The sequence below is a fragment of the Stegodyphus dumicola genome, chromosome 9, assembly GCF_044657685.1.
Source record: "Stegodyphus dumicola isolate Sdum_Otavi_A_Nest chromosome 9, ASM4465768v1".
NCBI classification, from domain to species: domain Eukaryota; kingdom Metazoa; phylum Arthropoda; class Arachnida; order Araneae; family Eresidae; genus Stegodyphus; species Stegodyphus dumicola.
The window spans coordinates 44423287-44495375 of NC_140776.1; the positions used below are offsets into that span (position 1 = coordinate 44423287).

Here is a 72089-nt window from a genome sequence, read left to right on the forward strand (position 1 = left end):
GCTCAGGATCATGCACGCTGTGTATGATTCTGTAGGTGAATGATCCCATCCATTATTTTTCATTTTATTATGAAAATTCTTTAAAAAATGCATGCTTGCAAAATTTGTATCTTTCTGTGCAAATTATTATTTCTTTCTTTATGTTTAGTATTTTTGGTATAAATTATTACTATCATTTTCTTCCTATTTAATTATTTTTGTATTTAAGAATAAATTTATTGAAAAAGCAAATTGTATTGCTATTTGCTTCAAATCCTGATTTTCTTCTTACTTTCTTTACTTTTCAGATATTGGTCGTAAATAGAAATGACAACATATGTTGAAATTAAACTCTTTTTGGTGCTTTAATATACATGTCTGCCACTAAGTGAAGAATTGTCATAATCTGTCAGCAAATGAAAAATCATTAAAAGTAATTACTTCTGACAACAGACGTGGATGAAATTCACATCTATGACATCTCACAGCAGAGCAGAGTTTAATTTAAATTACTCATATGATGTAAACATACCAGTTTTTGAAAATTAAAAAAAAAAAAAAAAAAAAAAAAAAAAAATTAATGTATGGTAAGTACTGTTTTCTGCTTAACTGCTTTCACACCTGCAAAATGGAAAAATATTATATACAGGCTATCTGTCACCTTATCCTCAAGATTTTTTTTTAATTAGGTATATTTAGAATATCGTATTTCTCCTAAGAGAAATTACATATAAAAATTGAAGAAGGTTTTATATATATAAATATGCATGTGCATGTTTACAGAATAGAGAGTACTACAGTACAATGCAGAAATATTCTATATTGCTTTGCACAGAAATATGTAACAACCAAGTATTGGCCTTTCCAAAAAAATATCTCGACACTTTCGTTCTTTTTTTACCTTCTTCCATTGCCTCTTGGCTTTATAAGAAGGGCAGATAAAAGTGCATTCTGTTGAACCAGTAAAACTTTGTGGTGAGCTGAAAAAGCCACAACACAAAATAACAAAAACAAGCAGAGCGGGCACGGGAAATCAATGGAGCTAGAAAACAGCCTGCAATAGGTGTAGACACATCCACGCATGCGAAAGTTTAGCTTCTCTCATTGGCCACAGCTTAGACCCATCTTGCAGGTGTGAACGGAACTCCCGTATTTTATGCCCTTATGACTATGCCTCTATGCTCTTTATGTCGGCGTCTGAACCCAGCTTAATACTACAACAACTTATTAAAAATAGTACTTCAAATTAACTAAACAAATGGAAAGCAACAAACTCATAATTATGCTTATATACTTTTTCCTACAATTTCTTTATGACATTTTAAGCATATATACTAGATTTATACCTTGATTTGCGAATCATGTCTTAGAATTCTTACTTTGTGAAAATTATGAATAACTGTGAATGTCTGAAAGCATAAATGTTATAATACGCACAGAAATAGATACACATGTTTTAAGTATCCAGTATCATAAATTCTGTTTCTTAACTGATACTATTATTTAACATTTCGGTAATTCCTATTTCACATTAGCCTTATTCTAATATAAAATAATATGCTCTATTTGTTGTTGTTTGTAGCTTTATTCTTTCAAGCATATCTTAGTCAGTAATTAATTTCTAAAATCAGGACTGAAGACCTGTGGATGGCCATAAAATTTAAAAACCAAGAAAAGGATACAAACAGATTTAAAAATAAATAAAAATACACAAATAGATACTAAATCCTCAAATGGGGGGAAAAAACTAATAAATAAAATGACGATAATTAGTTAAATAATAAAATATTGCAGTTCATCTTATTTTAAGATTCCAGCCGAATTTCATACCCGATCCAAAATGTAGGGGATACTTGATGAATAGAAGCATTTTTATTTCCCTTTTCTTTGAATGTTGAAGAACGTCCAAACAAATTCAGTACTGATCTGATGAACAGTAAAAGATCTTTTGCCTAACATATTACAAGTATGACCGTTACATACATAAAAACATTATAGTTTTTCTTAATGCATATTTAAAAAACTTGACAACTTTTCTAATTATATTTACATTATATAAATTAACTAAAAATATCACTTTCTAAGTAAAGATTTAAGCCTCATAATAGATGCATATAAATTCTAAGAATATTCTACATACCTTCTCAGAAGTTTTAATGCATATAAAATTCGTCGGTACTATTCGGTTTCGAGGACCGTAAAAATATTTCAGCGAAAATGTATGCGCAAAAGCGCCAAATCTAGCAAGCGCTCCGATTTAACAGCGCACCAAATCTAGCAATCCTAGAATTGCACAAAAATGGCACTGCGAACACCCTTGACTTTATCTATGTACACATCGAGCTAATTTCACTTAAAAAGTAAAAGAAAATTAACAAAAATCCAATTGTTTTTACCCTTGTAAAAAGTGGCAAACAAATAAGTGAGTGAGCGATTCTGCACTTTACCGAGAATATTTTCAAAGAAAAGACATCATTCATTATAGAAAATTATGTTTGAACAACCAACGAGATAAAATTATGCTTTAGCGATAAGTCGGTAGCGAAATAGCGATGCAGGCGTCCATTCACTTAAGTTTAGCAATTTTTATATAATATGTTATATAAAAATTTTATAACTTAAGTTAATTTATAATGATCTGAAATAGTTATTTTCATGTTTAGCCTTTTTCATATAATAGCCATTCAGTCATGTTTAGCCTTTTTCATATAAATTATAATAATAAAAAAGTATTATATGAAATTAACCTTTCATCTAAATTAAAACATCAATCTTAGATAGTTATTTACTATTATACTTCCTTTCTTGCCACGATTATTAGGGTTGCCGCAATTATTTTTGGCAGCATTGGCATCAACAGTAGTTTAGCGATTTTTTACGGCCCTCGAAACCGAATAGTACCCATTCATCTAATGCCTTAACCAGTTGCATGTAATCAGTGGTTCGCAAACTTTTTTGCCCGCAAGAATTTCTTTCATCATTGCTAAATAATCATTCCCCCCCCCAACCTCCTTTCCGAAACTCAAAAAATATGTTTATTTAAATTAAGATTATTTTTAACGTGTTTTATAAATAAAATAAGAAAATGTGTAGAAAATATAGATAAGTACCAAAACGTGAATAAAATACCTTATAGGTACATAAAAGGCTGATTGTATTACCCCCCTCAAACTACGAAATTCTACGGCTGGTCCACATAGTTCCTTTAAGCATAACTCTTTTTTTTTTTCCTCTGCAAAGGGTAAATAAGCTATTTAAGAATAAATAATTACCTTATCATTTGATAAAAAATATTATACCTGAAAGAAAAATCGGTCAATATATTTTGTACATTACACTAACTCTCGGTTAATAACTTCATTCTTTAAGAAAAGATGAAATATTTTCTTTATATTATTTTTTTTTTCTGAACTCTCTACCAGGAAGGTAAAGGTACTTCCTGGCAGAGAAAATTAAATAGAGCAATCCTAAGAGGTCTGATAAATAATCTTTATTACACATAAGGAATTTCACTTTTAAGCTTTACATACACATCTGAAAAATATGACTTCTTATAAGGTTCTGCTTTATACTACATAAAAATTTGTCAGTATTAGATCTTATAATGGAAAGACTGCATTAGGTCTTCTGAATAAAGTTAATGACAAGCACAATTTGTTTACTGATTTATCTATTATGGAATTCTGATAATCAAATAAAATTTCATTTTATAAAAATATAACAATAATCAGAGATAGTACAGTAATGGAACAAAACAACTTTAAGTACCCCTAATTATAACCAACATAATATAACATTATCTGGAATAGAAATTGAAGTTTCTAATGAGTTCTTAATTGGTAATCTCCATTTTGTGTAATATATCTAACCCATGGAAGGGCTTGGTATCCACTTTTTTCAATGATTTTTAAATACCGTACTTGGATTCCAGATGTTGTGAAGTAAGGGATTTCAAATTTAACTTGAATTGGTGGCTTCCCTTCACTTTCTTCACTCTCCACACTAGGAAGGCCAAAATGAGCACGCATTAAGTACTCTTTACCACCAGGAAATGATTTAACACTCCAAATAATGGCACTTTGCTCTGGAGCATATTTAACATTTCCCACAGTTGTCTTGAATTTGGGTGAATCTGCATCAGTTGGTACAGGAATTATTATTTCTACATTATTTGCTGTGGAACGACGTTTGAACTGACTTTTAGCTTTAACCATGTATTCAACTCTGCTATGAGCATGTCGCTCAATGACAGACTCAATCCAGATCAAAGGCTTCACATGTGTATTTAAGCGATATGACATAAGTTCAAATTCTCCATCAGGAGGAATGAACGAAATGGTGCGGTCATTCTCAAACCTGGACAAACGAACACACTGGTGAAATTTCACATCCTCTAGCTCCACAGATTTGCTCTTTCCCCGGCCAGTACTTTCAAATAAAACTTTATCATTTAGTCCCAAACGTAACTCTGGCATTCCTGAGAGATAAACGCGCATCTTGATGCAACCAACAATTTCACTTCGCAAAACATTGCCATTTGCATTAGCTAAAAGGTTAACAGATTCTATAACATCAAGAAAAACTTCATTCTTTCGGTATTTGATGCCTTCAGACCTCCACGAAACAGCATTTGTTACTGCCATAGGAGGCCTTGGCTGAGCTTCCATTTTATGACTCTCCTGGGTGATAAATTCTTGCAAAATCTTGCTGTCAGTAGTTTGAGGATAACCAAAGTCCATCAGTTCATCAAGCAGCTCATAGATGATTACAAAATTATCCCTTATGCTCTCTTCCTCCAATTCCTTAAAATACTCAATAAAAACTTGAACTATTTTATGCAAGAAAACAAATACAAGTGCTACATTTGCATTTTTCTTTGTAGTAGCTACAAGATACAAATTATTGTATTTAATGTACATAAATGTTATACCATTATGAGATAAGATTGGGGTAACACAACCTTCTTCTTCCTTTTCCATTAATAAGGGCATAAATTTGTCAGCCGATGCCATGTCTATATCTCCACGGTAATTTCTGGAGATAAGGACCTTGCCCTTTAGATCAAGTAAATAAATGGCTGAGGCAGACATTCTGCAATCTGAAAGACCAAATTAATTTATTACTAAAATTTCATTATTTATATTAGCAATATTACAAATAAAGAAACAATATAAAAGTAAATTTTATCCTCTTTACATGTTACTTCCCCAAATTAAACAGAAAACTGGATATAAAATACATTCAATTAATGGTGATATCATCACTTAATAAGCTATTTTTCAAGCTGTGATTTTACAACAGAAAAATAAAAGGATGCCATGTGAGAAAAATTAACCAAACTATTTAAAACTGATTAAAAATATCTTTAAATAATAAATCATACAAAATATTAATAAGAACCATAAAATCTGCTTCGCTTTTTTAAGTATTTTTTATAACAAAACTTTGATCAATACGTAAATTTCTCCAATGATTCACATGATTAATATGGCAAAATACAAAAGGTCTATAATGTATTAGAAGAGGGATGTTTTTGTGAATGACTTCTTAAACGAAATTTTTTTCATATAATTATGCTACACATGAGGAAAACCAAACCATGCAGTCAATCCGTTTGCCTGGATTTGAACACAAATTGAACTTTTAGTATTCAGCAGCCATTTAAACTCAACCATCAGTGCGGCTGTCAAATGAAGTACAGTACAAAGTCTTTAATCTGGACTTCGGCGATTCCAGATAAGGCTTTTTTCTGGATTATAGATCATAAATTTAAATTTGGTAAGATGGCATGCAGAAATTATGCAATTAAAAATATGAAACTGTAATTTATGAAATAAAGAGCAATTATGAACTAAAGGGTATCAAAATTTACAAAAAAAAAAAAAAAAAAAAGCTTAATATTTATTTGTTAACTTTATTAAACATTTCTTTCAAAGCGTGCATGTATAAAGCATACACTACACATAGTTGAAATTAGAAAATTGCAACCAGAAAACTATTTGATGTGTATTCGTGATATTTATAATGACGAGGAATTTGATTTAAATCATATCAAAGACGGAGTACATTGAGATGAAATACTACATTTAGTAAGGAATTATAAGCCGAATAAAATAAAAACATCTGCCCTGAAGATAAGGACTGTGCTGACAGATCAACTTCCAGTTCATTGCGCACCGTGACGTCCCCCCCCCCCGCGCGCGCAGAGCAAATTTATAAACAGATTTCGGAACGGTTAGATAAACAAAGGATATGCCTTTATCTATTTTTTGTAGCAATTTGTTTTTTGTTTGATGGACATCGAAACATGCTTTCGCTTTGTAGATCCTTTGGTAGCTCCAGAATCGGAAATTCTTTTTGACATAATCGAAAGTTCAAGCTTACTTTTATAAACTGCTCTAACAGTCTTCAAAAAAAAAAAAAAAAAAAAAAGCCAGATCCAATTAGAAGATTAAGGAACAATGCAATGTGCAACATTAACTGAAAAAGATAATTAGATAATTTTAGCTTAGCTTATACTGTCCATTATACATTAAACGTGCATGCGTAAACATATTATGCACATGCGTAGACGCATGCGTAAAGGTATTATGTGCATGCATTGACACATGTGCAAAAAGTTTGTAGCTTTGAGGTCCAGATTTAGATCATTCCGAATTATGGACGTCCAGATTAAAGACTTTTGGGCTCTAGTGTAGAATTGGGTGCCCCTTCGATTAGCGACAATTTTTTATCTTTGACTTCTAACTTTGGTTTTGTGTAGCAGCCATCTTGAAATTGTCCCTTCTTGGCATCCTTCAAAAAAGAATCGCCAAAAAACAAGGAGCACTCAATTGTAAACTTTTACTGACTTTTGACTGTACTGATTATTCAATAGCTATGTTGACACAGAATTAATCAACCATTTTAAATCTCCGTGTTGATTTGTATTTATTTGGTTTATAACAAAATGCATTTACATTCTTAAAAATAATATATATTATAAAGTGATTAAGTAAACTGAGAAGTCTTATAGATAGCAATCTGCATTGAAACAGTATCTTAAAACACACTTCTGATGAAGAAAAGCCCCCATTAACCATGCTTAACAATTTCTCAAAATTACATGATTATATATTTGATTTTCACCTTACTTGTGAACAGCAGTTATGTATCCTTCAAGCACAACATGAAACGATTTGACTAAAGGGTAAACTATCATAATCAAATTAATACAAACTAACATAACGAAGTCTTCAAATTAAAATGTTGAAGAAATACAGAGGATACACACAAAGGAATCGTATATTAAGTATTTTTTCGTATTTTGCATAATATCTTGAAATTTAATGCAATAGTATATATAAAGGATGACGAAACTTTAAAAATTCCCCATAAAAATAAAGCACAGTTTAAACCCATCACCCCCGAAAAAAAAAAAACTTAAGTGTGCAAATTCTTTATATGAATACACATATATTTAAAATATTCTCAAGTAACATAAAGAACTAACGTCAAAAATTTTCTTCTCTGATTAAAAATTCTTTAGTTTGATGGCAAATATACTTCATAACGATTTATTTCTGACATATTTATTAAATTTGAGTGACATATTTTACCGAACACCAAAAGCTGATAATGAAAAATCACACCCTAAAATCATTATATTATTTGCATTTCAAAAATTCGCTAACGAATACTTTCTAACTGTACTTAGAAACTGCTAATACTGTCCTAAATATGCTTCAAAGGAAAAATTGTAAAACGTTTGTTTTTACCAAAAAAGTATTTTTACCGTAAAACGTCTGCCGCAGTCTTTCGCGTATTCACTTCTTTCCGTCTCCCGGTCAAAGTTTAGTAATACCTTGGCTGCAGCGCACAGTTTCAATAAATAAGCAGAAATAATGCAGTTTTAACACCGATTTTTTTTCTTCCAAAGGGGTTTAATTAGCATTAATTCACCGCGATTTTAACGGCGTATAATATAGCACTGCTAACATAAGATATAGCGAAAAAGGACTATATAACCTGCTATTAAATAATTTGTTTCATAATTTTGTAACCAAATTATGATAAATGTTCTCCTCTTTATCAACCACTAAGCAGATATTGAAATGCTTACATAGTGAAACCGTTGGCCTTGGTGAAACTGAATATGCTGAAATTATACATAAAAACAGTCTACAGGTTATGATATCGGTTGCACTTATCTCAAGATGATCTTTCGTGGGTAGGGGGACATGTAAATATCATTACATAAATATTATGCGTATCAGAAGCCTTGAAATATAATACAGTATTAATGGTTTAAAAAAGTGTTCGCTAACAGCAAAAGAGAAAATTTTCAAATAAAATAAAGAAAGTGTAATTGGAAAAGTACTGGTGGGCAATATTAAACCGGAAGTGCATAGTTCACGCAAAAGTCTCCTTTGTTAAGGCTCTTATAAAGTAGTGCCATATCCTATAAACATTTCTTTTAAAAGTCTACTATTGATAAACGTAAAAAAAATTAACTGATGATGCAGATTTTTCGAAATGTAGTATCGTTTTTTTCTGAACTACATATTTCCTGTGAGAATGTTTTTGTAACCGCGGTGGCAGGAAATTCGCCACTTCCTGTGAAGTAAATGATTTATTAAACTTCAAAGCGTAAGTAGATTATAAATATTATTTTTGGGGATCTAGTGTTAAAATTGTCCTCTAGATGAATGTGACCTTTCTTTGGGACATTTTCGTGAAGAAATTAGGGCCAAATTTTAGTAATTTATTGAAATGTATACCTGTATCGATAAGGAAATTGGAATCGGAAGTGAGTAATGGCTGGTAAATAAGTGTATGTTTTGCGGTGTATATATATGATGGCCTGAATAACATTTTAAATTGATAAACATGCCGTTGTAAATGATTAATTCGACATCTAAAATATCCTGAACTCATATTAATATCCTTCAATGAATTTTTAATTGTTTCTTTTTCTAGAATACCTTCATGTAGATTTAAATTGCATTAGATATGGATGCACAGAAAGTGTTGACATATCTTGACATGAGTCAGCCAAATAATATAAATCAGGTGAACAGTATTATACATCAGAACAATATCATGCAGCCAAATAACATTCAAACACATACTTCTACTGAACCTACCATTATTACTCTGTGTGTAAATAATCAGACTGCTTCAACTGATGAAAGTGAGTCTAAACAGCCAGCTAAAAAGGGTCGAAAAATTAAATCAAACAAAAGTCAATGGAGGAAAGAGAAAGGAAATAAATATTTGAATAAGCCATATAGAAATTACAAGGGAGTTGAAATTAAAAGCAAAGAATTTGTGGATTATGATTGTCAGTGTACCATGAAGTGTCGTGAAATATTATCTGCAAATGAAAGAGAGCAAGAATTCCAGAAATTTTGGGAACTAGGGTCATATGAAGCTCAGGCAATATTTTTAATTGCTAGGGTTGATGAACAAACAACTAAAAAGAGTGCTAAGAAAAAGAAGGAAAAAGAAAAAAATGATGGCAAAGAAGATGACAACAAAAATGTGGAAGGATCTGGTAGTGATAAAAAAAGTAAAAGACAGTTTTCAAGAACATATATTTTAAAATCTAAACAAGTTTGTCGAGATATGTTTGTTAAGACACTTGGAATTACTTCCAAACGTATAAATACAGCATTGGTGAAGATGCGTTCAAAAAGCCTCATAGATCATCGTGGACTTTCTCAGGGTGGAAAGAATAAAATTAGCGACAAAAGGTATGACGAAGTCGTCGAGCACATTAAAAAAATGCCACGTTACAAATGCAGCCATCTACAAGGAAAATTTGACTCTGAATTCTTACCACCTGAGTTAAGTTTATCCAAAATGTATGATCTCTATAGTAAAGAAGTTCAACAGCCTGTAAGCCTTTCAATGTACAAAAAAATATACTATGGAAAATTTAATTTCAAGACAAAAGGTGTGAAGAAAGATATATGTAACATTTGTAAAGGGGATAGAAAGGTAAAGAATGCAGAAATGAAAAAACAGCAGACAAGAGAAAAACTTGCTTTGCATTGTCCAAACAACCAAGTTATGTTGCAAGATCAGTATAGGCCTAATTTTATTGCACCAGCACCTATTAATTGCAATCAATCATGGTTACCTCCTCCAAATTTTCAAATGCCGCAGCACAATCCTGCACATTATTTTGATCAACCTATGGTGTATGAATAAGTTTTGTACAAAAATTGCTTTCACCAATTTTTTTTTTTTCTTTTTTAAATTTGTAACTGCAAAATTTAAACTGCCTATTATTACCTTGTATCAGGGTTGGTAGTTTTAAATGAAGCATTTAGTAGCAGTTTTGTATCCTTGTTATGTGGAAGTGTAATTGTATGTGTCCATATATCAAAAAAATTTAAACAAATATGTATTTTCATCATCAAATTCTCGCTTAATTTTTGAACATATGGGATAAAAGTAATTCATATTATTTCATTAGTATTGTAATGCTGTGACCTATTTTATATTCTCAATGTGTAGATTAATGAACTATAATATAAAAAAAAGTTCAGAATTTTTTTTAATTAAATAGTTTAAACATTTATGATATAATTTTGATGTTAAATAAAAAAAACTTGGGAAACTATTATATGCGCCCTCAGGTGGCCAAATGCGGTGACAAATTTCTTGCCAAACATTTTTAGCGAGAAACTCCACGCTGCCATATTACTATATAAATTTTTTGTCTACATTTCGAACTTTAAGCCTAAAATGTCTAAAAAAAGGGGGTTTTCACACATGCAAAAACCACGTTTTGAACACGCAATTTAAGCTAAAAATCCGAAACAAAAAATTTAGATAGCAAAAATGTAAAGTTTTTAACCAAAAATATTTGACAAGAATCCATGTACACAGCGATATGTTTTAACTTAAAACAAAATCTATGAATTGCACAATCTAGGCAGCAAAAGAATCTATGAACTACGCATACCTCACTTTAATAAATTAACATAACAATAATAAATTTCAAAGAATACCATGTACACAGCATCCTGCTTAAAAAAAATCTACAAATTGCACAATATATGCAACAACCGAATCTACGAACTACGCACACCTCGCTTTAATAAATGAACATAACAACAATAAATTTCAAAGAATACCATGTAGACAGCATTCTGTTTCAACTTTAAAAAACGTCTACGAATTGCACAATCTATGCACTAATCAACGAAATAAACTAAAATGAATTTCAAACAATTTAAAAAAAAACCATAACGACAGAAATTCATATTAAAAAACCAATGAACGTAACATTCTACAAAATAAGAACAAGAATAAAATGCACTTACCATGAATTAATGCTTTTTCGAACAGCAGAAATAACAATTTCATACCGCCTTTAACATGCCGCCACGTAATCACTATCCTATTTATATAACAGCCAGACACACTATCCAGAAAATTCATACTGTGGTTCACAAATAAATATTCAAAACCTTCTTTTCCTAAATTCTTGTAAGATTTCCAGCCATCTGAAAAAATAAATGTACAAGGCTCAACCCACTCTTTAATACACTGTATCAGCATTTCTTTACTTCTATCATGCACAGCCACTAAAAATAATCTTCGAGACCCTCTTGTAACCACGTCTCTCATTGCAACATAGGCCATTTCAAACATGCACGATACGAACCAACGAGCAATTAAACCACTTCCAGCAAAAGAGTTTTCAACGCCAAAAGGGTTGCCATACAACATGTAATCGCGCCTAGTGCAGAACACATATCACCACATTAGGTGATCTTAGGGTGCATATAAGAGTAGAGCCAAAATTGGGGATATCTATTAGAATAATGTGCCTAAAAAGGGAAAATTAGTACAACATCCAAGTTAAATAATAGACATCAGTGTTTATGTTACTACTTTCATCACAAGTAATGACAATTTTAAATAGTTACTGTTTTGTATGGAAAAAAAAGGACCAGTCATAAATAGAGCTTTGCCACTTAGAGGGGTTTCATGTATACTAAATTTATTTGCATATTCTTAACCCCATTCTTCTTCAGATTTTATTGCTTGAAAACTGTGAAGGGAAAAATATGCTTTATATGCTATTTCTGAAGAGATGGCATAGATGATAAACATAACGCATTAATATGCAGTCAAAAGCCATTAATTCGGACCTCAAAGCTAAAAACTTTCTGCGCATGCATTGACGCCTGCGCATAGGCGTTTACGCATGCACGTAAGACCTTTACGGCTTCGAATAAGCGTGTGCGCATGCACACAATATGTTTACGCATGCGCATTTAATGTATAACAGAAGGTATAAGCTCAGCTAAAATTTTCTAATTCAGTTAATGTTGCAAATTGCGTTGTTTCTTAATCTTTGAATTGGATCCGGCTTATTATTTTTTGCAGACTGTTAGAGCAATTTTATAAAAGTAAGCTTGAACTTTTGATTATGTCAAATAGAATTTCTGATATATATTTACTAATATGTGAAGGATCTACAAAATGAAAGTATGTTCTGAAGTCCATTAAACAAAAAGTGGAATTGCTGCAAAAAATGGATAAAGGCATATTCTTTGTTTATCTAAACTTTGTTTATCTTTACGGCACACAATGAATTGGAAGTTGATCTGTCAGCACTATCCTTATCTTCAGGGCAGATGTTTTTATTTTATTTGGCTTATAATTCCTTACTAAAAGTAGTATTTCATCTCGATGTACTCCGGCTTTGATATGATTTAAATCAAATTCCTCGTCATTATAATTCGCTTCCGATAGCGAAGGAAGTGAGGTTAATCTTTGGATTATGATAACTTGGCAATTTTTTGTTGAAAATTTGGCGACCAACCCTGCTACATTAACCTGCTAGTTTTTGTTTGGACGCCATTTTGTTTTCATGAAGTAAAGGCATGTTTTCTTTTCTTTTTTTATTCAACATTTTTTTCCAACAATCTGCTAGCTGAATTGCGCTTATGCTAGAACTTTTATGGAACAAAAGTGCTTAATCATGACGAAGATTAGGTGCAAAATTGGGAGAAAGTGGAGAATCACAAACTGCTTGTGCGTTTTTAAGAATTGCACATACACGGTATCCATGTACACGTCGACCTATTTTCATTTAAAAAAATCTCAGAATTGCACAAAAATGGCATTGCACACACTCTTGACTTTATCCATGTACACTGCTAAAGTCCTAGCTAGTAACCTTTATCGCCTTACCAAAATGTCGCCAAACTACCTGTTACCATATTCCAAAGATTAGCCGAAAGTGACAGAGGTTATTGAAAACGAAAAAATTTCGATTGACAAATTAGTCGGTATTCTCGACACAGCAATTATAGGACTTGAACAGCGAAACTTTGTAACTGAACAAGAAATTATGTCTGCTTATAGAATTAAAGAGAATGTATTATCACATAAAATCAAAGCAACTTAAACAACTTGCATTGAAAGAAATGTTTAATAAAGTAAACAAATAAATATTAAGCTTTTTTTTTTGTAAATTTTGATACCCTTTAGATCATAATTGTTCTTTATTTCATAAATTATGGTTTTATATTTTTAATTTTATAATTTCTGCATGCCATCTTACCAGATTTAAGCTGATGATCTATAATCCGGAATCACCAAAGTCCCGACGAGTCCGGATTAATGACTTTTGACTGTATTATGTATTTTGAAGGACTTACTAACATTAACATTTATTTTACTTAGACAAAATACCTTTCTATTTGTGCATGAACTTTGTTTATTATATATTGGATGATTCTAAATTACATATTGAAAAATTAGGGAAAGAAATATGCGAGTAAATAGGATATTTAATAAATTTTTTTATTAGCTGACATTGTTATTGCAGATCTACCTATAAGATTAATTTACTTATTATATTTACTTGCATGTTCTGACCTCCATCTTGTAGTACTTTCATATTGTGTTCTCCTTCTTGTCCAATTTCGCAAGATTCCTACTTGCCTGAATTGATAATTGTACAATTTTTTTTTCCCAATATCAGAGAAAATCTAGAACTTTTTCTGAGTCAGGGAAGTTAAAAAGGTCTATAGATTAGTCTTCTCAAATATTAAAAAGTTCAAGTTTTAAACTGTAATGTATAAACAAAAGTGGTCTTGACAAGAAAAATAAATAAATAAAGAGATATTATAATATTTGTTTGTCTTGTCCAAAATATTTTACTTGGCTCATATTCGAAACAATTTTATTAACTTGTAACTTTCCTCTCAACTTCAACTTTTTCTTACCTAATGAGTTGTTTGTTCTTCTTTCAAAATGTAAGTATTCTGTTGCTCCTCATCTTAGATGTGCAATTCAGAAACAAGTACTTCAATTTAGAAGTGTGTGGTTTACTTTATAGTAAATAACTGCGTAATTAAAACTTTTTCAATCCAGCATAATCACTAACATTTCATTTTAATTTTGAATCGCCATAGGAGTAATGTTTTCTATAAATGGTATTTCTTTTTAAAATCCTATATATATTTTTCTGTATGATAATAAGATAAATTAAAACTTTTATAACATTCGTATTGCATTTCGTAATAAATTCATAAAAATATTCAATTACTCTTACATCCTTTTTTAACTGGTTCATTATATTTAATCTGGAAATATGTTTTCTTTGATTATGGCAAATCAGAGGAATTAAAAGCTAGATTTCAGTGGGAAGACGGTCTAAGAATGGGAGGAGAAAATTGTATGGTATATTTCATTTCTGAAGGGAAGTATTAAAGGAAGGACTTAGCTGATTAAAAAGCTCAGTAAAAATATATTTTGGGGTGCCCCTTGGCAAAAATAAGCGATTGGCCAGAAAGGCACAAATTCAAGATGGCCGCTACAGAAAACCAAAAAAGTTAAAGAATTGCACAACTTGGTGTCCATGTACACATCGATCTATTTTCGCTCAAAAAAACATCAGAGAAGTGCACGAACTAGGCATTGTATGTTTCCTTGACGTTGTTCATGTACACATCAATCTATTTTCACTTTAAAAAAATCAGGAGAATGATGACATCATATAATGTTAAAATAAAGTTACTCATCATCAAAATTGAACAAACTATCGAATCTCAATAAACTGTGTTTTAAATCACAGAATGAAGTAACATAAAAAAGAAAATACATGTATAGCATATGCACACTATAAAAAGGAAATAATCGACTTACCATATTTAGAAATTTCTGTGTCTTCAGTCTGTGGCACACAAAATTCCTTAACAGGATCCAAAAGCTTTCAAAAATTATCTCAATTACAATATACATACTACAGTCAAAAGTCGTTAATTCGGACACCCATAATTCGGAATGATATATAATTCGGACCTCAAAACTAAAAATTTTCTGCGCATGCGCCGCGTTGACACATGCGCATAGGCGTTTACGCGTGCACGTAAGACCTTTTACCACTGCGCGTATGAGTGTGCGCAAGTGCAGAATATGTTTTTGCTTGCGCGTTTTATGTATAATGGACGTATAAGCTAAAATTATCTAATTATCTATTTCAGTTAATGTTGATGATTGCGTTGTTCCTTAATTTTCGAATTGGATCCGGCTTATTATTTTTTGCAGACTGTAAGAGCAATTTTATAAAAGTAAGCTTAAACTTTCGATTATATCAAATAGAATTTCCGATATGTATTTGTTAATATGTAAAGTATCTAAAGCGAAACTATGTTTTGAAATCCGAAATCTGTTTATCAATTTCACGCTGCTCGGCGGGGGGAACGCTACGGCGGGCGCGTAATGAATTGGAAATTGATCTGTCAGCACTATCCTTATCTTCAGCGCAGATGTTTTTATTTTATTTGGCTTATAATTCCTTACCAAATGTAGTATTTCATCTCAATATGCTCCGTCTTTGATATGATTTAAAACAAGTTCCTCGTCATTATAATTTGCTTCCGATAGCGAAGAAAGTGACAGAGGTTATTGAAAACAAAAAAATTTCGATTGACAAATTAGTCGGTGTTCTCGACACAGCAATTATCGGACTTGAACAGTGGAACTTTGCAACTGAACAAGAAATTATGTCTGTTTAATAGAACTAAAGAGAAAGTATTATCACATGAAACGAAGCAAAACTTAAACAACTTACATTGAAAGAAATGTTTAATAAAATAAACAAATCAATATTAAGCTTTTTCTTTTTGCAAATTTTGATACCCTTTAGATCATAATTGTTCTTTATTTCATAAATTACGGTTTCATATTTTTAATTTTAGAATTTCTGCATGCCATCTTACGAGATTTAAACTGATGATCTATAATCCGGAATCGCCGAAGTCCCGACGAGTCCGGATTAACGACTTTTGACTGTACCATCACTGCATAAATTCACAAAAATAAGAGTAAAAAATAACCACCATAATGTCGGAATGTTGATGGCACTTCTTGCATTATGTTTTTATTTTATTTGGCTTATAATTCCGTACCAAATGTAGTATTTCATCTACATTTGGTATCCATCTTTGATATGATTTAAAACAAGTTCCTCGTCATTATAATTCGCTTCCAATAGTGAAGAAAGTGACAGAGGTTATTGAAAACGAAAAAATTTCGATTGACAAATTAGTCGGTATTCTCGACACAGCAATTGTAGGACTTGAACAGCGGAACTTTGTAACTAAACAAGAAATTATGTCTGTTTAATAGAATTAAAGAGAAAGTATTATCACATGAAACGAAGCAACTTAAACAACTTACATTGAAAGAAATGTTTAATAAAGTAAACAAATAAATATTAAGCTTTTTCTTTTTGTAAATTTTGATACCCTTTAGATCATAATCTTTATTTCATAAATTACGGTTTCATATTTTTAATTTTGTAATTTCTGCATGCCATCTTACCAGATTTAAACTGATGATCTACAATCCGGAAAAATCGATAATCCGGAATCGCCGAAGTCCTGACGAGTCCGGATTAACGACTTTTGACTGTACATACCAATAGTAGGCTAGTTGTTTTTCAGTATAATCTCACTGAAATCAATGTTATCCATGCTAATTAATGCATGAATAACCAGCTAAGAAAAATAATCCAAAAATAGTTCAGTAAAATTTTAATCTATAATTATTGTAAAAAATTATGTCTAAAGAGATTTTAAATGAACTGTGTTCGGTGTAAGATAAATTTCAATCAATAACAAAATTTACAAATTTTCAGTGTTTCTTTTGGAAAAAGATTGCTGTACCCCCCCCCCAATCCTTTTTTGAGGAAAGGCACCCAGGTTGACTTTTTTTCAGAAAAACACTGCACAAAACTCTGGCATAAAATCATATAATTCAACAATGTACCAATACTTGATGATACCCTTTGTTATTTTGCCTTCATTTTTCTCTTTATTGAGTCATACATAAAAAAATGTCTTGATATGATAAAATTTGTGTTCATCTCTATTTTTATCCTCTTTTGTTTTCAGTTCTGTACTTTTTTCAATTATCTTTTAATATCCTTGAGATAATTTCAATCAGGTCTGTTGTAACTTCTTAGTCAGCAGAATCATCATAATTTATATTATCAGGATTGTTCCTCTCGAGCCATGAGGAAGCATATAGTTTCATATCCAACCCTAGAAATGAAATTCATTGCATGAAAAAGTCTGGAGATTTTTCATCTTTTGCAAGTGTAAATCTAAAGACTTTTTTTTTAATTAATCATAAATTATGTATAATCACATGAATCAAAATTTATTTTTGAGACTTTCACAAAAGAATATTTTTTAAATTGTCTTAATTACAATTTTCTTCTTAGTAATAATAATAAATAAGATATGTAAAATTAAAACTATCAGAGAAAGTATACATTGTTTCTTTTTAGTGTAATTTCAGTGTCAAAGTATGTAAGGACACTGTTTAATCATTGGAAATCCAAATGTTGTAAAAAATCATGTTGTCTGAACCACTGTAAAATTTACTATGCTGTATATTTATTCATATAAATTACATATTGAAAGTTTAATGTGTTAAACTAAATTAGTTACTGAAAGGCACTGTCATTATCATACAGTAATATTTGCTGTTAATAATGACATAAAAATAGTTTTTCTTCCCCCCCTCCCTCTTAATTACATTGTTTTAGGTGTTGGAAAGAAGAAACATTGCCTCCAAGTGGAGTTGTAAATTTTACAAAGTAAGATCGAAAAGGGATGCTTTTATGAAGAAATTTTAAAGCAAAATTATAAAATATAAATTATATAACAAGCTTATGGTGAGGAGAAATGGAACCTGTAAAAAAATCATCAATGCAAATCAGATTTATAACAAAACCATCAAAATGGATGAGGCTTTCTACTTAGCTACAAATGAACAGACATTTTGAAATGGTTGTTTTAATTTGCCTAAAATATATGTACAAGTTTTTAATATTTGTTATTTGCCTCTATTATTTATTGCTATCATAGTGCGAGAAACATACATACGTTTATGCAGATTCTTCATAATTTAATTTCTTTAAATATAATTCAGGGTTGTATTATTTGGTGGCAACAATTTAAAAAGTGATTCGCCGTTTATATTGAATAAACTCAAAATGCCAAAATGAAATTAATAGCCCTTCTGAGCTAAGAATATATACATATTTTTTACTTAATTCTTTATATATAAAATTATGGCTGATATATTATTCAATTAAAAAATCACTTTCTTATGCTTCATTGAATTTATTTTATTTATTCCAGTTTCTTGTAATCTAAATTTAATAATTTTTTATGACCTTAAATTCATACAGCCTCAGATTTTCCGTCTTTTAGTATGTAATTAAAACAAATGATCTCAGTATATTATATGCAAGAATATGTATTGTAAAATCTTTATCTAGGCAATGGCTTTCTTGTGTAATTTTCAACAAATCATGGCACAGTATAACTAGTTGTATTTTGAGAAATAAGAAAGTTTTTTTTTTTTTTTTTTTTTTTTTTTTTTTTTTTTTAAAGTTTATAGATATACATGTGTATTGTAACATGATTTGTAAAGGCTTAAAATTAAGGAATTTTAAAATTTATTTTAAATTATATTACAGTATTGATATATATTGAGATATAAATATGTATATGTAATAGATTCTTATACTTAGTAACTTTTTATGTAGTATTTATTTTATCCTTTAACTGCAAAATATAGTTCCTCTGATTTGAAATGACTTTGTCCTTTGTTGGAGGGAGATCTGCTATATTTGTACTGTATCTAATTTGTATCGAGTACCATAAGCACAGAATACTAGGTACCTACATATTTTCCTGTTGACCATTTTTGGCAAACAAAAACTGTCACCAGAGGGTGTAGTTTTGTGCAACATCAGGGTTTTATATGACTGCCAAATTAATTTTATCTTAGTAAGCCAATTTAGTTTTTTTCAGGATGGATAAGTTAACAGTTGTTTCTCTATTTTGCAGAGGAAAAATTTTGGACTGTTCTGTGCATAGCATGCTGTGGACTATTTACAAAATTGTGAGACATTAATAAACGTATTCACAACACTAAAAAATTCTGAAGTTGGAGAAAATGGCATCATAAAAACTGTGCAACTGAATGAGATCACTTAGATTCATATTTGAGAGAATTATCTTATGCTCAGCTCATAAATAGGATAACCATTTGTAGCTATTTTAAAAGCCATTTGGAAATTTCAGCTGCCAGATTGATTTGCTATATTTTAATGAATTTATTTTTCAGGTAATCTTAAAGCTTGAGCTCATATTTAATCAAGGTTTTTTATGCTGTATTTATAGCTTGTATTCAGAGCTGTATTAAAGCAAAATTAGCACATGCTTAGGGCATCAAGGAAAGGGGGCACTGCAAAAATTTCCCATTCTCGGTCTTACCGTGGAACGCATGGTGCAACTAAACCAAGACCGAGAGAGAAAAAATGGGGAAAAGACAGGTGCAAATATATGTAGGGGGCACTGTTTTAAGTGCTTAGGGCCTCTAAAGGTCTTATTCTGGTCTTGTTTGTATCTGTTAATTATATAGTTGATAAAGAGTGATATTTGATTTTCTAACTAAATAAAGAACAACCTGTGACTTCAAACTTCTGCTGGAATGAATGACAAAAGTTTGATGAGATCTCTGCCAACTTTCATGGTTCATAGAAAAATATGTAGATACTGAATATCGATATGATGAAGCTCTTAGTGAAAATGTTCTGCTGTAAAGATTTTTATTTCCTATTCCCTAAGGCCTTTTTGTGTGTGTGTTTTTTTTTAAGTAAACCTTAAAGTAATAAAAGGGGGTAGAATTTTCCCTTTCAAATTCATGATTGGGAAGAATTAATATTCAGTTTATTCTCCTGTAACAACTGTCAACAGAGGTATAGTTCAGTATAATTTGGTATAGAATAATATAAAAGATATATTCCATTGTCATATTTGTATAATTTTTAATATGCCTATAGAGAAGATTTTTGCTGTTCTTATAGGATAATAAAAGATATCCTGCAATGCAAATGCTGTAATATAGTCAATTTACATTAAAATTTCACAAAATTTATCAAGATTAAATTTTGAGTGTACCTATTGAGACATTAAATGTATTAATATAAGCTTACAGTTAATAATCATCTTTTATATGCTACAGAAAAAAAAGAATTTTTCCATATGTGGATGATCCAAAGTACATGAAACAATATGGATTATTTTTTCACTTTCATATATTTATTTTGCCGTTTCCATTTCAATGATCAAATGAGAAAAAATATATCACAGATAATTTAATCAGTTTAGAATTCCCTGTGAATTTTTTGCCTCATCTTTGATGTTTTGTGATGTGATTAAATAATTATTTTTTACAGATTAGGAAATTTAATGTGAGGCATTTTCAAAACATGGATTTCAGTTTTAATTTCTTGTTAATATTTTCTAGAAATGCATTTATTTTTTGTTTTGTTTTCAGTATTAATCCTCTTAGTGCACAGCAATTATGTTACATACATGACTAAAAAATCTTTGGCAGATTTAATTGCAAATCACATTTTGTGTATTCATAATTAGTTATACTATTGAGAAAAATAATAGTAATTTAAAACCCAAAAAATATTAGTCAAGTTTATATTAAATGTCAATAATAATTAATATTTTGTAATTTAGGGAACATGGTAAAATCTGAAAATTGTGAAAAATATAATATGAAAGAAATGGTAATTCTGAAGTATGATTAAATTTTATTCAATTTATTATTTTAAAATCCTAAATTCTGATTTGCAAATGGAAGTATGAATGAAATAAAAGTTATCTAAAATGAAAACTCAAAACTGATAGATTTGTCTGCCTCCAGAGTCTACATTGAATAGTGGAGGGCAACAATGCATGAGGCTATTCCTGCTTATGTGAGTGATGGAATCCTAATCCCCCCCAATCATACACACATTTACATTAGTCTCTTGCAGCATGTATACATCGTGGAAACTGGCAATAGGATAAATTAGTAACCTTTACAGATCTAGAACTATTATTTTTATGACTGGTAGCTCAGGCATTGGTAATGAAAAAAATCAGTTGCCTTTAATGGAGCTCAAACTGTAGTTTCTACAGTGGATGGCTCAGGTGGGGTATTGGTACTCTCAAGTCCAACGTGGGTTGTGTATATTGTTGCATATATTTTTAGATATTCAGGCATCTAAATTCTGTTAAGTATGACCTAGCCTGTCACTTGCAATCGGGCATCTCTCAGAATTATCTAACTTCCAAGTGACACTAAAAAGAAAGCTCTCAGGTTTTAACATGTAAACATTACATTTTTATATACATATCCTCTACTTTTACTTTATAGCTGCAAAATATATACTAATGTAAAATAGGTATAATTTGAAGTTATAATTCATTTTTAAATGTCTAGAAGTATTTTTTTTTTTTTTCATATCCATTTCATATCTATGTTAATGTAATTTTCATTTCATCCGGCACGTATGTGATTTTTGGCAAAAAGTTTGTTGACAAGTATAAGTTTTTCAATGTCAATATTTTTTCGAATTTTGTTCAATGAAAGTTTGTATTGAAATAATAAATTGAAAAATAAAGTTAATGTTGATGTAATATCTGAAAGGGAAGCATATTTGAAATATAAAACAAAACTCACTATATGTTGAGGAAAAAATTGAAGGTGTATTAGTGTACAGAGTAGTCTGAACAAAAGATTATTTTTAAATTATTTTAATTTTTCTTGAATTATATCTATTTAATTCTGAATTTTTCTTCCAGTTTATGCCATTTCATTGTTGCAATAGTTTCTACATGTAAGTATCTAATAGCCATATTTTGCTTGTGTCAACCACTTTTTGTTACTATTTCTGAATAAAATTTTTATCTTTTACTGATAGTTTGCTTCAGTTGTTCCAATGGATATTGCTCCAGAAGAGAAACATAAGTTTATTAGTTAAATCAGTGCACTCTTATGACTCAACATCAGTTAGGTATGTCGAATAAGTGTTGGAACTGTTAACAACATTCTTCCAAAATATGCAAATATTATGAACCCCCTCCTATGTCCTCCTGAGTAGAAAATGTACACCATATTTACTCGTGTATTTCTTCTCCTTTTCCAACTAATTTTACAACTTCGAAAGAGGGATCAAATATGCAGTGTATGCTATTTCTAAAGAAATGGCTCAAATAGTAAACTTAACAAATTAAAAAGTACACCTAAAGACATGCAAATGTTGTTATATTATGTATTTCAAAAGACTTATCAATTTCAATAATATTCTTGACAAAATAATTTCCTAATTATGTATCCATTTTACTTTATTACCATAAATCAGAAGTTTCTAAATTCTATGCTAAAAACTTGGCAAAGGGAGATATACGAGTAAATACAATATTGGTTTAGCCTCTTTATAATCAAGCGAAAGTAATTAAAGACTTGATGAGGTATTGACAAAGTAAGTTTTTCTCCATAATGTTTTAATTAATGATATCAAAATATTTTGATTAATAATATCAAAATGTTTTGAATAATATTCAAAAATTGTAATATTAGCTGTTGTGCACTAAAGGGGTTTAAACATTTTTTTTAAATTTTATTTATTGTTACATATTACAAAAGGGAATGAATTTCCAAAATATTTGCAATGTTTTCATTTTTGTTATTTGTCTGTATGTGAGCCATATATTTATAAATATAGTCCTGTATATTTATTTATGTTTAATATTATTATTTTTTAAAGATTTGTTTGTCTATATTTCCACAATATTGTGATACTATAATGCAGTTTAAACCAGGAATTGTTATGTCCTTCAACAATCACAATAAAACATTGATTTCATCAGTATTTTTGCATATTTCATTATTGAAGTTACACTGAATTAGCCACTGAAATTACATCTGCACTTTCTCTCATAATTAATTGCAATTTGCATAATTGAAAGAAAAGGCCTAAGCCAATAAAGCATTAGTCAAGCATATATTATATATATATATATATATATATATATATTAATTAGGTAGGTAGCAGAAATTTTCCGAGTAATTTTTGTTACATATGTTCGAAAGACAAATCCAGTAAAATCCATATAATGTTTAAGCTCAACATGACAGACATACTATTTTCAAAAATATATTTTAACTATTCAATTTATCATGCTAAGAATCCATAATCCATCAAAAGTAGACACTTTCATCTATCCCACGTTTTTTAAGCGACAATAATTTTTGTACGAAAGGTTTTATTACATTGTAAATTACCATTATGTAACTTTACTTCACAGATGTATATTTTTAGTGATTTAATTCCCATCGAATTCATTCATATTTTTAATAATTGTTTTTGGTTTAATTTTTTTAAACCCATATAGTGAGGCTTCGCTGTAGCATTTTCAGCATCCAAGGCAATTAGTACATTTGGTCCTCCATGTAAATTAAATATGTTAGTAATTCAAAGCAAAATCTACCTTTTTTTACCTAATTTAATTAATGCTTCTCACCTACCTAATTTAATTAATGCTTGTCAGAGAAATTTACCTCTCTCCTCTGAAAATTCACATCCTAGGCAGCTGCATATTTTACTTATGCTTGGAACCAGTACAATATATGATTAACTATAACCATCAATTTTATCTTTCTTTCTTGAAGTAATATTAACTTTAATTTGTCTCTTTTTCAGTAAAAGTTGAGCATTTTATCCAGTTCTGATGGAAAAATCAAAATAAAAATGAAGAACGTCTACAGTGCTATTTTTTCAATTCTTATATCCTATTGTAAAATTATTGTTTGAGTTCTTGTGTCAATATTTATGTGATTTCTTAAAAATTGTGTATATCATACAAAATCGTTTTTTGTTCTTTTAATGGAATGAGTGTAGAAACCTGTCTTGTGTTCTTGATATTTATTTTTAAAATACTATGAAATTAGATTTATTAAAAGTTACTGAAGATTTAAACTTTTTATTGTAAAGATATGTTAATATAATGATTTTATATATTCCTTTTTGTATCTGTAATTTTCAAGCTTGTAGTGGGAGAATGATTTTTTCTTCTTTTCCTTCCCATAAGCATGTTGTATTTCTCTAAGTATGCCATTATGACAACAAGCTTTTATGTTGTTGAACAGTATGAATTAACTTTGTCAAGACGATTCAAAGTGTTTATCTGACATAGTGTACTTAATTATCTTTAATTTCAGTAACAGTACTTCGGTTTTGCTTAAAACGATGTTAATATCATCTCATGTGTAATCATATGTGTAAATTTCTTTGTGAAGACGTAATTGCTAAATTGCAACAGTTGTTTATGAATATTTTTGTAATTTACTGTGATAAGCTATTTTTACTGTACCACGAACAATTTTAAATGTTTTCCTTGTGAATTAAATTCCCTCATAAGCGTCATTATTAATATCATATTGCTGAATTTTCAGTTGTGTATTTTGAATATAATTTATGTATTTTGCAGCTTGAAAGACAATTAAAATTCATAGGTACTTCAAATTTAAAAGGCCACTGGAGATACTTAGCTTAATTTATATTTCATTAGCAAACTGTAATATAATTTCTGAAATGAGTAAAAATAAAAAGATCTTACATCCATACAAGAGGAGTTGGAATGTGTTTTTAATAATATGTAGTGATAAGGATTCTCGGATAGTTTTCTCAATTCCTTCCCTTATATCACTAATCAAAATTTCTTATTTATCATTCTCTGAGGAAATTTTATTTGTCATATATCCATATATTCAAGGTTCATCCATTTCTTTTTAAAAAATACAACTCGTTAAAAATTCTTAATTTCTGCTAGAATTTAAATGATTCTTAATATTGCTTAAATGACATTTCTCTGTCTTTTTTATGACTGCTGTTCTGAGTGTAAATTAAAATTTTAAATAAACGTGGAATTCCAACTGCGTGGCTTAATGGAACCATTGCATATTGGTGTTGTAAACAATGAAAGCAATCAGGTATTTCAGAACAAAAGTTTTAGTTTGTTCACAACTTTTTAAAGCAAATGTTATCAACAAAAATACTGTCTGTCAACATTTAAAAAAAAATTCTTGGAGTTCAGTTTTGAGCTTTTGGCCATACTTCAACCTACAGTGATGAGAGTATGCTTTGTGAAATTCATGATTTAATGCAATGTAGTCACTGAATCCAGAAATTCTTTTAGGATACGGGTATAAGATGTAAATAGAGCACACATAAAAGAAGGAGAGGAGCTATTTTAAGAGCATATGCTGTAATTAGACAGTTTAAGCTTGGGAAGAAACATATTTGTGAAGAGAGTTCAACTGCTCGCAGCTCCAACGCCATTAGGAACAGTGGGTTCCCTCTAGAGCAGTGGTCTCAAATTGCATGCTTCATGGGCTAAATGCATGATCTGAAAGCAGCTGAAGGGCCAGAACATTTTTTAACAAAATGTAAAAACATTTTTAACAAATAAAAAAAAAAATTACATCATTTACTGAATATTTATCGGGACATGCATAAATAATAATAATACAAAGGAAAATTTTCAAATTTATGTTTTTTCAGTGTTGACTCTAAATATTGGTACCTTTAAAAAATTTCTATTGGTTATACTTCATAATTCAAGCATATTAACAGCTAATTATTAAATTTTAAACTGACATTTATTTCAAGTAATTCCAATATGATTAATGAACCACTAAATAACTTACTTTTTAACTTTAGCTGGAAATTTTGGAATAGTGAAGCATGACCAGCTGTTGGGCTGACAAAGTAAATTTTACTGACTATTCCAGCAGGGGAAGTTCTCCTACCTTACCCTAGTCTTATGGCCTGGTATTCAAGCATATTGCCACCCAGATAGGATAGTGGCTAATGATGCTGACTGTTGTACTGCATGTGTTGAATCCCAAAGGCATGGATGTTTGTAAGTGTATAGTATCTGTGTGGCAAGGGACACTCAAATTACATGCCTAGCCAAAATCCTCATAAGAGTTTGGTGGAAGGTATGGACCTCTAGGATATTCTCAGAATTCCAAATTGAAACATAAGCTTAACAGTTAGCTAGGTGCTATCTCAATCACCTATGGTACTACAGAGAGTCTGGTTTAGCTTTTACCTATACTAGCATTCAAGGTTACTATACTAAAAGATTAGCTGTTTTATGGTGTCACTAATCCCAAGTATGCTCTAAAGCAACTTCTTCCCTGCAGTCTTTGTGTTTTTGTTTCTGCCACCTTTGTGAATAAGTGGCTTCAACATTATGAAAAGCCTAACCTTACAGCCATACTGGGGTAAAGACAAGTCCCCAAAGTATTCATCTTTTTTCTTTCAGTAACAGTCATGTGCGTATAACTACAGTCCATATTTTTATGTTGCTAAAACTAGATTCACCATATCTGCAACAAATGCATAACTGAAATGTATTCATGGATCATGTTAAGTTGCATAGGTGCTGCATGTGCCCTGCAGAGCAACGAGACTACTGAGACCATTCCTTTGGAGAAGAAATGATCAATCAGGTTTTGAAAAAAAAAATTATCAGTGATGGTTGTCTGTTGAGGCAGTTTTTACTTGGACTGAATCCTTGTACCGTAGCAAGTTCTAATAACATTTTAGAGCCATGATTGCTGGTTAAAAGTCTAGAAAGAACCTGTGACAAACTGAAAAACATGTTAATGGTATTAGCACAGAATAAGCATGTTTTAAAGGATGAATGCTATGAATTATGTTAGTATTTGGAGAATTTTTGGAAAAAAGCAGAAAAATAAAATTATTTGAGTTTTGTCCTAGTAATTCCAAGAGGCTTTCTTTTGGTACATTTCTCTTTACATGTTTTTATGATTTTCAGTATTCAGAAGTATGGGAAATTGCAAAAATGATTCCATTCTTGTCACATGTGAAAAGAAGTTCCTTTGTTCAAAAAGAAATTTAAAATATTTTCTTTTATTTCTCAGTGCACTATAAACGATTTATAGCTTCTGGAGGTGATAGTATCAAAATTGTTAATAGAATGAGATTAACAGTTTTTCTTCTAACTTTTCTAAATATATGCAGTATTTAGTTAAAACAAAAATTCTGTAATTAAATCTGATCTAACACAACACTAATTTAAAAATACAGTGAGGTATTTATTAAAAAAAAAAGAAAAGGAGGTTACCTAAAATTTGGGGAAATTTAGGATCCATATTTTCTATGAAAAAGAATGCCAGTGGTCATAGAAAATGCTAAATAATTTCAATTATAAAAGAAAATCTGTATCTTCAATCAAAATTGTATAATTTGTTTTTGATTGAAATGTTTATTTTCATGTTATGCAATGTTTATTTTCGTATATTTAAGAAAACATTGCCATTAAGTTTGCCATGCTGAATTTTCTTCATTTACTCCAAAAATAAGAGCAAATTTTTTAACTTTGTTAACAAAAAAAGGCAAATACTTTTGCAAATGAAGCAAAGACTAGCAGAACATTGATTTCTTTAAGAAATGAATTTGGAAAAGTAGTTGAAAATTAAAAAGAAAAAAAAAGGGGGTATGTTTCGTAACTTTTAATGTATGATGTTTCTAATGTCTTTTTCAAACAAATATAATAAATTTTATGTGTATTAATATGATACTTTAAACTGCAAAATGAACTTAAATTGTGATTTTTATAGTGCTTTTTAAGTGAATAATTTTTTAAATAGTAGGCATGGAAATCTTTTAAATATGTGTGACTGTATAAAGCATAAATGTTTCTCTAAATTATATTAATAAGTTTAATGTTAACTACTCAAAAGAGTTGGTTTTATTCTGAAACTCATTTTGCATTTTTATATATGAAACTGTATTTAATAATAATAATGCACTTTACATATTTCTGCTTTATTATTAGACTGGTAATACAAGGGTGAAGTTGATTGCATAGATATTTTATTTGGTTTTTAAATTAAAGATTAAGTCTTAAAGATTAGTCGTTTGCTGATAGGTACTTATTTTTTCCCCCATCATATTCCTTTAAAGTTTGTAAAGCCTTAATTTATATTTAAAGGTATATGAAACCTGATTGCATTATCCCTTAATATTGTTGAACAGCACATGTTAAAGCAGCTAATTATATTCAATAAACTCTAAGCTTTTATAAATTTATATAATTCATTTCATTTAAATTTTTAAAAATATATAATTTTTTTTTATTTATTATAGTTTAACTAAATTATTAATTGATGAATAATTTATTCATTTAAGGAATGCATAAACTAATTTGAAAAGAATACTTGTATTACATTTACAAAGAGAATTTTGCAAATAATTTGCATTAGAAGGTAGACTAGTTCAAATTAGATAAATTTCAGGGTATATATTTTATATGAAATTGTTTTATTTCAATTCATTATAGCACTTTACTCCAGAATTTTGAGGGTGAAATTCCTTCATTTCATAAAGTTTCAACTAGCATGTTTTTGAATTAAATTATATTTTTTAATTGTAGACTATTTTCACTTAATATGAGCAGATTTCACTTAGCAAGATCCAGGCAGTATATTTATAGCCCCCCCCCCCCTCATCAAGTTGTGGGCCCTCAGCCGATTTCGGCTTGGCCATTACTAATTTTAAAAGTGGTCTTCGCTTTGTTATGTAGGTACCTAATAGGTGGGCCACCTTTGCCTCCTTGGAAGGGAGGGACAGTTACAGCCAGGCCTTCTCCGGAATTCGAACCCAAGCCCTTTAGTATCACAGTCGGCTCCTCTAACCACTATACCATGTGAACACCATAAATTTTACTAGTATTTGCATGCTAAATCTAAAAGATATCATGTTGTATATCTTTATCAAATAACTTTTTATAATTACATTAGGTTAAATAAATATAATATGTATAGCCAATAACTAGTCACAACTGTTAACGAAACTGCAGCTATTGAACATGAATTAGTTTTCAATAAAATAAACACTTGACTAATGTGGATGAATTATTGAATTAATATAGTAAAGAATTCACCAATAGCTCTCTTGTTGATCAACAGTGAACATATTAAATTGATAATAACAAATGTATTGGTAAAAGAAGCCCTTCCAGAACTGAAATAAACTCGGAGTAGTTGCATAAAATATTTCATACTGCTGAAGAGTTGAAAATGTAAATTATGGATCTGTATCCAAGCCTGGGGGAAAAATTTTTCAAATTTCCTATATGAACTTAAATCTGTGATTTGTTATGAGAAAAAATATTAAATATTTTTTTTAAAAAAAGGTTCAAATTAGTACTTTAAATAATATTTATCAAAAAATATTTAAATGTCACTTTAGAGGATTCATTGGGGATTCTTGTATTTTTATATATTATTTTTTTTATTTCTTTCATGTATTTATAAGCACATATATGTGAAATATTATTTGCAGTTTTCATATAAAATACTTTGAATAAAATGTCTAAATTTAAAAAAAAATTCCAACTATGAGATAAATTTTATATTTTCTCTTTCAGATTCAAAGCATATGAGGTATTGAATGGCACCAAATTGAAAATTTTAGAAAATAAGGAGACTGAAAAATTTTGAAATAAAATAATTTTTTGCCTGTTATGTCAAACCATTTTTGTGTGCTGTTTTTCATTAATTATGTGATTATATTTTTACTTGTTAAGTCTGTCTGGGTAATATGACTTTTATTAAACTTTGAAATGCCATTATTATTTACTCCATCTAATATACATATTTATACATTAATATATATAGTACTTAAGGTTATAAGCTAGAATACTAATTATTAGTGATAAGTTTGTGATCATAAGCATGGTAGATCTATAGCGAACATAGATTTAAGCTAATTCTGCTGAATGCCTTACACAGATTATTTTACTAATTCTCTTTAAAAAAAGTACTGATATTCATTAATATAATACTGTATGCTAATATAATTAATTGTCAGATAATGCTAACACTTTTTTATTACAGTCTGTTACTTTAAAATAGACACTTCAGTTGACCCTCCCTTTCTTTTGCATGTAATGCGTGTTGTCATCAACGCACAGAGCAAATTAGAGTATTTGGCTTTTTTTTAACATCATTATTGTCATGGTTTGAGGGAGGAAGAAATGGCCAGCACTATTAAAACAAGAAATAAAATATGAAGAATGTATGAAAACATATATAATAATGATTTTGCTGTTATTCTGAATTTTTACTGACCTACTAAATCTATAAAACCAAATTGTTTGGTTAGGTGGGTTGGGCTGTGCCCACTTCTGCTACCTTATATGCCATCTAATGACCTACTAAATCTGGAATTATAAAACACAGCAACTTGAACAAATTAAACTTTCAAGTGAAAAGAAATAGAGGTTAAGATGAGATAAAAATACATGACCTATTGGTGAAAAGAAAATAACAAGAAGTTAATGGAAACATAATATATATATATATATAAAGATATGTTATTATGTTTTAGTTTTCAAAAATACCTTCCTTTCTGTGACCACAAAACCTGTGAAAGTTTAATTTAAAAGAAAAAAAAAATGATAATATAGTTGATTTTCAAAAACATTTTGGCAAAGAAATGCAGTTATGGCTAGATGTTAGTTGTGTTTAATGATGTTTTTGTATGAATGTATTATAGGGAAATCAATGCATCATATATTCTTATGCTGCTAAAAATATGGATAAATGATAATAATAATAATTTATTTCTTCTATGAAATAGAAAGCTTTTAAAAGTTTTATGAATTTCATATAAAATATGCTGCTTACACATTTTATTTAAAATCCTTCCCCCTTTCGAAGTTAAGTCTCGTTCAAGAAGGAGTTTCTTAAAATATGATGGCATAAAATTATATCTCAGCATTTTTCACAATGCTGTAAATTTTTCAAAAGTAATTAATATTGGAAAAAGTATACATAAATTGTAAGGTTTTATATTTACTTGTTTTGTGTTTTCCTCTCTACGTTTTTTTAAATGAGTTTTAGCATGGAGTAGTTGACTAAAAATATCCTTTGTTATCCTGAGTAAGATGAAAAAATTAGATGTTTCAAAGCAGAAAGAGATGATTCTTGTATGTTAATGATCTGTAGTGAAAGCTCACAACCAAACAAAAGGGCCATTAATTTGTGTACTTAAAATGTGCATATTATCGTGCTGTTCTATGAATCTATAATTATCAGTTCCTCACACTTTATATTACAATATTTAACATTGATTAAGATTTGGGGAAAAAACAGGGTAATTTTATTTGTATTTATTGAAAGTATTCTACAACACAGAAAGAGCTTTCCTTTTTACACTTACAGCTTTATTAACGATCAATTTAGCAAATGAATTGTTTAGTGTTATCTGACAAAATATATTGGAACCTTATCTGTTATATATGTTAAAATTAGGTAATTATTTATAGCTAAACGAAAAAGAACACGTCAAAACATACTTGTATTATTTTTATTGTGTAAAAAACTGTTTATTTAAATAAAATTGGATTTTTCTAGGCAGAATAAATTAAATAATTACAACAGTAACATTGTTTCTTTTTTTTTTTTTTTTCTAAGGCTTACTAAAGAAAGGATTTTTAAAGAAACTGTTAAAAGATATAGCTGTTCTTCGTGCTACTCAAAAAAATCATGCAGATATTTTGGATTCTCTCCTGGAAAGAAATAATAAAAGCAGCAGTAAGTTTCTAACTTCTGTCATTGTTATAAGCTTTTATTTAGCTCTCTTGTGGTATTTGTCGCTATGGTCAAAAAGTTTTGTATAGCTCAAATTTTACGCTACTTATGGATAACAATTCAATGTGTTGAAGTGACTTTTTTCAAAATACAGTTTAAAAAATTTAAATCGAAATGACTTTTTCACACATTATCTTCATTTAACAAACAAATGGAAGATCTCAAAATTCTGCTTTTAAGCACCATTGGAAAAAAATCGAGACTTTAAGCACCATCAGAGTGGAAAAATCTTTTAAATCAAGTCTATGTGAAATTTTTTAAGTTTTCAAATTTTCACAGATTATAAACTAATCAACTGGGTATGAGCCTTAAATCTTGGATGAATATTTGATAATGTAGGACATAGAGTTTCTTCAATGTTTTATAGAACGGGCTGATTCCCCTCCTCTCATTTTATAAATGTTGACATTGAAACTGTTGTCTTGCATGAATGCATAGTACAAAAAATTAGAAGTATGTATAAGGGCATTTCAGAAAGTGTTGAAAAATACTGTCCTCATCTTGAGTCTGTGTTAATTTAATTTTTTTTTTTTTTTTTTTTTTTTTTTTTTTAATTTTGGCCATTTGATAATGCAGTAAACTCTTCTAGAGCATTTAATAGTAAGTAATTGGCATTAATCATTTCAATTGAGTATAATTTATGAACACAATATTCATTTTCAGCATTAAAATGGAAGGAAAGTATTTTAAAAATTTTTATATCTGCACATTTCAAATTACTATTATATCTTTAAGAGTTAAATCTTTAGAAAAGTTATTTTATAAAAGTATCTGTTGCTGTAAATATTTCTAAAGATCCATTTTGAACTCTATTTTTACATATCCTCACTTTATAAAAGAACTTTCAATTTTATATTTTAATACAGTCAAAAGTCGTTAATTCGGACACCCATAATCCGGAATGATCTATAATCCGGACCTCAAAGCTAAAAACTTTCTGCACATGCGCCGCGTTGACTCATGCGCATAGGCGTTTACGTGTGCGCATAAGACCTTTACGACTGCGCATATGCGTGTGTGCAAGAGCAGAATATGTTTCCGCGTGCACGTTTTATGTATTATCAGAAGGTATAAGCTAATATTATCTAATTATCTACTTCAGTTAATGTTGATGATTGTGTTGTTCCTTAATTGGATCCAGCTTATTATTTTTTGCAGACTGTAAGAGCAATTTTATAAAAGTAAACTTTAACTTTCGATTATGTCAAATAGAATTTCCGATGCTAGAGCTCCCAAAGGATCTACAAAACGAAAGTATGTTTCGATGTCCATCAAACAAAAAGTGGAATTGCTGCAAAAAATGGATAAAAAGACATGAAGAAGGTGACAGAGAGGTTAGTGAAAACGAAAAAATTTCGATTGACAAGTTAGTCGGTATTCTCGGCACAGCAGTTCCGGGACTTGAACAGCGGAACTTTGTAACTGAACAAGAAATTATGTCTGTTTATAGAATTAAAGAGAAAGTATTATCACATAAAACGAAGCAACTTAAACAACTTACATTGAAAGAAATGTTTAATAAAGTAAACAAATAAATATTAAGCTTTTTTTTGTAAATTTTGATACCCTTTAGATCATAATTGTTCTTTATTTCATAAATTACGGTTTCATATTTTTAATTTTAGAATTTCTGCATGCAGTTGTTCTTTATTTCATAAATTATGGTTTCATATTTTCAATTTTATAATTTCTGCATGCCATCTTACCAGATTTAAACTGATGATCTATAATCCGGAAAAATTGATAATCTGGAATTGCCGAAGTCCCGACGAGTCCGGATTAACTACTTTTGACTGTATTATGTATTTTGAGGGACTTACTAACATTAATATTTATTTTACTTATTATTTACTTATTAGTATTATCACATAAAACGAAGCAACTTAAACAACTTACATTGAAAGAAATGTTTAATAAAGTAAACAAATAAATATTAAGCTTTTTTTTTGTAAATTTTGATACCCTTTAGATCATAATTGTTCTTTATTTCATAAATTACGGTTTCATATTTTTAATTTTAGAATTTCTGCATGCAATTGTTCTTTATTTCATAAATTATGGTTTCATATTTTCAATTTTATAATTTCTGCATGCCATCTTACCAGATTTAAACTGATGATCTATAATCCAGAAAAATCGATAATCCGGAATTGCTGAAGTCCCGACGAGTCCGGATTAACAACTTTTGACTGTATTATGTATTTTGAGGGACTTACTAACATTAATAATTTTACTTATTATTTACTTATTAGTATTATCACATAAAATGAAGCAACTTAAGCAACTTACATTGAAAGAAATGTTTAATAAAGTAAACAAATGAATATTAAGCTTTTTTTTTTTTTTTGTAAATTTTGATACCCTTTAGATCATAATTGTTTTTTATTTCATAAATTACAGTTTCATATTTTTAATTTTAGAATTTCTGCATGCCATCTTACGAGATTTAAACTGATGATCTATAATCCGGAAAAAGCGATAATCCGGAATCGCCGAAGTCCCGACTAGTCCGGATTAACGACTTTTGACTATATAAATGTTTCAATTGTTGTACAGTGCACCTTGACTTATGAACCGCTGAACAGGCAAACGTTTTTAGATTAAAAATTTTATGTCCTATGTTAACATTTAGATATGAATTTGATATTCTTGAGATATGAATTTTTTCATATCTCACTTCGACCTCTAGACTTGCTTGTAAAAAATGAATGATGTTTAAATCATTTATTTTTTTTAATATGTGACAAATATTACAGTTTTGAAAGCCATAATTCATTATGAAAAATCTATAAAATCAGATCTATAGTCAATAACTTGATTTTTCAGCTGTGATAGTCTGTAAATACTTCATCTTTTTTAGAGTCGCTAAACTTTTTCATGAAGCAATAAGGTTTGCTAATCAGAATTCATATTCTTGCAAAGTTTTGAAAATAATTGTTAAATACTTGACCTTTTATGAAATTCAAGATATTGTATAGTGTAAAAACAGCAAATCTTCTCCCCCCCCCTTTTTTTTGTCTATTAGTGCTTTCTGATATATCAAACAGTTAGTAAAAATGATATGTTAATTAATCATCAGCTTTAACTTATGATACAAATCCAGTATTCTTGTTTTACATTGCTGCAGCACTGTTTGTACAAACATTGATGGAACTAACTCCATAGTAAACCCTCATTTGTCATCAACATTAAGATACCTTTCTATCTTGTGTGTGCTCCCAAAGGATGACAAGAATTTTTCATGTGTACTTCATTCATACACATATCTTATATATACTCACTATTGTGCTGTAAGTTAAAAATTGTGTTGTTAAGTTAAAAAATGTTTAAGTTGTGCTATAAGTTAAAAATATTAGTTGTTGCATCCAACTATCTATTGCAAACTTTGGGTTGTTCTTAAAATCTAGGTTGCTGCAATGGTAACTAATCCCTCAAAATATTATTTTACTGTATTTGAGGATTTTAGAAGTCGTACTTTGTACAGTGGCACCTTGACTTATGAACCGCTGAACAGGCAAACGTTTTTAGATTAAAAATTTTATGTCCTATGTTAACATTTAAATATGAATTTGATATTCTTGAGATATGAATTTTTTCATATCTCACTTCGACCTCTAGACTTAAACAGTTAGAATATTACAAATCAGGACTGGGTTTCATCTCTGATTTGGTTTCTTCTGGGGGAAAAAAGTCTCAAAGAGTATTCATTACTAAGGAGGAAATGGCTTTATGTGGATACAAATCAATGGACAAAAAATTTACTTTACATTTTTGTGGTAATGCCAACTGTGCCTTGACACCTCTGTTCATTTATCACTGAAAACCCTCAGGCCTTTAAAAAATATAATTTTAATTGTCAAATATGTGTGTCATTTGGAGGGCTAATGTCTGAGCTTGGGTAACTAAAGAGAGTTCTCTGAATGGTTAGCAAATGTTTTTGCTGCCATTGTAAAAGAATATCTTCAAGAAAAGGGTTTACATGAGAAGGTTCTCCTTAAAATGGAAAATGCACCAGTGAATCTAGTACAGTCACCAAAATTCACCACCAGTTTACCATAACCTAAAACTGCATCAGTCTTAAGCCAGTGGCTCAAAATATTATTGCTAATATCAAAGCTATTTTCCAAAAATGTTTCAGAGTTACTGTTGATATAGAATTAACCATTAAGAAATTTGTTGAAGAGCCAATTTCTTAATTGTTTGCATCTTATTATCAGGCATCAAGACAATAAGGCTGAGGGTGCCATCTGTTGACAAAAATTGGAAACAACTATGAAATAAATTCCTTAGAAGCTGAAGGTAAAGAGGAATTAGACTTGGGATCATTAATTAGAACTGCAAGATTTTTATAAATGTGAAATACCAAAATCTAATACACCAATGGAAGATGTTTTCTCCATAACCGTGGCTGGAGGAAAATAGAAGATGTGATTGTTTGACCAGCAATTTTGGGTGGTAGATGATTTATGTATTTCTTTTTCTTAACATATGTCTCATACTCCTTAGTAAAAAAAAATTTCAGGCTCTTATTTTAACCAATATACAAATATATTAAATCAGTTGGCAAAGAATACTGTATATATCTCAGGAGTTGTCCAAAATGGCATCTGTAGATATGGAACTGCAAATATTTATATATCTCAGGAGTTGTCCAAAATGGCATCTGTAGATATGGAACTGCAAATATCTATTAAAAAGAGAAAAAATAACAAATCAACTTCTATAAAATATATGTAATTTTATAGCTAATCAAAGGAAAGAAAGGAATGACTACAGAATTTAGTATGTTTCTTGTTATTGGGACCAGACTCAGAAATGAATGTATATATGCATGTGGGTACACACACACATATACATACATGCATTTCTGAAGCCAGTCTCAATAATAGAAAAGTGCGTAGAATTCTTATGATCTATAAAAACGAGAGAATAAGTTTTATTATGTCGTGACGAAAATTTTTCAACTGCTTCATCAATAATACTAGGTGAAATGCCTCTTTCGTTTGCAGTTGCTCTTAAATAGTTGAGTTCTTGGATCATGAGCCAACTAAAATAGCATAGAAAATAAAGGATTGAAAGAGAAACATTTAAAGCATGGAATTTCCTTAATAATATGAAATAAAATTAAAACTGTTTATTTAAGGAAATCCTTTAACCTTCCCTAGATAGGCAGAGAACTTCATTATGTTAACCCTCACATGATAGTATAACCATTGCTCATATTTTTTTTCATAATTTTGAAATGTGCCCAATAATTTCTTAACGTCCTATACATATGTATTGTAAACAAGTGCACTATTTATATAAGATGATTGCCCAATGCCTAGTATGTTCATGAACTTGAACATTTTCTTATATAACTATGGGACCTACTTGTGCCTAACTGAATAAGCAGCTGAATGCTGATAGTTTATCTGTTGCTGTGTCAGGCATTCATGCTTTCCTCTTATTTAATATGAATATGAGCTAATTTATCTGAAAAAATCCTCTATAAAAGTATCTCTCCTAAAGTAAGTAATTGTTAGATAACAAATCTAATCACATAGCGTGGCTGCCAACTCTTCTGGTTTTACCAAACTTCCAGTTTTTCATAACATCTCCTGGTCTTCCAGTTTTAATTTTGGTATTATTCTATTATTATTATTCTATTGTCGGGATGCTAAAAGCTGATGAAACATAGAAATAATCACCAAAATATTTACGGTTAGTTGAAGAAAATTCCATTTGAAAAAAATAACCTAACAGATATTCATAAAATTAGAAAATTTTATTGTAAATTAAATAATTTCCCAAAGAAATCAGGCAAAAAAATTCTTTAACTAATTAACACAGAGTCATGAAACTGTGAATATCATTTAAAATGTCTGAAAATATTTGCATTTTAAGATGCTTATGTTCCTCATAAACTCAATTAAATAAGAATCTAATTGGTTATGTTGAGTGCCACATTGTTGTTTATTTCGTACTGCACTGTAACCTTTCAATAATTTGCATATGGCATCCATTATCGATATCAATAATATGATATTTATGGTAAACACAGGAATGTTCAAATCCGGCCTCTGTTAATTCTTCACTTTATACCTTTTCCAGCAGTCCCAATATATTATAATGCCATCAATAATATTTTTTCCAATAACTTTAAGCAAAGTTTTGGCAAAGCAGTTTGGCACGGACCTAAAAAAACATTCTTTTGTTTCTTGGGAAATCCTGCTGTACACCCACTGAGGCAGAAGGATACAACCAACATCATTTTTTCTGACATGAAAACAGACTTTTGTCAACTTCGACAATATTAGCAGTGCCGCATATTTTAACTGACGGTCTAGACATTAATGCATGGCACCGAATTCCCTTATGTAACTGTTCTAGTTAACCTCTCAAAGCCGGCTGGTACAGCAGTTGTGCCAGGAGAATGACTTTCTCAGACGCCGGCATTGGTACAACTGTCGTACCATCTATGCCCTCCCCATTTTAGAGAATCGCCTATCTGTAGATCTTTGGGTGGTCCATTGTCGCTGCTCAGAGTAGCCGCTGGCTACGCATTATTTCCCTCTTCTTATCAGTTTGGCTACATTTTGGCAAAAACCGCAGGTTTCGTCTCGTGCCAATATACTTGAAAATTAAATAGAGACCATCTCTTTCTCAATCTGTCTCATAATTTTAATGCTAATTTTTTTTAGTACTGACTTTTGCTATGATTAAAACGTCAGCGATTTTGCACGCTCTTTAAGCTTACCATATTTAATGTTTTTTAATCATAACAAATAAGAATAGATTAATATTTTAGATTTAATGCCCTTCTAGAAAATAGGTAAAACCGCTTTTATCGTTTACTTCCTTTTCATACTTATGAATAATAAGATTTTATTTTGACATTTTTTTGTGGAGTGCATAAAACCCTTAAGAACTGTTAACTCTTTCAAAGTGCTTCTATTATGCAGGCAATTTTGTCTGATTTATCAGGAGATAAATAAGAGACAATTGTATGCATAATAGTTTTTGTGATTTTCATTCATTCAGTGATTGCTTTCAATGATTTTCATTGATTGTAAATTAAATAAAATCAATTTATCTTTAGACCCTCTTCTAGGATGAGCTCTGCCAAAAAGTATTTAAATATCAGTAAAGCTCATGTTACTTCTAAATTGAATCAAAACATCAGTTACATTTTATAAAATTTCGGCCAGTTTTATTTGCTGAAATTCTTATACTCCTCAAGAGATAAAGGGAATTCAGACAAGTTGATAAAAAAATCTTTAAAAAAGGTTCATATGAACCAGTCTCTTGGTGAGTTTAGCAAAACATATCGCAATGACTTCTGTCCCAGTAACAGAACAGTACCTTAATTTTTAGCCTTTACGAAGGAAAATGTTTCTCAGCAATAAATGAAATTGATTGAATTATTTAGATTAGGCAAATTCCATTTCTCACCTCTGTGGATTTTCAGAATAATTTTTCTTAGTAAATTTTATTTCATCTGAACTCTATTTTTTCTTATTACATTTTTATTGATCTTACTAAATTTTTCTTTTTAAATTTCATTTGATCTGAATTCTCCCAATCCATCGTAGACTTTTATATGAAAATTCAATTAATATGTAATCAATTAATATTTGTATCTATATTTGTTTACTTCAGTAAAGTTTCAGTATATGGTACATTTATAAGTTTAACTACTAAATACTATGCACATTAATTTAATTTTGTTTTTATCATGTTTGAAAGTGCTTTGATAAATGAAAGCTTTCCTTCACTACGTGACATTTTTCTCCAGTGGCGTAGCTAGGATTCCAGTGCCTAGGGACAACTGAAGAATTTGCGCCCCTTTCTATGTGCCAAGAATGCAAAACATTCATTAAAAAATTTCGTAGCATTAATTTGGCGCCCTCTGGATGCTGCGCCCGGGTACAGATGTCCCCTCTTGCCCCACCCTAGCTACGCCACTGTTTTTCTCAGTATAAAAGTGTAAGAAAATTACAAAATGAAATTAACCAAAGAACATCAAATTCAGAATATCTAATGAAATGCTAATGCATTTTTGCATCAGAATTGAATTACAAATAGTTCAGTAACCTGAAGCATGTATTATAAAATGAATTATTAAAGTCAGTTTGGAGTACCTTTGTTATGATGTTGCAGCACAGCGTGAAAGCGTTGTGGTTCTTGAGATTTTCAATGTCGGAAGTTATGACGTGGCCAAAGGAAATTAGGTTTATTTCAGAATTGTTGCGGTTTTTAATAATTGTTAATAACTTTTTGTTAATTCAACAAAATGAATTTCTCACCCATGTTAACTCGGGCAAATCAGGAAAGGGTTAAAAAAGAGTGAAGTTTAAAAAGTATTTTATTGTAGACTGCCCTTCTGTATTTCATTGTTAATATAAATAATAAAATTTTGTCAGTGATCATTACAAATTTGTTATTCAGAAATTATTTTCATATTTTATAATTTTTCCAGATCATTAAACTATTGGTCGTTAAAATGGAGAATGTAGTCCTCTTTCAGAAAGTTTTCATTCTTTGTTATGTGTCTGATAGGTATTACTAACTTATTAAGAAAGCCATGTTTCTGACTCATATTTGCCATTTGAATTCTGAGGAATTATAATAATTTCAGACATGCATGTTCAGTTCAGGCCTAATTGTCTTTATTTTGTAATTTGAGCATGATAATGTAATTTTTTTATCATTCTTTATTTTGTTTATATAACATACAACAAAACTTTTGATTTCCCAAATTTTTGATAATCCAAACTTTCATACCAGTGAAGTTAATTAAAATTAATGTTAACTTTTCTCTTTAACTGAAGTAAATTTGTGTATAATTAAAATCATTCGCGATTCCTCATTTTATTTAAGGAATTTCAAATGTTTATTTCTTCATTTCTGCAGAGCATATTATTAACATTTTTTATAAAAGCTGTTGTTATGTATTAAATTCTGCTCATTTGAGGAGGAAAACTCAAGAGATTTTCTGTTAATAGTTAGATTTACAAATCAGCAAAATTAAAATTAAAGTTGTTGTAACAGTATGCTGAAAAAAATTTGTTGTTAAAAATTAACAACTCGGAAACAAATTTTTCATTGTAGATACTAATTAAGTAATTTGAAAAGCAATAAAATGAATATAAAATTTGACGATTTGTTACTGCATGAATTTTCTTATGAGTTTTCTCATTTCTGAGAGTAGAACATCCATGTTGCAATTTGTAAAATAGTAAAGTTATTTGAATTCTTAAAAATTTTTAACAGATTATTTTATAAAAAGTTTTAAGCCTTAAAAATTATTAAAAATCATGCATATTCTTTATAGCTGCTGCTGAGGAACAGCAGGAAGAAATAAAATTTGACATAATCTTGCCACTATTGAATGAAAATGATCTATTTCGTTTGGAAAAGGCTCTGCTTGATCCAGAATGTAGAAATTGCTTGGTATGTTGTAATTTTTAATTAAGCTATAAGAAAATGAATTAGCATTTATGGATTAAATGTTTTAAAGTACTTACTTTTACTTTTCCTTCGGTTATGAAAGTTGATGGAGATCCCATCAAACTAACACCAATCATTTCAGTGTAAGTTTTTATTATTCTTTATTGATTAGATAATCAGTTGTTACAGGTTATGGATGTAGAGTTGGCCCCTGCTATAATGAATTTTAAGAGACAAAGTTTTATTCTGTATATGAAATCAGATTAAAAAAATTGATTATTCTATGAAAAAAAATTAATTTGGATGATGTCTTGATCTCCAGTATCACCTTGTGGCAGCCCCAAGTGTCTTATTGTTTGAGTATGCCATATAGCAAAATCTGTTGATAATTGGTACATTGCACTTTTTAAAAAATTCTGGAAATTAACCTCAATTTTCTCTGTAATTCTGGATGTAGATAACTGACTATTAATGCATCATGGATGGATTTAGCTAGCTATTCATGCCACACTATATAAATTGTGAATATGATATTTGTCTATCATTTGAACTAGTCAGAGTTAAAGCTGTTGAAGTCAAGTGAAATTCAAGCAGATATTCAACCTCCAAAAAAATGTGTTGAGAAAACAAATATCAAAATTCAAGCATTTTTAGTTATGTATTTCTTTAATTAAAAATCATTTGCATCTTGTTAATAAATATAGGTGTATTTTTTAAATCTACCTTCTTAAATTTGTTTTCATTAAATGTGAATTTCAAATTTGGTTTATTTAAAAGGTGTTAATATTAAATATATATTTTTCCTTCTTTCATCATTTTATTTTAATTTGGAAAATTAAAAAAAAAAAATTAAGTACCTTTTAAGAGTCAGATTCAAGAAAATTCTTTTAGGATTCATCCCAATCTAAATACACATTTTTGGAGGCAGGGGCACTAAATCACAAATTATTTAATTCCCTATAAAAGGTACAGTGAAAATTTGCTATTCTTTTATTGTACTAAACATTTTTACTTCATTCAATAAAACTTACCTTTTAAAAGTTTTGAGTTAAAATATTTAACAGTTTTTTCAGTTAGGATTTGTTGGCAATGTAGTTAAGCAGCTGCTTAGCTTCTCTGACACAATACTTGTCTGGATACAGTTCATTCCCAGCATATCTTCACCACTTGCAGCATAGTAACTCATATTTCTGTGTATGCAGTTAGGAAGGAATAGTGGACCGCTACATATTTGATTGCTCACAGAAATCAGGACACATTCTTAAAAAAATGCAGCTTCCACAAACTGGTCAGCATTGGCTTCTAACATTAGCAGTAACAGATCTGCACAAAATAAAATTGGTTCAATCTTTATTTATTGTACCACTGCCTACTCAGCCATATCAAGCCATATGCAGCCTGTTCCACACATATCCATAACATAAGTTTTCATCAGCGGTTGAGTGGTAAAGTAGCTGTACACTGGTAGTTCGGTCTGGGGTTTGAATGGTGTTTTCTTCATTTGTAATGTATAGACAAGCTAGTTCCTCTTAGAAAATTCTCCATGAAGGCATCCCTCCTGTTTGGCAGTTAGCTGTCTAGAGTTTTGCCATATTCAAATAAACCAAACTAACATACGTATCCAACAACAACCCCTCTATATTCATTGCTGTTACCAATATTCAACTTTGTACTTAGTTCTGTATTGATGTGTATATTTTCAGTTTGTTTATCACCTGCCCATATGTTTAGATGATATTCTTCCTATCTTAGCTTACACACCAGCTGCAATTTAACTCTTTTTCATACAATGCTGTTACAGTTTTGTCTTGCCTTGATTGCTCAAAGTTATGTGTATGCTTAGGTCTTCTGTTAATCAAAGTGTCCTGTCATCATTAAAGTGTCTTCGAGTTATATTCAGTCATCTTAACTCATCTCACTATCATAGCCCTGTATCTTCTGATGAGTTGGCATCCAAACTGTACGTGGTTGACATCCCATCAGAGATCATCTCGAGCCATGACCAGTTAGGATTTGTAAAACTTGAATGATAAAATAGTGCAAAGATTCAAGTTTTCAAAATTCCAAATGCCCTGTCTCTGTATTTATTATAAGTAACCTGAAATTTTGAACTTTGATTTCCGTCACCACCCAAGAACATGAGCGTTTTTTCTTTCTCTGACAATATGAGTATTTCTTTTTCCATAATAAAAAATACCTTTTTAAATTTTGCATTTTAATAACATCTAAAGACATTATCATTCTGGGATTTCTAGTTTCTGAATTTTCATTCAACATTTACATCTTTAGCCCCTACAGATATACATTTTAACAATACTTTTTAGAACCTTTGTGTTCTTGATATCAGCTTTTATTGTGGCAAAGTTGTGAAAAATATCAGTTACAATAACTATGAAATGTACTTTTAAATAGACGACAGTCCTGTATAAATGCAAAAATTTTTTACATTGAGCCATTTCGTAAAGTGATAAAATGATGGCCAGCATCATACTATACTAGTTTTTATGTGCCATTAATCTCAATACAGTTTATTTGCTTATTTAAATTATTTCCAAGCATATTTGAGTTTATTAAGTGGCTGAATTAAATAGATGGGGATTTGTGTATTGAAAACTCTGATGTCAGTTTTAAACTTGTATAATAAAATAATAATTAACAATTAATCCAATAAATAATCCTTAAAAAATAAGGAATTAATGCTAAAATTAAACTATTTATACATTTTTGAAATTTTTATAAAAATTTATACAACTATGTATTTAGCAGAATTTTAATTTTCACAAACAGTTGTTTTCTAGACAGAAGAGAAACATGCCAAAGTAATACAAAAAGGAGTTAAGCAACACTCTTGTGTTTGGTATAGATTTTAGTAAAGACTGTATCGATTTTGAGGGCAAACATTTATAGGTCCCTGTTTTAGAGAAGCATTGAGAAGGACTGGATTGGAATAAGAGTCACTTACAAGATAAATCTTTGTGAATGTGAAAAGCTTCAAGAAAATCCAATTCACCAATGGGAGAAGCTTTTTGAATAATTTTTTAAAACTCAAAGCCAAAATTATGACTAAATTTCTAACTATGATTGGGCATTGAAGACTTGTTAAGTTCAACCTTTTGGACATAAGATTCATGTTCCTTGATGAAAAACTTAGGAGTTCAAGGAAACGCTGTTTTAGTTCGACTGATACATCTCTAATCACACTGACAAGATAAGCTATAAAATCCTCCAAGAATTAAAGTCAGAAGTGGAATATAAAAATTGACTTGAACTATACATTTTATTGATAGATGAGAACCTGCATTTTGGCTTCACCAATCTCAAAATTATATATGGCTCTGAAAACCTTCCTCCTTAATTGCTTGCCAATAGTTTTACTGCACTGTGCCTTCTCTCTCCTCCAATAGCTATTATTTTTTTAAATATTCTCTATGACGATCAGTACACTTATGCATGTGTTTGAACCAATTTTCAAAGCACTTTCTCTGCTTTGATTGAGGTAACTCCAAAACATGCATTTCAAATGCATTAGCCACTTCGGGTGTTGCAATTCGCTAACCACATACATAATTTATGTTTGATTTGCAGAGCTAAAAAATGTCATTGGCTGCCAAATCTGGGCTGTACAGCAGATGACCCATCAATTCAATGTTTTGGCCTATCAAAATTTCCTTTGCTTGAGCTAATGTGCGAGAGCTCGCATTGTCATGATGAAGAAGTCTTCACCTCTTCCACTTTTTTCGTATTTCTCCGATGACTTCTGGCAAACAAATGGTTAAGTACCATTCGGAATTGACCGTCTTGCATTGCTCTAACACCACTGTTGCCATGTGATCAGTAATGCCAAAGAAACAGCCAACCATTTGCTTCAATGTGCTTCTTCTGTTAACAAGTCTTGTTGGATTAGGTGTGTCTTGAAAGACCCAAACAGATGACTGCTGTTTTATGTCGTGCTCATACACAGAGATCCATGATTCGTCACCTGTGTAGATGTTATACACAACCTTTCATGCAACTTGAACATATTTTTTCAGCATTTCCTTGCACCAATTGACACGAGCCTTCTTTTGAGCATTCGTCAGATTATGCAGGATCCAACACAAGCACATCATTTTATGGCCACATGTTCATGTAATATCTTATTGATGCTTATTGTATGCCTCAATCTCATGGTATGTCACATGATAATCTTGTGCTATCAGTTTACACAGCATCAAAACTTTCTGGCACAAGAACTGATTTTGGAACGAAATTCATCCTGGAGCGAACGTCGACCACGACTGAATTCATTATACTAGCTTTTTACGGTACTGTAAGATGTTGCTTTATCACTGTATGAAAAATTAAGTTAATCAAAGCATGCTTGTCTTGATAATCAATGTTGAAAGTTATGAAAAATAATTGCACGAAAATGTTCACGCGTCATTTTTTGCCCGAGGTGAATTTTTCTATTTACTGTAAACAAATCACGCTAAAATGGCAAAACATTCTGAAGAAGTTATGGTAAAAAAATATCAAACTTTCAATTTGAATTGTCTGCAGTCACCTAGCAACACTGTTGCCAAGGCCAACCTTCGTACGCATTACTCATGGGGAAAACCACGAAACTTCCCAATCAGCCAGCCTGTTTTTCTTGGAATTCAACTCAAATCAGAACTACCAGAGTTCAGCAATTTTACTCCTCGGCCGCTAGTGGGCTAGCATGGAAAAGCAAACAAACAGAAAAAGGTTTATGGTGAACAATAATGCCGAAGTCAGATACATTGTGCATCATAAGAATATCAAAGAAGAGTGTCAAATTCAATTTCAAAAGTAAACTGGATGGCTGGATCAATCAAATTCATAATAGATAAAATCAGAGATATACCTTCTTTATTACCATTGAAAAGCACAAAAGTGTCATCTATGGGGCAAATCCTGGGACGAAAAGATAATTTCCAAATAATATGACCTCAAAACAGGAACATTAGTAAATAGTGATTTAACATCCCCCCCCCAAAAAAAAAAAAACCGTAATGGAAACATAAGGAATGCTTCAAAAGAATTCTTTAGTGGTGTGAATAGTATGAGAAAGTAAAGGAGAAAATAGGGAAACTAAATATTTGGCTAAAGGATTAAGTTGGAAGGTAAATATTGAAAGGAATTCCAATTTTGTGGACTTTGGGCAGAGGGTAAAACCTAGCACAGTTAGCAATAGGTGAAATAAGTGTTTTTTTAAACTGAGCTGGGAGTATATAGAAGATTTAACAGCTGTTTTAACTTTCGTGAAGTCAGAAGTTGGAGGATATTTAGGAATTGAGCAGTGTCGCCTTTCATTTATTAGTTTCATGCCTCCATCAGTGTATGTGTGTTTGTCCATAACAACAATATGTCTGCCCTTATCACCTTTGGAATTATAATGTTAATATTAAAATGAATTTCATATAAGGCCACCCTTTCCTTTAAGATAAACAAACAATTTGTTGTTAATATTCACATAATAAGTAATTAAGAGGCAGATTGTGTCATTCTGTGTTTATGGAATTTTAGATAATTAGAAAAAGCTTTTTATTGGAACAATTTGACGATGATTTGAGGGACTGAAGGTCTAGAAGATTTGAAAAGCTGAAATTATATTTTAATACTTTCTTCTGATCCTTCAAAAGGATTATAGAGATAATAAAAGTGCGATTAGTATTTACAATTGGAAGATTAACAAGATGGGATGAGACTAGCTGATTGAAATGTGAGCTTTTGAAATTTAGAAACTAGGACTTTTTTATGGCATTGAGAAGCAGTATCGGTTCTAAACCAAGATTTTTATAATCAAATGAGGAAAAATTTAAAGTGGCAATTTTTAAATGGAGTTGTTTTCTATCTGTGTTTGTTTAATGTTGTTCATCAGCAATTGTATTCTCAATTTTGTAAATTTGGAGTGCTTTTTTAGCTTCGACTGAAGTTGGCATGTGATTACTTTCTTCTGTATGTTTTCCGGGCCAGTTTCTGCTGTTTTTTAACACATTTGTATAATATTGCTCATTTTGTCAAACGTTTTGTCTGAATATTGCCATTATTTGGCACATATTCTAAAAATGAATCTATATAATTTCCTTCAGTGATGTCTGGAACATTAGCTGTAGCTTGAAATTCCTCTGAGACTACTTCTATGTAAAAGCCACATTTTGTTTAAAACAGTTTTAGTTGTTTTATATGAGATTGACCTCCTGCATTGATTATAATGTACATGATTGATAACAGAGATATCAGCTTACTTATCTCCTTTAAAATGCTTGCATTTTCATAAGATTTAATGCTGTTTATAATTTTCTGAAAATCATTCCTGTAATGGTATTTGAATGTTTTTATAATACTCTGTTCTAAAGGCTGAATGTTAGAAGGTGTATTTTCAGGAAGAGAAATGTGTGTGCCATGCATTTATATGATTAGTAAAGCTATTTTTTCATTATTCGGCTCACTATCTCATTTTAAAATAAAATCAGTTAAGATATTACCTTATAATCCATGAGTTTTCATTGCTGTGGTACGTTGGAGGCAAATTCTCAACTCCTTTCAAACTGAGGTTTTCTACTTTGCCAGTAACCAGTGCTACCTTCTTAATTGTGTAGTATATATTGCACAATAGCTCATTGCTTCAGTTCCTTAAATCAGCTGCTGTTTCACCTTTAAATGTGTAATATGTGTTCTAATAATGTTCCATAACACAATCCAGTTTTGTCTGTATTATTAATTTCAAGTGCCTTGTATTCGTTTATCAATTACCTGATAAAATCTATTTTACCCAATTATTAGCTGTATGATGATCTGATTCTTTCTTCTCATCATGCAATTTCCAATTAATAATATTATATATCTCTTTCCAATTTGTGAGTCATCCGTCAGTTTATACAAAATTGTCTCCTAGCATTGCAGTGAATTCTACAGCTTTTATAATGAAAAAAAGCTCTAGAAATAGAGCCTGGTTGCACTTAACATGAACATCAAAAGTTTTTAACAATATTTAAAAGTTTTTTCAGACTTTAAGCTTTTCATTAATCACTTGAAAGTTTGCACTTTGTTAAGTCAATCTGCCATTTCATGAATTACAGGTATGTCCAATGTTTTCTTCACTTCTTTTTCAGCCTAAAGAGTTTTGTCCATTTTGAGCTCCTGTGCAGACAAAGAACTCTAAAAATCAGTATCTCATTGGTAAGGTGTGAGGGATGTCACTTATCTCCCCCTTTTGGGGAGGGCGAAGGAATGCTTGAATGATAAATAAGTTCAATGGGTAAACTATGAATAGCTTTGAGAAGCACAAGTAGGATATTCTGAGTTTTATAAGTGGCAGACACAATTTTAGTAAAGCACAGTTTTTCTATTGATTAGTATGTATCATGTTTTGGTTCCTTGAAATTTGAACAAAATAAGTGACTGATTTTATTAACCAGTGAGATTAATAAGTGATGGATACTGTATATAGAAAATGCCTAATTTAATTTTGTGACATTCCGCTTCCCTACTTAAAGAGGAAGAAAAAAAATCTGTTTAAGCATTCATTTAGAAGTTACAGCACAGTCATAAATTAGGGCAACATATAATGTATTAAAACATCAAATAATTATATTAATCCATAAAAAATTCATTATTAAAAACAGTTATTTATAATTTTAAAAAATTACACATTGTTTTGGTTGTTGAATGTAAAAAAGAGGGGGGACATAAGATTGCAGTACAAGAAGTAGTAATTACTTTACAATTTTTAATTCTGAAAATTACTATTACAGATCTAAAATTCCTGATTTATATCTAGTTTTTGAGGGTATACATGATAACAGAGATGGGGATTTAAAATTCTTAAAAATTTTTATTTTCACTTTATTTATAGAACTTTAATCTCTAAAATTTAACAAATAAGTACTTGAAAAGCAAACTACCAGAATGTCATCATGAAGTCTGGTAAATAAATGCAGCAATAAGAATACAGTGAAGTTTCAAATATTTGAGGTACACATTTGTCACTTTTCTTAATATGCCTAAATTTTTACCTGTAAATTTACATTTTTAAAAATTATGTGTTTATGTTAAATTTATTTGACTTAAAGTAAGAAATTTGCATGGCATCTACAATTCTAAAAGTGTTAATTTGCATCACAGATTTTCATAGTTGCATGGAACCCCAATATTTAAAATACAATAAAAATAGTATTATTTAGTTTTAAATCTTTTTTTTTTTTTTTTTTTTTTTTTTTTGTTCTCGTGTATAAGTGAAACATTATTGGGTTTCAAAAAATCAATTTCCGAAATAATCTTAGAGTTAAAATTAAGATAAATGAAAATAATAAAAAATAAACATCATGCCTCTAAATTTCATTGCATCTCTAATACACCATGCTTATTTTATTTCTTCACACTTTGAATGCAATACATTCATGTGTTCTTGGCACAGAATGTTTTCACATTTTAAACATTGCATTCACGTTCTTCTGTCCTTGGCGCGAGGGCAAAAAATTTATCATATCTTTCATACTTAGTTGTTTTGAATTTCACACATTCGTTTTACTTCTTCGTCGAAACTTCTGCTTTTGTTTTGCATGCAGTAACGTCAATTTCTTGGAAAAGTATTAAATCTCTGATCTTTGTTCAATACTTTTTTTCATTAATTGTAATGCGATGTATGTCCTTCAAAAACAGACTTCTGTTTCTGGTTGGTGGATTAGCAGTTGAATGTAATATAATTCAAGCATTTATTACAGCAACATTCAGTGCAGGAAATAAAATTACCATTGGCCACCTCCTTGTTATTCTGGCAATTGAATAATTGGCTGACATTTCATCCCCCATATCCACTGCTCCTTTAGTCATATTATTAAAGCATATAATTCCTGACGTTTTATTTTCTCCAATAGTATCATCTATAATATGATCATTATATAATGTTGAAAGCATAAGAACAGTTTTTCCTTTTTTAGAAACATCAGGAATTAATGTTTTTCGAAACCAAAACCATTGTAGAAAATATTCTTAGTTTCATCTTCAGTTTCCGAAATGCAATCTTCGTCGCTTTCAAATATTTCTAATAAATCTCACATGCATTGCATCTCCAGTTCATAGGGACTCATTCTTTTTACCATAATGCAGTTAGAAATTTTTAAGAATTTAATGTCACGTACTTTAAAATCACTTGCGAGTAGAAATATTTACTGTTACACTCTAGAAATAAATTTCTGAAACACTCTAGAAATAAATTTCTGAACTAAATATTCAGTCAGAAAAACACTTACATGGACAGGCGCGTGGGGTGTGTCATACACCAGTTCCAACAAAATACCGATAAATCTTTTTCTGAAACACACAGGCGAAGAAAAAGCGGTTCTGAAAGTCAACCTCAACTAGAAACTCAGCTACTGAAAGCAGCACAGAATTTCAGTTTCACAAGTTAGGAATATTCCACTTTTATGTAGGGTTGGGGTATGATACACCCCATGTGCTTTCCCACGGGTTAATTTCAGTTCAGTTTTTAAATTCTGGATATCACATTTAGTATTTTTCTAAAATTTATTTTTTAATCTAGTTTGCCAAGTTAAAAAGCTATGGAGGAAGTAGTTTTGCTGATCATGCACGAAGAATTTTGAGATATGTCTTCTCTGATGCCCTTGCAGAGCAATACAGCTGGCTTGGAAATAAAGATAAGAAGAAATTTTGTGATTTAAAAATTTCACAAATAATTGTTGGTGAGTTTTTATGGCAGCATTCTTGATTCTATTCATATATTTTAAGTTTTATTATATAAATCATGATACTATGAAAAAAGTAATTAAAATTTTATTTTTTATTTTATTTTATTTTAAAGAAGTAGAAATATAATTGCCTTAAGAAAATATTTTTTGACAACAATAGACTGTATATCAACAGTACTTAGTATGCTGTATACTGATAGTTACTCATTATATTTGTAAGATATTGCTGATAAATTTCAGTGACTGTGGAAGTCTTAGTGACAAGAATTCATGTAGTTTTATGATAAATGTAAAATGCTGAATATAATAATGTGAATGTCTATGTGTTGTATATGTTGAATGGAACTTTTGAAAGATTATAAGTAATTAAGAATGACATAAGAAAGTTGAGAAGTTCTGTAGCTTTTAGAATAACAAATACTAAGTCTTGCAGTTTTTGGAATACTCTTTTTACATGACAACATTCATTATTTTTATTCTGGAGTTGGAAGCTAAAATGTATAAGTTTCTGATACTGCATGACTATATTGTTTTGGAAATGATACCTTTTTTAATTTTTAGAGCCACGGTCCAATATTTAAAATAAAAAATTTTTGCAATCATATGTTAACAGTCAATGCAATATTCATTTATTATTAAAAATAACTGAATATGTTTTAATAATGGCTGGTTTATGTGATAAGTTATGTTTTTGTATGAATAATTTATATTATTCACTCTAGCTGGTTTATTTAGTTGTAAAAAATTTGTTACAATTAACACAAGTGTCATAATTTTCAATGCATTCAGATTGAGACTTGCATCTATTTTTCTCACATCAATGCCTCACTATTTTGCAAATGTATGATAGCTCTTACGAGTATGTGAATTTGTTTTTATGCATTGGCAGCAGCTATACGAAATCTTTGACTGTTTATTTTAGATGAAGGCAATTTTCAAGAGGTTCACATATACTTTTCATTCAACAGTTTCAATTGTTCTGCATGCTGCATAGTGGCAAGTTAATGTTACTTTTGCTGTCAGTTGCTGGTGTGCACATAATTGTTTCAAGGGTGTTCCCCCCCCCAAAATTTTACTACATATGTAAGCATAATGGCTGATGATTTAGAGCAGTGGTTCTCAACCTTTTAACTACCGCATACCATCTAAACAAAAACTGAAAAACATTAGTACCACCACTACATTTTACAGTGATTATTTTTCAATTTTTCAATAGAAATATTAAAATATGTATATATATTGCCATTTGCACAACCTATTGGGCTATTTGTATTAAATATGTACACATAAAAATTATTAGATTAAAAATTGATTACTGTTTTAATTATCAAAATTTCAGTTATAATACTTTAATTCTAAAATTTAGTGTGAAATTTGGGTCTGTTTAAGAGAGTTCAATTTCTTTATGTTTGCTCTTATTTCATTTAACTTTAACGATAAATTAGGATCAACTTTTAACTTTGATCTATATTTATATTTCAAATTTAACATGGAAAAATCATTGTTCACACAAACAGGTTTTACAAAAAGGCAATAAAAATTGGATAGCTTTATTTGAAATGCCTTTAAATTCTTTTTTTCGGTTCAGCCAAAAGTTAACAAGTGTGTCATTTTCGAAATCTTCAGTTAGAGTTTGATCACAGGAAATTTCATCAACTGTTCTTTTTCTTTATGAGATTTTTTAATTTAATGGTTAAAAATACTTTGTTTCTTTGCATAACACCAGTTGAGAACCGCTTAGAGAATGGCTGATGATTAGAGACATTTTATATATTTTACAGTTGTTTGCCCATTATATTAATGACCAAAAAAATGTGGTTCTTCCAATTAGATAACACATTTCTAAATGTCAGTAGTCCAGTATTTATGGTTCCAGGCCTTTCATAACTTAATTTTTAGAACTTTTTATGAAGATTCAACGAATGTTTAACCAGTTAATATTTGTACATAATTTTATTTTATATTAATATGTTTATCCATACCTTAGTACATACATTAATTTTATTTTTCTTGTATTTAAAAGTAGTTTTAGACACAAAAACTTCTTTCTAGGCAGAATTTTCTTAGTATACAAATTTAAAAAATACAAAATGAAATTAACCAAAGAACATAACATTTAAAATAACTAATTAAATAGTAATATATTTAAATCAGAATCATATTACAAATGATTCAGTAATCTAGTAAATCATTATAAAGTGAATTTAAGTCACTTTGGCGTTCTTTTAGATCAGCATTGTGATAAGAACGAAAACCTTACGGAAACTCCAGGTTTTTATGTGAAAAAAAGTCCCAGTTTTTCATATTTAAGGCTTGGCAGCTATGATAATGTGATAGTTTTTATCCATACTGTCTTAAGAATTATTCTATGGCCTGATGGACTTTTGTACAATGACTTTTGAGCATCTTATAAGGTCTTGTGGTCTGTATTCCTGTCAAATGCAATAACTCTGTTTTATGCCAATGTTCTGCATTACTCTACAGTCCTTGTAGCAATGTCTAGTGTTAGAGTGTGAAAAGTATAGCACCTCTTATAATAGAAAATAATAAATATTTTTATTAGTGAGCTTATCATGATTTTATTATTGTTCTGTGTTACAATTTGTTAAAATTTTAAAATCCAAATTTCTAAACTTTTCTTAATGCTTTAAAGGGATATTTTTTCCACTCTGTACTAAAATGCTGTCTTTGATAAATAGGCAATTTATGCTATGCTATGATTTTTAAGATATTTCTTTTATTTTCAGTATTATAAAAGTGCATTCATTACTCAAATAAATTAATCATTTAAAAAGTCATTTTATTTAGACTTAATATTATTTTTCAAAAAATTTTATTTTATCCATGTGTGTGATAAATAAAATCTAACACATAGTAACAAAATTTCTAATTCTGCCTATTATGACATCTGTATCCAGAATAAAATGTAATGGTAATGATAAAAATTTTCAGCAACTTATAGTTTGCAAGTCTCTGTAAGTATATTTCTTATATAATGGGTGGTTATAATTTAAAATTACTCTATTTAAACCTACAACCATTTGGCCCATTGTGGTAGCCTTATTTCATTGAAAGTTGGTATATATAGGTTATATAGACCATGGGGAGAAAGAAATCTGCAATAAAAATTAATAGTTCAAATTTTAACCAACAGATAATATTTTTCATGCAATTTAGTAAGGAAGTTATGAAGGTGTCGACATCCTGCAGACCAGGGCAAGTTCACTGGTTATGCTAGCCTTCTGTTGACAATTATAGCTGTTGACAGTCCATGGCCTCTTTGGAGCCTTTTTTTGGTTAGATGAGTTGCATTTTGCCCTAGATGGAGCAGTTAAGGCTCAAAACTCTCGCATATGAGGTACTACAAATCCTAATATTGTGCATGAACAGTCTCTGCATCCGGATTATATTACTGTAAGGTGTAGTTTTACTGCTGATTTCATTTCTGAACCCTTTTTCTTGGAGGAGAAAGCTCCTCAAGCCCCTGAAATGTGTCCCATCATGGATGCCCATTAGTGCAAACTTCTTCAGCAGCAAGTTATTCCTGCCTTGAATGAAAATGTTTAGAGGCTACTGTCTTCATGCAGGATGGTGCACCACCTCACATTGCCAAACCAATGAAGGCATTGCTTCATTGCCTACTTTGGAAATGATTAGGTAATTTTCTGAGTGCCTGACCTTGAATCTCTGTGACTTCTGGTCGCAAGGATTCCTGAAAGATCATGTCTTTGGAGGAAGCATGAAAGCAAACATAACATGTCATGCTGTTGCAAATTTTCAAGAAACCTTTTGTACTACTGTTGAATGTGTTATAAATATGTGTTGAATGTGCGGTTGACTCAAATGGAATGCACATTGAACAAATGCTGTGAGTAAATAAAGTTTTATGTTCTTCTTGTACCCACTTCTCAACTGGTGACCCAAAACTGAAATTTATTTTTTATTCTAGTTTTCATTTTCCCGTGGCCCATATAATATATATATATATATACACACACACACCAAGTTTCAACGAAATAGATCTACCAGAATGGGCTTTATATAAGTCTAAAATTCAGATCCTTTTCTAATTGAAACTATTGATAATAATTAATAATCAAACACTATCGTACAACTTGAAAATGAACGTAAAATAATTTTTAAACTGTATTAAATGTGTAAAATAATTTTTAAACTGTATTGTATGATTGTCTCTAGAGCTCCAGAGCTAGAGAGTCCTTTAAATAGCCATGTTTAATCAAATTATTGAAAATATTATTTTTTGAATGTTTTTATTTGTAAAAAGTTGATAGAATTTTCAATATTTAATTCTATTTATAATTGTTCTAGATGCTGTTTTTGAACAGAATGGAAGTGATGTAACAAGATCCCAGATTGAATTTGCAATTAAATCATGGTTAAGACATGCAAAAGAAAGAAAAGATAAAAAGGCACGGAATACTACATTAAAATAAGATTACTATTAAAAGAATATTAATAAATTATGTAATTATGATTGATTGAAAGTAAAACCTAAGCACCTAGTTGGATTAACTTCTTCTGCAGCATTGGAGACATACAGATATTTATTTTGATAATCAAAGGTCATGAGACAATTCAAAAGTTTTATGTCAAAATCTAATTTTTTCACCCCAACAAAATACTGTAATATACCACATTCAGGACACATTCAGTGATGGGTATTATGGAACTAGCATTGCATAATATTACAAATCGTTTTATTTTAATTAATGAATCAAAGAATGAAAAAAATTACACATAGTGATTCTGCAAACATATGTAATGGAAAAAATTTATTCAGTTTACTTAGGTTTTTTGCTTTGAAGTCTTGAATTTTACTAAATAAAGTTCAAATATTGTGTTGCTTTGCAGATTCCAGTTTTTCTTTAGAAAAATATATAATTTTTTAAAACATGAATATTTATTATTTCTCCAGTATTATTTAATTTTTATGATGAATTTTCCAAGTATATATAACACTTTACCACCGTCATTCAAGGTGATTTTGGTTGTTGTCTTCATCATTCCCCCTTACCTGAGGATTCAAGAGATTTTGAATTGTGCTGTCAGTTAATTCTTCCACAATTCATTCCTTTTGCACAATTTGTTAAATAATTTTATTCTCAGAACGCTTGATCTATGCAATGTTTGAAGGATATTTAACTGTTTCCAGTAACTCATTATTTGGTCATTGATCTTCAGTACTTTCACCTTTTTCGATAGAATTTCGCTTCATGACATTTGGCCATAATTTTTGCTAAGCTTTTGTTAATGTTGTGATACTTACATGCTTTCATGTAATAGTAGCAATGAAAATCGCATCTTTTGTGTTTGACTGAACTTGGAAGCCTTTGATGTTGCAATCAGAATTTAAGAAATATTGCACATATTTCTGTGTTTAAGAAATATTACTAAAAAAGGGGGGAATGCATTTTGCATGTAAAGTTTTGAATAACGCCTTGGTCAATAGGTTGGATTAATATCATCCAGGTTATGTACATTAATAAGGTCACATGTTTGCATTTTATTTCCTTATCACATTTTTATAATATTTTGAAAATATTCTAAATTAATCAAGATGAAAAAGTAAATAAACCCTCCAAAAAACTACCTGAAACTGGCAAAAAGCTTCCAGGCCTTTTTGAATATTGCAAAATGAAATGCCCACTTTACTTTTGTTGTGCTTTTGTTCAGTAGGAATATTTCAGAAAAAGATGCCAGGCTATTAGACATTTATTATAGTTAGGGTCATAACATCTTATTGACATATCATACTATTGACCATAGTTTTTTTTTTTTTTTTTTAATCCTTACGAGACATTAGCAGTAATCAGCATAGTTTTCGTATTATCATCGCATTACTCATGAAATTCATTTTTATTTTCAAAAATACTTCCTCATCTATCACCAAGGCAACGTTTTGAAATTTTCTTTAGTCTGTAAAGTGGATTCTCTTTTGTTTGGATGCGTTTATAATTGCTGATTTCCTAAAAAAGGGGGGGAATGCATTTTGCAGCATTGAATATTTCTCTAGATAACACAAATAAATAGTTTAGCTAAATAAATATTAAAAAAAATAAGCTCTGTTAAATATTACATATGTAAAATGCTAAGTATTTAAATGTGAAAGATGGTCAAATAAATCATTGGAGCAAAACTTAATTTTCTGGTATTCAGGTACAGTGTATTTATTGAAAAGATATTTAGTGCAGAAGGGGTTAGTAATGTTTGCAAGTAAATAGATTCTAAATGGCAGAAGAAAATTTTTATTTGAGTGAAATGAAGATATTTTTGATAATGTTCATTTTTATGTGTACCTTTTTGCTTTGATTGTTTTGCTGATATAATGATTCTGTGGAATTTTTTTTTTCTTTCTCTGTGTGTATGTATGGTTCCTTATATATTATATGTAACTTTAAAAACAATAAATTTATAATGTAAATGTTACATTTTTTTAATTATAAATATAAATTCATAAGAGTCTTTCAAAACATAAGTAAATTACGAAATATTTAGTTATTTTTATGTATAATTTCATTTAAAGTAATGCAAGGAGGGAGATTATCTAAATGTCATTTTTGTTGGATTTCTGAGACTCTTATATATAAAGTAAGTATAAAAATTAATCTTTAAACAAAGTCAGTTATTAAAGCATCTTAATTTCTCAATTTCGTTCCATATTAAAATTTATTATTATTATTATTTAACTTTTATTTTGCTAAACAATATTTTAATTTAGTTGAAATGTAGACAGACTATTGAAAGATGCAATTTCATTCATCTATAAGAATTTTTTTTTTCTTTAAAAAGTATAATTCTGTGTACTGTATATTTGTAGCTTGCTTGTAATTGTATTCAGTGATAAGAATAAATAAAGGTTTTTCTGTCAAACATATTATTACTAGCATCAGTGTCAGAGTTGGTACAACATGTGTGACTGCATCAAGCAGCAAATTTTGGAATTTGGTATACAATTGGCATTCCTAAAAGGAAAAGCTTAAAACGGATTTTAGTACAATAAACCCTCATTGAATGAAGCTTTGCTTGTTATGCATTATCTTAATTGTCTCCATTCAGTTTGCCCAACATGAGAATTTCAATTATGCGTGGTACACTGCAGAGCTCTGGCCACGTTCCAATAGTCCTCTTTAATGACTCAGAGGTTTATTCCTTCCCCAGACACCACTTCCGTATTGCAACCATCAGAACAAGGAATGATAAAACATTCTAAATGTATGTAACATGCATGTTTACATCTCTACAAATAAAGTACTAAACAAAAGAAAGAATGACGTATTAATGGTATTTTAAAAGGAATTTAATGTAAGGCACTACATAGAAATAATTGAGATCACATGGAAACAGGTGAATTCATCAACAGTAAATGTTTGCTGGTATCAACACTGGCTGGTCAATAGTGATTTTCATCAACTGAAAATGGTGTGTTGGTGTTGGTGTATTTAATTATGGCAAAGCACACTAGGGCTATCTGCCTAAGGGGAGGAATGCCTTCGTGGAGGACTTTCTAAGGGAAACTGGCTCGTATACACGTTACACATGGGGAAAACCACAAAAACACCCATGCAGCCAGCCCGTTCGCGGGATTCGAACCTCGGACCGAACTACCAGTGTTTAGCGACTTTACCGCTCGGCCGCTGGTGGGCCTCAACTGAAAAATGAAGCCAAGAAAATCATACAAAATTCTAGAAGTCAAAGAATTTGTGAAGAATGATGATCGTGAAATGACAGATGAAGAATTGGATTATCTTATAACGCTGACTGATAGTAAAAACAGCAATAGTGAAAAAGATAGTTTCCTCTCTTTTTTTTTTTTTTTTTTTTTTGTGTGTGTGTGTGTGTGTAAAAAAGCTAAATGATTTTAAATAAAAAAATAGTAACGGTCTGTTTTCATAATTAGAATTTACCCTAATGTGGAAAGAAGAGGACTCTTTAGAAGAGGTATTAGAAAACTTTGAATTGCTTACTGCAAAATAGTGTTTGAGTTGTGTCGGTATTGTCACAGGTCAAAATCATTAGTTATTTAAAAATAATAATAATAATTGCATCGTGCTTACTTATAAAGCAGTAGTAGAAATCATTTAAATTAAAATTTGTTTCATTTTTCCCTTTTAAATACAATAATATTTAGGTATGTATAAGTTATACATACTTTCTTAAACTGAACTCTATCTAGCTCATTTTTACTTCCTTATATGAAGTAAAGGAAGTGTTGTAATTGCGAGAATTTTTGGTTATCATATTTCGACAAAAATATCCATTTTGACCACTATCGAATGAAATTTAACGTTGCTTTTCCTTGACTTCTGTATATAAGGACAGACTAAAGGACTCTTATACCCAAAACGGGTTGCAAAAAGGATTTAAAATGGATTCAGAAGAGTTTTTTTCGTTATGTACATATGTATGTATCTATGTATCTCACATAATTTAAAAAACGAGCAATCTCAGAACATTGAAATTTTGTATATAGGACTGCTGTGACATGTTGTTGTTCACCTCCCTTTTTGTTGCAGTCGGCCGCACAAAAAAGTATATATATAGTGGTGTATATAACATATTGGGTACATAAACTTAGAGCATCTAAAGTTAAAAGTAAATTGGAATCAAAGCAAGGCAAATCCTCAACAATATGAATAATTCCATCCTTGTATAAGAGGTTAACACAATATCTAAACAATTCAAAATTTAAAAAAGGACTATTTAACTTTGTATTACTAAAGTCAAAAACTAAAAATGTACAAGAAATAAAACTATAACAATTAATCTTCTTTTACTGAAATTCCAAATCAGGGAAAAATGAATTAAAGCTTCATAAAAGTTGATTAATTTGCTTCAAAAACATATTTCGTTTTCCTGGTTCATTTGAGATGAAAAGCTGAAAAAAAAGTTTCATTACATTATATTGATATAAATCTGAAAAAAAGTGAATATCAAATGTACCAGAATTTTCCTTACATGCCTTCAAAACACTTAGAAAAAAAATAAAACATAACATTGTGTGTGGTCAATTTCCACACAAAAAAACCATAAAACTTTACATTATGTAAAATGACCATTCGAAAAAAAAAAAATCAGATTGGTATAAAAATATATGCAAATCTGAAATTCAAAATCAAATGTAAATATAGAGCGCAATGCAAATATACTTTAAACCAAATAGTCATTTAAACAATACTCTAAAAATGGGCAGTCCCTGATTATACTTAACTGAACTTTCAATTCCAAGAAAATTAAAAACTTTTCAAAGATTGCTTTATATAATAAAACTAAATCTGAGCCTACTTTGGCAAAAAAACTGAAAAAACTATTAGAAACAAAATTGAAAAAACGCGAACTTAACTGAAATCATATGACAACCATCAAATGAAAATTTACTTAATTCTTCAGGTGACCAAACTGTCTTTCTTGTATAATTCAGCTCTGGAGAAGCAGAAAATGGTATATATATATATATAGTTGATTATATATAGTATATACATATTGGGAAAATGGTAGATTGGGTATATATATATATATACATATAAGAAGAGAGAGGGTGGGTATACCCACTCTGTTACTCGGCTCCGTGAGCTCAGTATTTTTTATTCTTATATGTTGGTAAGTTTTTCATTTTTTGCTTTAAAAATGATTGAATTATGTTGTTCTTATCATCCGATTATGGTTTTTATGCCTTTAGTTAATCTGCATGCAACAGTTGTTGAATTGTCAACAATTTAAAAGTTGTTTAAGTGCAGCTAAGCCCAATTTTTAACCATAGCAGCCATATTTGTTTACATTTGAAACTTAGCAGAACAGTGAATTAAGTCAGTTTCTGCACCTTCAGTGTCTTTTTGTCAAGTGGGATCAAAAATAAATTTTCAGTTTTGTGCACCGAAAAATCTGCCTTCTTACCCGCTGGCCAAATTGCTTGTGTTTGCGTAGAAACTGTAATTTTAATTGTAAAATTTTTTTTTTTACTTGTTTTAACTCTATTTGGTATTTTATATTTTTCAATTTTCAATAAAGATACTTTTAGGTTTTATGTATTTTTGCCTTGTCTCAAAGTGAGCTCTGAATTAATTGAATGAGAAATATATATCTAATGAAATTGAAGAAACTAAGCTTAAATGAAATGCAGGAAAAATGCGTATAATTTAATATTCTGTACAAGGAAGTCACCCGCCCGCCGAGAAACGACTAGTACCTTTTATTTCTCAGAATTAGTGAAAGGCATATTCGGTTAAAGTAGCAAGCCGGATATAACAGTTAAATATAGGAATGAGTTACATTTATATAGGGACTACACCAAAATGTCGCGAAATTTGGCCACCAAAATTAGTCGCGAAAACCATCGCCAACTTGGCGATATCTCGCTGATTTACAGAGATAGCCATTTACCTCAATGTTAAATATACTTGCCCCTGTAATCTTATTTTTCCGGTAGAACATATCTTCAGGCTTTTCATATTACATTATACAAAGGATACTAACTAAAATTTCACATATAATTTTCACTAGAATTATTTACATTTATACAAAATTTCTAACAATTGCAATATCTAATAAAATATCTTCATTTTTAATTCTCTGTAACTTGAATCTCGTCCTTTCTCTTTATAGTCTTTGCTACTCGTTAGTCCTCATATTATCCATAAATAATTAGAGAAGGTGAGAGTGCATGTGTCTCAGCGAAATTCGAGATTTAATGTCGTGTTTACTCCGCTGTGAGAGGGTAATTCCTGCAGTAGGCTGGCATTTAATGTCACTTCGTGTTTACTTCGCTATGAGAGGTTAATTCCTGCAGTAGGCTGGCATAAATTTCAACATTTAGAAGTGAAAGGTTCAGCGTGACCTTCGCAGCTAGTTTGTGAAGGTTCGTCTTTGTTCGTAAGACGAAAATAATCACTACTTGGACGTAATGACGTCCATTTTAAAATTTAGAGAAGCCTGTTCTCTGAATGGAAAGGGAAAATTACGCAAATATTTTTAAAATTTTTAAAACCTGGCGGTATAATGCTAGAGAGGGGAAATACCAAATTATTATAATCTTTATTGGATTAAAGCGAAGCATTCTAGAGCTGTCTTCTTGAAGGAGCTTTCATGGATCGATAATGCAGGGCTTAAATTGCGCCGGAGCCATAAATAAAAGAGCTCCGGCATTTCTTTTATGTAAGTGAACCACAATTTTAGAAGATAATTTCTGTTTTAATATGTAACCATACCTTAAAAATAAATTTTAACTTCTGAATGCAGACCTGTCTTTCCCTCGCACTCAAGCCTTGCACAGAGGTTGAGACTTTTAAGGAAAGAAAAGCCCCATATGTCAAAGGCTTATTCTCCAGGATATGCAATGAATTTATAGGAACGGGTAAATTTTGTATTCCTCAAAGAACTAAAAGTGATAGCCTGGTAATGCATGCTTCATCTAGTGACTTCTTACTGCAGACCTCTTGTAGACTTTCTGAATGATATAACCAAACAGGAGGACCACTGCTGGCAGTGTACAGAGAAGTCTTATGTTTATTCTCATGCTGTATTCAGGGAAAATTTCTGCTTGACGGCTAGAATTATATCGACAGGGCATGGCGATCAGAAAGTCCTGAACTCTTTCCTGTTTATTTACAAAGCTACACTTTTCCGTTAAATTTCTTTCCATATTCTCATACTGTTTCTAGAATTCTCACTATTCTCCTTAGTGGAGCTTTAACCGTTTTATCTTTTTTCCTTGGTGTGCTGCAAGAAAAGAGTGGTATCTGTCATCCCTTGAGGTAGTATATTATATGAATAATGAGGGCTTAAATTCAGACGGAGATCGGCTCAGCTGGTTCTTAGCATCTAAGTTGAACTGTAATTCCAGCTGATGCCCCAAATAAGACAAGGTTCGATACTTTTCTTTTCTATTTAACTATTTAAAATTAATATAGTAATTTATTAGATTTCTCTTTACATAGCCTTAATTAATTTAATTAATATTAATTTAAATTTATCATCTAATTATTTTAATTTTTAGCTATTTTATTTATTTCTTTTTCTCTCTTTCCTCACAAACTTCCATAGTCTCCGGCACTTCTAATTTTAGAAATTAAGCCCTGCGATAGTGTCTCTAACAACTTTTTGATTAACTAATTAAACATGTTTGTTATATCGAAGCATTGTTTAAAACTAAAACTATTGAACTAGTTATAAAAAATTAAATTATTACATATATTAAAATTTACCTAAAAGTAATATTTTTCATTTAAACTTATGTTGGTTTAGTTGAAAACGCATTTAGCTATTCGAATAATTTAAATAACGAAGATTTCTGAACTCAAGAACAAGAGCATTTAAGAACCATGAGCCCAGCGTTGTAAGAAAAGTAATTTTGCACATTAAAAATAAATTTTATTTCAATAAAAAAGTTGCTCGATTAACTGTAAACGCTTAAAAAACAGTTCATTTTATTTTAAGATAATTATTTATATACAAAAACTTTCAGTGAAGCAAATTTAAAAGAGCATTTAGAAACTGAATTTCTCTGGAATACTTCTTTTGTGGGTTTTATGCTGTTATTTACACGTTAAATATTAATTCGCCTAAACTAAGAAAAAGAAACACATAACATGTAAAAATTTATTATTTACAAGAAATATCAAATTAAGGTCATTTTCTTATGCATTGTTTTCTCTAAACGAATTTCGTATTCTGACAACACAGAAATATTGGCCACATAACATGTAGGAGATATTTCTTATAATTCTCTTTAGATTCTAATATCTTGTTTTCTAGCATGGAATGTTTCAGCAGTTTTTAAGGTTCGTTGCTAAGAATAATTTATTAAACAGAAGTTAGTAAGAACAAGTAGGGTATACTTCAGATTTGATCTCTTAGGTTTGTTTGGTCTGGTTACTAAATAAACGTTTTTGAATTCATGATAAAATTTTAAACATTTTTTTTTATTATTATTATTTGTGTCTTAACGTACATGTACTTTTCAAGTTTTTGGAAAAAGGGCTTGAATGATCGTTTAGCAATGGTGAAAAGGGGTACATGAGGGGAAAACTGTTGAGAATCTTTGGTCTAGACCAGTGTTTCCCAACCTTTTTTGTGCTATGCCCCACCTAATCCTCTCTAAAATTTTTAAGCTTCCCCTAGCATATACATAATTTTTAATATTTAAAAATTGAAATGTTCACGAAAGAAACTTGAATGATAGCTTTTAGGAAGAAATGACTACGAAATTTTGTGAGCAAACACAGTAAGTGAACTTTAAAAACATGGAGAACTGAAATTCAAGAAAAAACTCATTTTAGTGAGAGTTTTTCATTTTAAGTATTAGTAATTTTTATTATTTAAATATAGCGAGTTTTTTGCGCTTGATACTTGCTGCAAAGAAATTTTATATCAGGTTCCAATTTAGATAACTTGAGTCTCAAGTCTCCCCGTTTCATTATATCCAACCGATTTCTTCTTCTTCTTTTTTTTTTTTTTTTTTTTTTTTTTTTTTTTTTTTTTACACGGGAGGCATGAAAAATAAGCAATGTCCTCTCCGAGACTCGAACCTGGACCTCTCGAATACACCCCGATTGTACTAACCGTTACACCACGAAGGCATGCTGGAAGGATGGAGAAAATACCTTATATACTATTTAACACCCCCTTTTAAAGGACGACTGGGGAGTTAGGGGATCCGGTCGCGTAATGGCAGACCGCACATTGAGTTGAACAGTGTTAAACGAAAGTCGAATACTGCGCATGCCCAGAAAACAATTTGGCGTAATTACTACGTTGGCGCGATTTGAAAAGAAGATAAATGCGGTATATGGTAGATGTACCGCCATCTGATTGTGAACAAATCTGGCGTTTAAATCTTCGTAGAGTATAATGTAAATGTAAATTAATTACTGTGTTAAAATACTATTTTTTGCTGTACTGCTCAAACAACTAGAAAGCTGAAATTATTGCGAAGTAATGTGAAGCAGTGTTTGCATTCAAAATGTAAAATATAATACCTATGAAATTCTGCACATTCTTTTGGAACTGTACAAATTTTCGTTCAGAAAAAGACTGAAATTTAGGATACATTAGTTGAAAATTTATTCATTATACTTTTAAGCAATAAAAACAATTCAGGATTTACCATATGTTCCATTCGTACATACATAAAGAAACACTGAGGAATATAACAAGTGCTTGCAAATAACACTGAAGAAATTTTACAATTCCTTAATGCTAGTCATTAAATTCTTTGAAATGAGAAAATAAAAGCGCGAATATACGCTAACAAACTAAGCGAGATACTCCAGTTTACAATTACTGAATTATAACATGTAAACAAATTACATTTAAATAACGAATTATTACGAACATATGTTAACAAATATTAAATGCACTGTTATTGACAAATTACAATGAAATATATATTAGAAAAATAAGCAAGTGCAATCGGTATGGACGTTAAAATAACTAATAAGCAAAGTTCCAGAACATTACAGTTGTAAACATCATTCGAACACACTCGACAGCCATGGTGATCACAAATAAGCTAGCGTAGGGTTGCTTAGTCGCCAATATTTCTTCCCGCGCCAAAGGTACACCATCAAGCATGCGCAGTAAGCGAAATTTGCTTAACATTGTTTAACTCAATGTGCGGTCTGCCATTACGCGACCCGGTCGTTAAATACTGGTGGAGAATAATCATCATCCACCACCTTTTTTTTAGTTCAGGCGCCATGCTGAAGGCGTGAAAAATTAGCAATGCGCTCGCCGGCCTCTCGAATACGCGGACCTCTCGAATACGCGCCCAGCATGCAGACCACCACACCAAGAAGGCGGGAGAAATACCTTATATACTCCACCTTTTAAAGGGCGACTGGGGTTTTAGGTAAACCAGTTGCCAAATACTGGGTGTGGAGAATCATCATCTAACACACTTTTAGTTCGTGCGCCACTGTAGAGTCATTAGGTTTATTTCGGAAGCAGCAGAGATGAAAAATATGCAACGCCTTCACCGGGAATCGGACCTCTGGAATACGCGCACAGCGTGCAGACCACCACACCAAGAAGGCGGGAGAAATACCTTGTATGCTCCCGCTTTTAAGAAGCGACTGGGGTTTTTTAGGGAACACAATCACCAAATCCTGGGTGAGGAAAATCATCATCCAACACCCTTTTAATTCAGGCGCCACTGTAGAGACATTAGGTATTTTGGAAGCAGAAAAATCGAACCACGGACTTTTGGAATATGCGCCGAGCCTACAGACCACCACACCACAAAGGCATGCCAAGAAGGCTATAGCAACGGTTCAAAACCTTTTGACTAACGCGTACTATCTAAACAAAAATTGAAATCCTTTAGTACCACCACTACATTTTACAATGATTATTTTTCAACTTTCGAATAGAAATATAAAAAAAAGAAAGAAAGAAAAAAAAAAAAAAGAAAAGAAAAGAAAGCTTTCAGATTTTATATTACGCCCAAAGGGATGTTTTTCTAACCTTTTGTGTGTTACCTTTATTTATTAAATATCATGTTCTTCGCACTTAAACCATCAAATTCAGTTCAACAACAATATCACAAAATACTTAAAACAGCATATCTTTAGAATTTACGATACACAGTCTCTCGCGCTGAAGATAACTTTTTTTCGTACATTGTTGACATTGCTCGCTTTGAAATCGTTGAATTTGTTAATCAAAAATTCGTTAAAGTGCTACAAAATATGAAATCAGTAATAAAACAAATTCTAACTTAGGGCTTCCAATACCCATATTCGGTGGGGGGATTACGTTATTCAAAATTTGATGGCTCTAGGTACCTTCGCTTTATCAAAATGCGAGAAACATGCATATATTTATGCAGATTCTTCGTTGTTTAATTTCTAATATAACACAGAGCGATAATATTTGGTGGCAACAATTTAAAAAGTGAAACGGACATTTAAGTTTTCAGCGCAAAATGCCAAAAAGTTAATAGCCCTTTTGGGCTAACGCCGGTTCGGCTAAAAAGAAAGAAGGAAAATCTGAATTGAACAAAGTTCTTTATATCAGTAATTTCATCCAATTGCAATACGAAATACTTACTGTGTTTTATTTTTGGAATAAGTGTCTCTTTTATGGAATGTGCCATTTCATGAATGATTAGTCGACTTACTGCGTCATTTGATAATGGAATATTATTAAGTTCATTAGTCGCTTTTTCGTTGAATAATATTAAAACGATATCTTTAACTGCTGGGAATATAAGGGTTTTTTCCAAGCCTGCCCATTCTTAGCAATTCTCAGGTTTACCAGGTAACTAGCTACCAAAGCTTTTTCAGTTGAAGTATCAAAACCTTCCATTACTTCTCTACTATTTTTTTAACTACGCAATTTCCTCTTAAAATATTCATCAGATTTATCCTTTAAATTGAGATAATTAGATTTAAGATATCTTTTATAAAAAGGTGGTTTCATACTTTGATTGGATAATTGTTCACCGCAAACAATGCATTCAGGTTGAGAGTCCATTTCAACTCCATTGCAGGTAAATACAAATAATAAATAACTTTCATTATACTCGTATTTTCTTGAAACAATTTTTCTTTTCTTTTCAATATTCTTAATGTTAGTAGATTGTACTGGATCCATCACCGGGTGAATCGCCACTTTTCCGCTTAGTCACTGCTAGCAATTTTTCTATTTTGAATATCTAGCTTTGTTTTTTTATTTTGTTACGAATATTTAAATGCACAGTACATTCCGAGTTTTTCAAAAACAGACGATAATATTCTCAAATCGCGTAGAAAATTAAGGATTTCAAAGCAACAAGAAGACAAAATACCTGCTGTTAGAGACAGCAAATCGACTTAAAAAATTATTCTAATTGAAAATGGAGCAATTATGAGCCCTGAAATGGCGACATAAAGTGCTGACATGCTAATAAATTGATAAACTCTAAGAGAATTAATAAGATATTATTATCTTTTTTACAGAAACTTATTTTTATTTCCTATTAAATACAACATCCATTTCTATCACTTCTTTTAAAAACATCATTAATGGCAACTTTTGTTACGTCTACGGCTAAAATAATATTTGTGAAACGTACAACATGGAAGAACGAACAACACTGCCATGCAGACAGATCGTTCGCCTCTTGCTGAAGTCTGTAAGTGGCTACTGACGCTACTGACCTTGAACAAAGCTGAGATAGAATAAATTTTCAAATATTAGAAAAAAACTCAATCAGGATGTTGGGGTTTAAATTTTTGAATTTAATAGCTAAAAATACTTTGCTTCTTTGCGTACCACCTATCTTTCTCTTGCGTACCTCCGGTTGAGAGCCCCTGCCTTATAGGGTTAGTTTCATAAAAAAAATTTCTATTGCTTTTAAAAGGGGAAAAAATTTTGAGCATTTGTTGAGATAAGCAGTATGCATAACAACTTACATATATTACATTCTAAACTTGAAAAAAAAAATTGTTTTTATTGGTAGAACATATCTCATCTAAGACTTAATCATTTATTTTCGATTCGCGAAACTTTCTAGACATTGTTCCTTTGAAATTAAATCTGAGGAAAAGTTCAAATATCGGAAAAAATAAATAATCAGTTAGATGAATAAAAATGAACAAAAACTGAAATAAAAGCTGTACATTAAGAAAGCATCAGTCATCCAAATCTTAAGCTTTTCATTGTAAGCAAAAGGCTCACCAGCGGCCAAGCGGTAAAAACGCTGAATACTGTTAGTTCGGACCGGGGTTCGAATCCCGATGACTTCATGGGAACTTTCGCGGTTTTCCCCACGAGCGAGTTTCCTTTAAAACGTCCTCCACGAAGGTATGCCTTCCTTTGGCTTAGTGACATTTCGTCCTTTCTCTTTTCATACCGAAATAGTGTCGTTTCGTCCGCTGACGTACGCACAAAAGTGCGGGCATCCCGGAGTTTGGAGTACTGTTTTCATTCCATGTTCGAAAAGTCACTTTATGATTAAAAAAAAAAAAAAAAAAAAAAAAAAAAAAAAAAAAAAGATGTATTTAGACGAAACGACCCTTACTACTGTGACTTGACTTAGATAAATTTATTCCGAGGAGAATAATGAATTTCAGGCATGTTCAAAAGGTGTGTTTTGAATCTAATTCCATTTTCGTTACATAGTGTCCATTTTTCCATTTTTATATTTTCACATACTTGTAAAGAAACAGAACTACGGTTCCTCTGCTTTGACAGAAAATGTAAATGTAGCAAGTGTATAACTAGGATGTACATGCTTTATTAAAAATATAGTGAACCCTCTATAAACGCGACTGTTCACGGTTTTAAAGGATTTGGGTTGTAGATGTGGTGGTCTTAGAAATGTGATATCCACTGGCAATGTTTGTTTATGTTCACAAAAAATACAGGTCTCTTTCGAAAGGCGATCTCTTAGAAATGTCGTCAGTAGATGTAATTCACTATAATTATTTTCTAATTTATAATGGAATTAATTTAATCTAATGTCAATTAGAAAACGGCTATTTACAATGGGGAGATTTAAGAGCAATATAATTTTTCTTTCACAATGAGCTGTTATACAAGATTAGCTGCTTTCTGCGTATTTTTCATGTTATATAACTGATATCCATACACCTTTAACAAATATACAGAAAATGCAAAACAAATTATTAAAAAATTACATTTTGAAACACTAAAGTTAATACTAATACTAATTTTCTATCACTTTACATAACACTATTAATGAATGATGAATTTATATAATATGTATACTTAGAATCTAAAAACGATGAACTTTGAATCTTATGACTCTATAAATATATATTCATGTAGTTACAAAATTTTATTAGTTGTTATATGCATAGCTCTTTGTAATCTTACAAACTCTAAAAAATGCTACATATTTATTACAATAGTTTGAGGTGACTGTACTTAAATTTGTAGATATGTTGACTTCTAAGAGTTGTTCCATCCCCCCAAAAATTAATAAATAAATAAAATTAAAATTAAAAACACTATTCCAAATTGCTGTAGTTGAAAGATTAAGAGGTTACATTTGGAATTCATTTTCTGACAAAGTGTCAGCTTACAGTTTTAATTTATTCAGAAATCTAAAAGAAAATATCTCTAGAAAATCGCCAAATTATAATTGTTACATTGAAAAAAGCATTCAATCAGAAATATATTTAAACTTTGATAATAAGCTCAGTCTAAAGTAAAGATTAAAATACCTCTTAGCCAAGTTTTCATTATGCTTAAACTATTTTAATATAATTTTATTAAGTGTGCATAAAACTATTTTAATATTACTAAACTAAAAAGGAATTAAAGCAAAAACTAAAATGGAAGAAAATAAAATTCAAGTGTTTTTCAATTAAAAAGTTACTACACTGACTACCAATAAGTATTTGGACACCTAATGCAAATGACGATATCCGCGGTCCTAAGGTACGTCACGGACTCCACCGGTATATATCGTGTAGGAAACAGAATCGGCTTTAGTTGCATGCAAGATGCCTCGCAGTTCAGAGCTCTCTGATTTCGAGAAAGGTATAATTATCGGGTATCACAAATGTGGCCGATCCTTAAGGGACATATCTAGCGATCTGAAGTACCCAAAATCCACAGTGACCTATGTGATTAAGAAGTGGAAGGTGAGCGGTGATTGTCGGAATGTGCCCCGAGTCGGTAGACCAACGGAACTGGGAGATAGAGACCAACGAGTGCTGTCCAGAGAAATTCGGAAGCACCGCACCCAACCGATGGCCCTCATCCGCGAGGAGTTTCAACAGGCATCCGGGAGTATTGTTTCAATGAATACCATCCGTAAGAAAGCACATCTGCTTGGTTTTCATGGTCGTGCCTTTGATCACAAAGTCCAACCGCGCTGCTCGGTTAATGTGGTGCAAAGCACATCGAAATTGGACCGTAGATCAGTGGAAACGGGTTCTTTGGAGTGACGAATCAAGGTTCACCCTTTACCGTTCGGATGGCAGGGTCTGGGTCTGGGGTCTACCTGGAGAACGTCTCCTGCCAGAATGCATTGTGCCAACAGTCAAGTTCGGCGGAGGTGGAATTATGGTCTGGGGGTGTTTCTCCTGGTATGGGTTCGGACCCTTGGTCCCCATTCATGGTAAGCTCAACTCCGATGCCTACTGCACTATTTTGGATGACCAATGGGCTTCCTACGTTGTGGCAGTTTTACGGGTTGGACCCCTGTTACTTTCAGGACGACAAAGCCAGTTGTCATGTTTCGACGTTAACCAAGGCTTGGTATGGTGCCAATGGAGTTCATCGAACGGACTGGCCTGCCCAGAGTCCAGATCTGAACCCTATCGAGAACCTCTGGGACGAGTTGCATCGCCGAATTCAGGGGTGCACTACACGTGCAAAATCGGTGTAGGCATTTCTATGTCTTCTCCAAGCCGAGTGGAAGAAAATACCACTAGCTCTCATACAAGGACTTGTGGAAAGTATGCCCCGGAGGGTCCACGCTGTAATTACCTCTCGTGGAGGCTCTACCAACTATTGATTTTGAATAAAGTTAGTTTTTCTTTTCTATCACCAGGTGTCCAAATACTTATTGGTAGTCAGTGTAGTTTTAATAATGAAACATAATTATATTTAATTTCAGCCATTTTACCTTAAAAATAGCATGCGAGGAACTTCGCAATAATATTCTTCATTTTCACAGACACATAACAAAGTTAAATAAGTAAATAAATAATAAAATGCAGTTTCAGATTTATCATCGAAACGTTATAGCTAATAATTTAGAAAGTTTGCTTTCAACCTAATAAAATAAACAAATAAAGTAGTCACAAAATATAAAATTAGACATATATTTGAGACATTAAAATTCATATCTGAACACTCCATTTATTATAATTAAAATTATAAATACATTTTATTGTAATAAAAAAACATAAGTCCTTTCGATTATGT

The 72089-nt window shown here is 30.5% G+C and overlaps 3 protein-coding genes across 4 annotated transcripts; 2 read left to right on the forward strand and 1 right to left on the reverse strand.

Annotated features, from left to right (window-relative positions):
• Nucleotides 1-3454: 3454 nt before the first annotated feature.
• AP-1mu (adaptor protein complex 1, mu subunit) lies at nt 3455-7903 on the reverse strand. 2 transcript variants are annotated; one of them, XM_035363542.2, is made up of 2 exons: nt 7754-7903; nt 3455-5077 (listed from the first exon to the last, which is right to left on the reverse strand). In XM_035363542.2, the coding sequence occupies exon 2, from the start codon at nt 5067-5069 to the stop codon at nt 3801-3803; it is 1269 nt and encodes a 422-aa protein (XP_035219433.1). In that variant the 5' UTR covers nt 5070-5077; nt 7754-7903; the 3' UTR covers nt 3455-3800. The 2 variants fall into 2 exon arrangements, with proteins under 2 accessions (XP_035219433.1, XP_035219435.1); XM_035363544.2 differs by lacking the exon at nt 7754-7903 and adding an exon at nt 7472-7667.
• A 713-nt stretch (nt 7904-8616) lies between these two features.
• LOC118192548 (uncharacterized) lies at nt 8617-27485 on the forward strand. Its single transcript, XM_085823393.1, has 2 exons — nt 8617-22195; nt 24062-27485. The coding sequence occupies exon 1, from the start codon at nt 8971-8973 to the stop codon at nt 10171-10173; it is 1203 nt and encodes a 400-aa protein (XP_085679519.1). The 5' UTR covers nt 8617-8970; the 3' UTR covers nt 10174-22195; nt 24062-27485.
• Nucleotides 26234-58084, forward strand: LOC118192547 (uncharacterized). The gene is made up of 5 exons (XM_085823097.1): nt 26234-26282; nt 31873-31992; nt 41366-41484; nt 51026-51185; nt 55521-58084. The coding sequence occupies exons 1-5, from the start codon at nt 26234-26236 to the stop codon at nt 55643-55645; spliced, it is 573 nt and encodes a 190-aa protein (XP_085679223.1). The 3' UTR covers nt 55646-58084.
• The last annotated feature ends 14005 nt before the right edge of the window (nt 58085-72089 follow it).

Bases quoted from the DNA above. Each gene is read 5' to 3' on its own strand.
- AP-1mu (XM_035363542.2), bottom strand. From the start codon at position 5,069: ATGTCTGCCTCAGCCATTTATTTACTTGATCTAAAGGGCAAGGTCCTT.
- LOC118192548 (XM_085823393.1), top strand. From the start codon at position 8,971: ATGGATGCACAGAAAGTGTTGACATATCTTGACATGAGTCAGCCAAAT.
- LOC118192547 (XM_085823097.1), top strand. From the start codon at position 26,234: ATGCTGACTGTTGTACTGCATGTGTTGAATCCCAAAGGCATGGATGTT. The intron at 26,283-31,872 runs GTAAGTGTATAG...TTTTTTTCTAAG, and splicing joins TCCCAAAGGCATGGATGTTT to GCTTACTAAAGAAAGGATTT. The intron at 51,186-55,520 runs GTGAGTTTTTAT...TAATTGTTCTAG, and splicing joins AATTTCACAAATAATTGTTG to ATGCTGTTTTTGAACAGAAT.